At 40.7% G+C, this 72,089-nt stretch overlaps 2 protein-coding genes across 2 annotated transcripts in view; one reads left to right on the forward strand and one right to left on the reverse strand.

Moving 5' to 3' along the window:
* Positions 1–1,860: 1,860 nt before the first annotated feature.
* Positions 1,861–37,885, reverse strand: SH3BGRL2 (SH3 domain binding glutamate rich protein like 2; the record flags this gene model as incomplete). Its single annotated transcript, XM_079550365.1, has 3 exons — positions 1,861–2,004; positions 17,600–17,785; positions 37,841–37,885. 3 exons carry the CDS (start codon positions 37,883–37,885, stop codon positions 1,861–1,863), a joined length of 375 nt encoding a protein of 124 aa, XP_079406491.1.
* Positions 37,886–65,839: 27,954 nt separating this feature from the next.
* LCA5 (lebercilin LCA5) overlaps positions 65,840–72,089 on the forward strand; it is a gene marked incomplete at both ends in the record, with an annotated part of 11,880 nt that continues 5,630 nt past the window's right edge. Inside the window, 4 exons of the mRNA XM_079550742.1 lie at positions 65,840–66,038; positions 68,650–69,179; positions 70,653–70,790; positions 71,998–72,089. The exon at positions 71,998–72,089 is cut by the window's right edge and continues 5 nt beyond it. Of these exons, the coding sequence (XP_079406868.1) occupies positions 65,840–66,038; positions 68,650–69,179; positions 70,653–70,790; positions 71,998–72,089 (959 nt within the window). The remainder of the gene's footprint in view (positions 66,039–68,649; positions 69,180–70,652; positions 70,791–71,997) is intronic.

Raw genomic sequence — 72,089 nt, forward strand, 5'->3', positions numbered from 1 at the left:
TTTAGATAGTCCAACTGTCCAATTTTGGGTGTTTAATCTTTCTTGGTAAACAGATAACGATGTAATCTTTAGCTATGAGACCTCTTCTTTTGAACTAACCAGTACAGTTTCATCACATGATTTCACATGCATTTCACACTCATTTGGAAAAGGAACCATGTCAAGATATTTTGCTTTGGCACCCCGTTCATGATAACAATTGTTTTTAAAGAACCGGTATCATGAGGCAAATCAAGTTTACATGACAAAGGTTAGCAACTCATGTTTCTTACAATAAAAATGATCTAGCATAAACATAATAATAAATAAATGTAGAATAAAAATACAGCAGTTATTGGCTTGAACTGAGATCTTAAGATGTTAAGATCAACAGTTTTTTTGTTTCTGGATAGTAGTTAGCACAAACATTCTAATAACCACCAGCATTTTAACTGTGCTGATGAGGTAATTTCAGAAACAGTAGTTGGTAGAATTAAAAACATAAGAAACCTGTCTGTATGAATTTATTCATGAATGACAGAAGCCCTGCACTTCCACTTCTTATCTTTAAACCTATGTGTCTATTAGAATATCAGTGCTAGTTGCAAAAGCAATGCAAAGATAGAAGTGCTACCATCAATGAGTATTTTTAAAAAGGATGATGCGTAGCCCAGCCTTAATTCTATTTCATATACATCTTATTAACTCCACACTGGTGGGAGAGCACCATCTTATAGCAAGCAGACTACTAGTAAGGATACGTTTGCTCTATCACAGTGATCCATAAGTGAAGCTGTCATGTGCTAAAGAACAAGGTCATTCATCCAGAAGATGCAGTTGTTGATACTTCAGAGAGGTTTTCTGGGGTTATGACTCCTATTTAAAAGAAAAGAGAGTGGGAAAAAAAGATTATTAACGCTATGAATACATATTCATTTTCTGTGTCTGTAACTCTCACAATAGGATGTTCCTACCCCTGGTCCACAAAACAGCTAAGGACACATTCCTCTGAAACAATATTGGACTGATAGAGTGTTCTAGCCAAGCTTGTAATGACAATCCTCCAGGTTTGTAGCAGGCTCTTTCCCAGGAATATAACTGCATACAAGCTGCTATTTCTGATTGCAGTAGAACATCTTTTTCCTAGGACTATTCAAGCTCGAGCAAGGCATGCTGCCAAAATAACCTGCTTTTGTGGTTCCCTGATGAAGTTCCCTCCTACTCCTCTCCTCCAGGCAGCCCAGAAATAGACTCCTGACAGATGTGTAACGCTGTATATATGAAAGAGCTACCATCCAGGCCGGAAGCAGCACTACTACCAACCACAGCTATATTACAGCAGCAAAGGGAAGAAAATCCTCTCCTGAGTTTCTAATCTAATGCCCAAAGGTGCTCTATACAGCCATTTGAAGGTATTATTCAGGCTTCCAGGTGGCAATAAAATCTCATATATTATACTGTCCTCAACAGAAATATGTTTACTGGATTTGTATTCTGTTCTGCAAATTTGTATTCTTTACATTTTAATTATTACCCAAAAAGTTTCTGCAACTCCTGGCTGCTCCATCTAGTCAGCATTTAAAAAAACAGTAATGCATAATCATAAGTGCTGTCTTTGTTGGCCATATAGCCAGCACAATGACATTTTGGTGACTTAAGTTCCAGACATTCCAGTGATCAAGACTATCTCTGCCCAGTTAAAAAAGCCAGTTGCTATCAATTTACATTGATGATGTGACACAAAAATATACTTCTCAAACTTCATTATGTGAACATTTTTTATTTTAAATGCTTTACTTCTCTTTGTGACTATTTCAATTACCTCATTAACACAAATAGCTACCATGGTAGCTGTGCATCTAGATGCAAAGTTCATTCAGTTTAAGGAAAGTTCAGTCTCAATATTTCAAGTATTCCACGAAAAGTCTGCCATATTACACCGACCTTAGGTGCCAAACTAGGTTTCAGTCCAAGAAAGGAGAAGACAGTGTTGCTCTCCTTCGATTCAAAAAAGCAATCATAATCCTAGAAGAAGAAAATAAAAAATAAAAAAAATGAGTCAACATCCGTGTTCATGTTTTCCTGCTTGATCTTCCCACGCTATGTATCAGAGTAAAGGATGATACATAATAAAGCTCAGGAAAATACTGATACTTACCCATTCTCTCCCATGCAAACTTATTCTGAAAGGTAATGACATCACCAACTCCAAAGGAAATGAAAAAATGTATATATTCTCTAACTGAAACACCTTTCACTACTTTACTTGGTAGAGAAATATAAACATGGATTTGCATGAACAAGAAATCCACTGCAGATATATTTTTAAGTAGTTAGGTGCCTAAAAATTCAAACAAGCTTCTGATGAGGTTTCCAACATGCATTTCAGCAAACAAAACACTAAGGTGGAAACCTCCAGCTGACCTCTTCACTTTTTCTGTGGTGGAAGAGACTTCACTACAACTCCCATCCTTTGAAGTCAGCAATTTTACCTCAGATTTGGACACATCAAATGGTTATAAATGAAATGTTACCATAAAGAATTTTATTTTATAGAAAGGTTGAAAAAAAAAAAAAGTTTCATTGTCATAACTATGCTCGTTTTAGGTTTGAGCTGCTTAAAATCAGTGTCTGATCTCAAAGTGTTACTACTGCTTTTACTGTTATTGCAGAGGACAACTGCTGCTCTTCTATCATCAGAAAGCTGATAGACTTCAGTTTTTAAGGGAAATAGTGAACAACAGAGCACAATTTAGTGAATTGGCAAATAGCAAGAAGCCAGGAAGTTTCAGGTTTTCTTAGCAGTTTAGTAAAGATTTCCTCTATGGCCACTGACAAACAATAAAAGCACCCAGTTCGGACTCCTTTCCTTCTCCACATGGCTATAAAGTGGAATATTACTTCCCTACTTAACTACTTCTGACAAGTAAAATACCATGTACGTGTCAGGAAATGTCAGCTATATGCTCATTACGATGCAATTATTTCTAAATATCTAAAATCAGTAGTTACACTTAACTTAAATGTATCCAGTAAGAGAAATCCCTTTAAATATTGACTGTGCACATGTACACTTTCAGTACAGAATAGTACAGGTAGTCTTTGCACCTCCACATACTTGCCATCTGCGTGGTAGTGGTTTGCAATGCTCCTGACCTCAAAAGCTAGTGCTCCTTTTGCTCCTATCCTCTGATCTTGTCAGTTTTTGAGACCGATTTCTCACTGTAATAGTTACAGGTGCTGCTATCACTGAAATTCAACCTCAATTTTTGCCCAGCATTATCTGCTTTGCCCACTTGTTTCCTTCCACCTTTGCATTCTCCTGAACCTGTAAACTCACAAGCCACCCACAATCACAGGGGCCATGTAAGTTAAGCAAAAGAAGCTCTAGATGAAAAGGAAAAATTCTTTGACCTGGCTGTCGTTGGAAGGCCATAATGGTTTACTGTATGGTATATCACTATGGTAAGATTAAGAACCTTCTATCTTCCAACCAAAGTTTACTAAAGCCTAGCCTACCATCACTTGTGTTCAAATTTTGCCTTCTCAGCTCCTAAGTAGGAAGCAAAAAAAAATGTTTCTCCAAGTGTGATACATAATTTCCAATGAATGCCACCTACTCACTTGGCCCTATGAGAAATGCCAAGTTTATTTGCTTTCACTGCCAGGGGAGTTAAATGCCTGAAGGAATAAAGCCACACCGGAGCATAGGAAATTACAGTCTCCTGCACTGATCAGCATCATGGATTGGAAAATAGACCTTGCAGACAGATGCTGCTTATCATTATGAGCACAGAACTATTACCATTATATTTTAAAATGCTAACATATGGAGATATATGAGACAGTTGTAAGTTCCTTCCTTATTACTTTTAGGGACAGCCTGTTCTACCTAACTTTGACAACATACAATTAAATAGAGGAAACAGACATGTTTCCATTAATGAAAAATCCTTGAGGGTGATGAGCTGATGCTAATTTCTGATTTAACATATATCTAAAATTAATAGGCACAAAGTAAATCCAGATAAAGTTGACAGATCTCACAACTAGGCCATGGTATGAGCTGAAACATTACTGGAAGCAAAACCAACAATGCCACAGATGAAAAGAGAGCAATGTAATCATTAAATACCTAATTTTTTTTACCTAAATACTGCAGCTCTGCCAAAAGACGATCAATTAAGCCCTTGACCTCTAAGAATAAAACCAGAAAATTGCTCAGATGCTGCTAAATCTAAAAAGGATCCAGCCTGGCTCTGCTAAAGCAGATGAAAAGCCATGAGGAGCATGAGCTGTATAAGCAAGCACATGTGAAGACAGTATGATCTGAGAACTAGCCTTTATTTTCACCCTGGGTTTATCCTTACATGTGTCATCTGTCTCTGGAGACAAAGGTAGGGGAGCAGTGGATGAGTACAACCCACAGTGAGAAAAATAAGGGCACCCTTTTGGCATTCAGGCAGGTTTAAATTGGCTTAGGCTACTCTTTTTAAACCTGAAGACTGTAAGCAACCAACCTGCAGGCAGGCAGCTACAGCAAGCATTTCTGCAGCTGCATGGCTCAAGGCAAACATCATTTTCACAGCCCGCCAGTAGTTTTTTTTTCCTTTCAAAAGCACAAACAGTTTTTATGAGGCCCCAGTGACTTGTTTGCCTCAGAAGTGTCCAAGAGAAGACTGCTCAGTTGAGTCCTCATCTTGCATCAGCATTTTCAAGTCCTATATTTTTTCCTAATCCTGATGTCTCAATCAGCTTTACATCCATCACCACTTAAGACCATGCTCTTTTCATGTTTTCATAAGAAACGTGAAAGAAAAACAGAGTGTGGAAATAGTGACAGCCAGAAAATAGCAGCATAAGGATTAGAGCTGCGTTCCTTGCTCTGACAGTGACTTTGCAACTGGCTCATGCACCAGTATCTATGAACATTAACCTCCAGAAACCAATCATCAAAAGCTTTCTGCAAGTGCTAATTATCAATTTTTACTTCTAGAAGAACGCCTAAGTTTATCCCACATTTTTGCTGACTATCAAATCTGGAGCCACTATCTAAAAACACCCTGAAGGTTAACTAACGAGATGAACTAAGAATATGATTGCAAGAGAACAGAACCCAACGCATTCATTCATTTTAAAATGAACAGAACATTGAACAACCTAAAGGTGATCAGCTAGAAGAAATTTCTCCCATGTTTTGAAATATCTGCATTACAAAACTCACTATAATGCTTTTGACACCTTCATGCTTTACTGCGGGTTAGGAAGAAAAAGCACCATACTTTCAAAGCAGCAGTAAAATTTCAAACAGGAGTTTTCTTATTAATGACTGCAATGAAAATATATGACCTCAAAATACTTTGAAAAAACATTACAAAAATGCATAATAACTCTATAAAATTTGACAGAAATCACTTTGGTAAGGCAGTTTCTTAAGAGATTTTTGAGAAACGTGATCTCAAGTACTATAGTCACAAGGACTCATCAGTTTTACTGTACTCCTGTGTGTGGCAAGAGTTCAAAGTGAGTATCTCTGGCTTTCCTGGTAATATATGAAAGATAACATGTTCTAAATACACCCCATCATTCACCTGACCTTTATAAGGAGGTCTGTGGATATTTGAGCCAAATAGAAAGACAGTGACTGAGGCTGAGGCAGGAAAATGGTACTAAGGTCAGGCAGGAGCACAGCACATTTGCAGTCTAAGGGATTCCCTTTTAAAACACTCCATGGGACTCCTAAAGATGAAGTAACCCACCATCCACTATTTTTGGCAAGGCAATGGCTCCCTGCTCTGCACTGGGCTTCACTACCATGTCCTTGCTGTCAAATCCACAGGCACAGAGGCTTTGCTGGAGTCAGCAGGGTGGTGCTGTCTTGACCCCGGTACACCCACGCCCTGGAGACACTCAGAAATCAGCTGATAAACTAAAAAATGCACAGATGTGGCAAACTGGCACCCACAGCTCCACTGCAAAAGGCAGCTATGTGCACAGACAGAAATGTGGCTGTATTACTTATTACGATCCTTGTGCTTCCCAGAGCTGCTAATTACACTTTATTAACATATAAAACCATGGCAAATTTAGTAGCTAATAAAATAAATGGGACAGTGGACATGAATAATCAATGATGGAGATGCTCAATCCCTCTGGAAAAGTTGAAAAGACAAAAAAATATGAGTGATAAATCATGAAGATGAGGGTTTGAAAGGTTACATAGAATAAGGAGTGCTAGACAGGATAAAAAAAAATCTCTGGATGGTTTGAGGGGATGGAAAAGCAATGGGACAGCAAATGGGGTTGGTAAAAGGATATTTCAAGACAGAAAATGCTTAACAGGATACCAGCCACATGACTGCTTCAGACTTGGCTTCTCATCTGTAAAGGTGGCAGCAGCTTGATCACCAAGCTGTCTGACCAGTATACAGCCTCTGTTTTACCACCAGGGCAATAAAGATGCAGGAGGAGCTACTGGAGAACAGATTAGCTGACATAATGAGCTCTCGCTTTGTTGAAGATAAACAAAGCTAACAACACTTAAGTTTCAACTGCTCACCTTCAGAGCAATGCAAGACCTTGCTGGCCTTTCACGACAGTAGCATGCAGCTCATTTTTGCTTTCCCTGCTCCTGTTGTGTGACTCCAACCAGGATAGAGACAGACTGTGTCTGAAAAGGTCTTCAGAAGCAAAGTTGCCCCAGGTGGTAATTCACATTCACTGCCCAAATGCTACAGTGAAGCAAGAGCTGCTTATTCTTTGACCTGGTAGACAAGCATTCTGGTAATTGGGATTTGATGGCTTATTACAACACAAATGCCTTACAGCTTCCTGGCATTTATGTGGGTTTTATGCCAGCTTATCCTGGTAGGAAAGCTGCTGGCCCTTGGGAAATCTCTGGTCTTTAGAAGTTCCACTTCCAGGGTAGTTTTTCTTTTCTCAGCAGCAACCACCAAGTTGTTCACAAAAGCTCGACCTGGCTACAGGAGCAGCTGCATCTTGACTATAATGCAGACTCTTTATGTGTGCTATATTCCTATCGTTATGAGATCAGATCATTTGAATGTTGTGATTACAGACACTGCCATAAATAATGTGGCTGACCATTTGTTAAGCAGGTAAACTGAGACTTGTTTAAATAACACCACAATTGCTGCTAGAAAATATTGGCTGCACATCGAAGTAAAAACTGATGATGCTGTAGATCAGCGTAAATAATTGTCCTTCAAGGGTAATAACAAAAGAGTGATGGCATTGGGCCAAAGTAAAACATTAGCACAAAGCAAATTTTGTCTACCAGTCAGCAATTATACAGATACCGTCTATACGTTAATGCAACTGAGAATAGAAACTTTTTACCTACTGCAGTTTCAAAGACAGTGTGCACAGAGAGAAATGTTTCCAGTAAGCATTTTTAAAAGAGCAAGTTGTTTTTTTTTCACATTAGCTTTTATTTGCAAGAAGAGAAAGAGGGAACTTGTTAAACATTTCAAACAGATTCTTATTGTTTATCAGGTGTTCACCACACAAAGAAGTAGAAAAACAAGCAGCCTGCCCAGTAGCCTGCACTGCTTTTTGATGCAGATTTTTAAAAGTGTAATTGTTAATTGGACAGCACATAAAGAGACCTCTATTGCCATGCTTTTTTAACTTGTTTCTCTTTAGCAATCTTTCATATATATATATATATATGATCATGACCTTTCTATTCTTATAAAAGAGGCAAGGTACTCTTCAAGAAATAATGGGCAATTCATAATTTAAACACATTGAATGAGCACTCTGCTACTGACCAAGTGAATACTGTGGGCCATTGAGAACAAGCTGTTAGCATCCTTCCTAAAAAGGGCAGCTCAGTTCTCCGGGACAGATGACATTCATTCACTGATCTGATTAGGATTACAATGGAAAGCCTTACTCAGCACAGCTCTCCTTGGAGAATGAACATATGTGCACGTGTATTGTCAGTATTATATAAATACACAAAACTTAGAAAATCTTTCCTGCACAACACGGGGCAGTCTAAACATTAGTTTTCCATTAGCTAACTTCCTGATAAGATCTCTGGACAGGATTTTTAAAGAGCTTATATAACTGATTCTACAAAGCAATTTGTTAGTCCTCTCCCATGGGCTAAATACTTATTTCTGTAATCTCTCCAGTTGTAGCTTCCAAAAACAAAGGCTTTTATAAAAAGGAGGCCCATATCAGCTACAGCTCTACTATTTGGACAGTTACATGCTAAAATCAGGATGTTATTATGTTTGCCATTCATTCAACAATCACTAAAGGATACACAGTCATCACATATCCAGGAACTAACGTCCCTCACCTCTGCACAGGGAGTCCAAGCGCAGAAGGGCTTCTCAAAATTAAGATATCAAAGTGGTAGAATGTCCACCTGGGCAGGAAATATTTGAGTGTACATCCAAGAAATATGGATGATAACAGGTATGCCACTATTGTGCACCTTCTAGCAATTTTTTTCAGCACCTTTACAGATAATCTTGAGTGAGATCACACAACATGTGCAGGAAGCTGAGTGATCAGACCTGGCCAGCACAAGTTCATGAAAGGCAAGTCCTGCTGACTATCCTCACCTCTTCTATGATCAAGTGATCCAACTGGTGGATGAGGAAAAGGTCTTTAATGTAGTCTACCTAAACTTCAGCCAAGCCTTTGACTCTGTCACTCATGGTATTCTACTGGAGAAGCTGGCTGCTCGTGGACAAGTAGACTCTGCTGGAGACTCACTAGCTGGAGTTCTGGGCCCAGAGACTGGTGATGAATGGAGTTAAATACAGCTGGCAACCAGTCACAAGAGGTGCACTTTGGCCACAACAACAGGCAACACTACAGGCTTGGGGTAGAATGGCTGAAAGACTGTGAAGAGATTAAGGACCTGGGGGTGTTGGTCTACACTTGGCTGAACATGATCCAGCTGTGTACCATGGTTTAGTAGGCAGTATCGGTGGAAGGTGAACAGTCAGACCAAATGACCTTAGAGGTCTTTTCCAACCTCAATGATTCTATGATTTATCATGTTGTTAAACTGTTTAGACAATTTCAATATTATCCAATCTGACAATGACAGAAGTTTGAAAGGAGGGAGGAGCTGAAACACCAAGGAGTGAACTGTGGTAATCACCCTTTCACAAGAAACCACGGCTAAAAGATATAAATTAACCATCCTACACAAAAACTCTGCATGCACATATTTCGTGTTGATCATGTTTCAAGGCACCTATAACTTTACAATGGACATGCCAACTACATTAGTTGATTTTCCTCTTAGAACATTTTACTTTTACTGAGATCAGGTGACATCTTAGAGCACTGAAGGAAAAATAATGGATTCCCCTCTTCCATTTGTTTCTTTTGGGAATGAGACTGTCAGAAACATCTTTCAGCCTTTTCTTTGTTTTCTTTGGTCTTTGGGAGAACAGAAATGGCAAGGTATTAAAGAAAGAAGAAAGCCACAAAAATTGTAATGGTACTGCAGTGAATTAATGTAATGTTTGCTTATAAATCAACTACAACTGCTGCATCTTCAAAGTGTTTTTTAAAATTTAATTATATTAGCATGATTACAAGTGGTACAATGGTGTAGTGTATTACTTGTTTCCATCTTCTTGCTCCCTGACCATTGCCATGGCCTTCTGTAGGTATTGCTCCAGTACACTGCTCACATCCATATCCTGCACTATACTATGCACTCTCGGTGTATTACTGCCACTTAATGAGTTTTCTCATCCTTAGCATATTTTAGAAGCGCAGGTCTTTTACAGAAGTCAGTAGTCAAAGTTGTCCTGACCCACTAAAGAATAAATCCCTTTTCTCCAAAAAAGTATGGCAAAAGGAGAGCTAAGATCACAAACAAAACTGCTAGTGACCTATATCTGTAGAACATCAATGTAATTATAAAGAAAAAAAAAAAAAAAAGCAGTATTCTTTGCTATATTACAGTAACAGTTCTAGTTTTATACTGGTCATCTTTAATTCCTTCAAACTACATAAACACTCTGTATTACTCTACTTAGGAAATTGTATCTGAAAACTGACTAAGATATCTCCAAAATGTATCCAGTCTATGACAGCTATTACCTTTAAATGGTGGGATAATTTACAGGAACATACCTGCTACTTTACCTTGAAACAGCTATACGTAATGTTCAGAAAGCAGAAAATTCAGGCTAGAACTGCAGTGCTCAGAAATTTACTCTCTCCACTACAGTAAAGAAAATTTCAGCAGCATTAATCATTAATCTAAACAGACGTTATACAATACCTGAGCAGTTCACTTGAACTTTTATCTAGTGAGATTATCACTCTTCTGAAGGCTAAACTGGACCACCAAGTTGTTGAGTTGGACAAGATCCATGTGAGGGTGCAAGGACCTGTATGTAGCCTTGCTGGATACCACACTAGCCTCACAACTGCCCTGGCTCCGGAACTGAAGACCATACAGCAGTCATACTGGAAGGGCATTACGCCACTTTCCTTCAGGGTCCAAAGAAACAGCTTTCAAGCTCTGCATAACAAGCTCCACAATGGCAGGCCAGAGCAGAAACTCTGGAATGATCTCTAGTCAGATTTCTTAAATTCTCTCTTTTCTCCTTATTAGAGAGTAGTTACCAGCTTGTCATTTTACGCATTAAAAAAAAAAAAAAAAAAAAAAAAAAAAAAAAAAAAGCATCTTAAAAAAAAAAAAAAAGACAGAAATTTAACAGTACACAGAAATCACTGCAACAGTATTTGTGCACTGAATGGTTTCTTGAGAACACTGACCCCTTTCAGCAGCCTATTTTATTTCTTTGTCTATAGGCCTTCACTGTTTTGATGGCGTTGATAGTCACATATTGCATTTCAGGGAAGGACAATAAATATCAAATATCTCTGTCTCTACTGCTGTGCCCACTGGAGAGTGTATCAGTGCTTACCCTAATACACTAAACCATCTGGACAGCTTCCAAGAGGGGAAAAAAAAAAAAAAAGAAAGAAGAACAGAAAGAAGAGTCAGTCTGCTGTGTAAATATTTTCCATACAACTCCCACCAGGAAACAGATTTCCTTTTAATTTTGGTTAGCCTAAATTTCGGATAATTTCACATCAGTGGCAGATTTTCTGTGTAGAAAACTATCACTGTTTCAAAGCACTACCTTGAACCTTTTTTAAGCTTAAAATCAGAGTGCAGCTTCACTGGGAAAGGGGTGATTTCTAATCTCCGGAACAGATCCAGGATTCACTTCTAGACTAACAAGACTGCAAATTCAAATGTGGAGATATAAGAGAACAGAAGAAGGAGGTGTGAGACACAGGACTAAATTCAGACACCACTTTTTCAGTATTTCTTGCTTGCAACATTAAGAACTCCCCATGCCCAGTGTTCTGGCTACTGCTGATCCTGGTTGGATTTGTGTAGGTGCAGCTCCTTGCCAATCAGGTGAAGAAGCTAAAGCCCTGCTCAGTGTCTACAAACTTCACTCCAGCAGCCACATGCCCAAAATTAAGGCATTTCAGTTCTTGGCATCATATTATAGTCCCCCTGTGAATTTGCCTCAAATGTACCAGTCTGCAATGACCTCTCCATTTGCCTGGACTTTCCTGTGTTTGTGCAAGAAAGATAACAGTAAGCAGGGTAATTATTTATCCATTCATTTTTTCAACAGTGTTTTTAACCTGCAGGATACTGAATTGTTAGTGCCACAGTCTATGCTATCAGCAGTTCTTTACATAAGAATCTGAATAACTCATGAGCAAACTTACTGATCTGGCTGTTAGAGAAATATAGAATGAGAGATAGAGCACTGAATTTTTCTTTAACTTTGAAAGCAAATAATTGAGTTAGGAAAACTTAGAAAATGAACTACAGTCTTTAATTTCTCGTTTTCTTTGGGTCTGGCCTTGATAACGCACCAACGTTCTGGCTGTTGTCCAGCAGCGCTTGCACAGCATTAAAGTCTTTGTTTCTAACTCTGCTCTCCACTGCCTCCTGCAGTGAAGTTGGGAAGGGAGACAGCTGAGACAACTCCCTGAGCTGGCCATTGGGTATACCATACCATATAAATACATGCTCAGCAATAAACACCAGGGAGAACTGTCTTCTAAGGTAGCCATTGTTCAGAGACTTGCTGGAGATTGGTCTGATTTTGGGATGTGATGAGTGACTGTGTTTGCATTATTTGGTGTTTTTTTCACCTTTCCTTCATTTACTAAGCTGTCTCCCCTAACCTACAAGTTCTTCTCACTTTTGCTCTTCCTATTCTCTGCTCTGACCTGCTTGGAGTGTGAGATGAGCAAGCAGGTGTACTGTTGCTTGGTATTGACAGAGGTTAACTCATAGCAGCCTGCTTTGGCACCTGAACAGGAACTCAAGATGCATTCAAGACAGCAATAGACTTGATAATAGCGTGCTAGAACAAACTTTTTACCTAGCTGTTATTTGGCAGGCTCTTACTTTCTGCTACTGATCACAATGCTGTTCTCAGTCAAGTTTCTTGTTCTCTTACTTGCTCCACTGCTTTTTCCTTTTCTTTCTGTATAAATGTGAAGGGTTGTTAATGGCTGCTTTCATCTTTTGCAGTGTTATCACTTAATTTTGCTTTGCCTGGGAGAGTTACGATAAAAAAATTGGCCTCCAGCCTAATCTTGTATGTGGCCCCTGCATTGCTACCATCCCAGTACTCTGGAACCATCTTGTGGAGACAATTGGCAAATAGCTCTTTCTCCTCTAGTCCAAAAGCCATTTCATGAAAGAAGGAAGAATAAAATCTTCTGCTCCTCCAGGGCAGATGCTCCCACCCATATCACAATGGGCCTCCAGTTTCTTGAATACCCCTATGTAACCAAATTGCTAAGTATTATTGTATGCACTGCAGCTGATGATGACTTCACATAAAATTAAGTAGCCAGTTGGAAATGCTGTCCAGGAACGTGACCCGAGAAAATCAATCCCTGGGTGGCAAGGCGCGTGAGCCTTGTAAAGGACTGGGTAAGTGTGCCAGTGAACAAACCTGAGCTAGCTTTAATGCCCAGCAGTCCAAGCCAACCCCTCTCCTGGATGACCACTGTAACAGATGGATTCCGAGTCATGGAAAAATGAACTGAACGGACACCTGATGGGGATGGCCCATAGACTAACTGAATGATACTTAAGTATACAAAAAAATACTAGGGGGAAGGAGGGTGTTGAGGATGTATTGGATATGGACTACAAATAGTACAGAATAAGAAACAGAGATTTTACTGGGTCTGGCTGGCATAGAGTTGTCTTCATACTATGGTGCTTTGTTTTGGGTCTGTGACTGAAATAGCCCTGATAACACATCAGTGTTTTGCTACTGCTCCTCTGTGTTTGCACAGCAGCAAAACCTTTTCCATTTCTCATTGTGCTCCCTTCTTACCTCCCTCATGGGTAGGCTGGGAGTGGGCAACAGGCTGGGAGCATACACAGCTAGGACAGCTGATCCAAACTGCCCAAATAGATACTGAATGCCAGCAAGCAATAAAACAAAGTAGCTATTACTTTTAGACTAGGTTGGCATTGGTTCTCTTTTCAAGGTTGTGAGTGATCACAATTGCACCACTGTTTTTTTGCTCCATCTTCTCCCTTTTCCTTTACCTATTACACTGTCTCACTGTCTCTATCTCAACCCATAAGTTCTTTTACTCATTCCTCCAATTCCACACTTGCTTGCCCTGGGCAGGAAGCTGTAAGGGGTAGAAAGGGAGGTGAGTGAAGAAGAATCTATGTAGGTTCTTAGCTGCTAGAGGAGAGGGAGGGAGTCATTGTTCTGTCCTCCATTACTGCACACAAGGCCTCCAGTAAAACTCACCTGACAAATGGTAGAGAGGGATGTTCAATGTAAAATTATAATGTCTATCTACACTCTAGCAGTGGAGAGAACTAGAATTGTGCTGTCAAAAGGCCACATGGTGCCTTCTGAGGAAAAAAAAAGTTCAGTTTTTACAGTCTTTCCAAAGTATCTTAATTTTACTTCTCTGTATGCAAAGTGTATAAGGAGCATGCACTCAAGCACTGACGTTTCCTAACTCTTTCATGATACTTGCTATAGCAAGGTAACTGTAGTCATCTCAGATTCACACTACTGTAAGTTAAATGAGGTTCATGTGCATGGTGTCTGAAATATAGACTTCTTCTCTCATAGACATACAATATTACAACAATATCACTAAGATGAAATAACAGATTGTAGAGTCACAGAAATATCCAAATTATCATTGTGTCACTGCTACGACATAATACTGGATTATCAGCAAAACGATTTGTGTTATTGTCTGCTCTCTGCTCTTATCTAGCTTGCTCACAGGAAATAAAAAAATGATTCTCACTGAAAAAAGTTCCTATTTCAATATCCCACTAACAAAGCTTTTTACTGAAAAATTGGAAAGTGGATGTCAGATTAAGAAAAAGACAGATGAATGATCATATCTGCAATTACAGCAGCTCAGGAAAATGTCACTGTCTCGCTTATGCTTCAAAACATGGAATTGGTCTGTTAGTGCCAGAAGGATTCCCCTCCCTGTATTTTGCATGTTTGTTTGGAGGAGAGGGGGATGAGTCACCTTCTCAAACCTTTTTCCTCTCTATACCAGCTATCCCATATTCTAATGGACAACACCAACATTTCAGGGATACTAACTGGAAGCACTGAAGACAAACTTCAGTTGCATTCTGAAAAGTTATTATTTCAAATAGTAATGACTTTTCACAGAAAAAAAAAAAACCAAAACAACTGTATGGCTATGAACATAACATGCACTCAGGGTTCCTATGTCATACCCCTATGAATCTCTCTTGAAACTGTGAACAAAAGCATATTTTGCTTTTCCTTGTCTAGCCCTCATATTTTTATGGAAACAGCAAAGGATCTGATCAGTCTGTATTCTAGGTCTGTTGTCAGTGATAATGTGCAAGTCAGACCAAGCACATAGGTAGCTCCTGGTAGTATGCTGAGACTGTAGAACTGACAGGGACAGAAAAAAGACAGTATTGGTTAATAGAGCATGATGGAACAGAAACTGGCTGGACATAAATCAGGAATGAAAGCTTCAATGTAACAGAATTAACAAATTTTTGTGGTTATTTTTTAGTTTAGTTTTTAAATTATACAGTAGCATTTTTGTTGTTGTTTAATACCATGTAAAGATTAACCAATGAAAATCTTCACTGTGGAAATCAGAAAGGGGACATGATGTGTAATGCCTGCTGATTTCATCTAACTTCTACAATATTACAATCTCCTTTCTAGCACTGACATCCTTTGTCTCCCGCCTAATGTCCTGCTTCCCCTATTACCTGAGAACTTCATTAATTAATGCTAGCAGGATAACTGATGAACTCTGAAGATCCAGCACATACTTTTTCCTTCATCCCAGAAAATATGTTGCTTTGAAAAAAAAAAACAAAAAACAAACAAACAAACAAAAAAAACCAAACATATTTGCTCCTTGAAGGGGTTCATGCAGCCAGTGAGGTCTAGTAAGATTAACTCTGCTCCAGAAGAGCTATCAGCTGAGCAGACAGATTAACAAGATCATCTCACATGTTGCATGACATCTTCTGCCTCGCTAATTCCAAACTGCAATTTCTAAGACTTTTTTAAAACATACCATAAAGAAAAACTGCAAAGATGCAGAATCGATACGAAACAACTGCTTAGAACACTGCACTACCCAAGTTCACTAAAATCACACTGAATAATATAAATGCTGATATCCACAAGTGAGGAGCTGCTACAAGAGTGTCAAAATCCCTTCCGTGTCCCAGATAATTTTCTTCAATGGACATTTTATATTCTGAAGTAGGAAGGTATGAGTTAAATAGCTGAGGTAGGAGGTCTTGTATTGGCCTTGTTTACATATCAGAGGGATGTTAAATATCTTTCTTCAAAAAATCCAGTTAGCTGTTAATCATACACAGTTTGGTGAAAAGACTGAGAGGGAACCTGATTAATGTTTATAAATATCTAAAGGGAGACGGGGGACAAATGGATGAGGCCAGGATCTTCCTGGCAGTGTGTATCAATAGGAATGGCCTAAAACTTGAACATAAGAACATTCCAAACAAACATGTGATGTTTCAGACACACCTGTGCAACCTATCGTAGGGGACTAGCACTAGCAGGAGAGTTGTTTCACTCAGTGATCTCTCGAGGTCCCTTCCAACCTCTGCAATTTTGTGATTCTGTGTAATTTGTTGCAGAGGATCCTGAATCAGTTCTTGTGCTCTTCCTGCATTAAGCTAGCCATCACAGTGCAGCTAACAGGTTCTCAGCAGATCTGAATGATCCATCAGCTAGCAGCAGCTTGCTTGCACTGCAGTAGAGTCAGACAGGAGTAAGTTAGAACTAGCTTGGATGTCTCTTCATCCTGTTGTATCCACATTTACCCTGATCCATCTATTACAACCCAAACACAAACTTTCCTGTTTCATCCTCCTACTAAACTCACATACAAACCTTATAAAATCACTTTTTGATGCATGGAGAGTGGTACATTAAACCAGGGGGGTTTCCCATCAGACAGTTCAGTAAATACCTTAAAACCTGCCTCCCGAAGGATATACAAATCATACAGTTGAAGTACAAAAGAATGTAGCAAGGAAGAGAGGACACAGATCTTTTTAAATTTTGTTCTAAGGAGAATCTAAGTTCTGGGAAGGTTTTCCCGGGCTACAAGAGAGCCTAAGACTCAGGGCTGCAGACTAAGTAGGGAAGTAAAACATCCATATGGTGCCATTCTTAATGTAACAGTCCAAGGCTACCACTTCAGCTTGCACTAGCTGATATAGATGTTATTGCAGCTCACACCACCAGAGAAATCAGTTCACCCATCAATTTGTTGTCAGATTCACAAGCTCTCAAGATTACTAGTTTTTCAGCAGAAAAAGTGTCATGTTGCTTCTCTTAAGGGAAAAAATAAAACTATTTTACAAATCAAGTAGCAAATAGCATTCATTTTTCCTAGGGATTCAGACTGCAAGGGTTCTTTGAGCGTAAATGAAATTTGCACTATAACAGCAACACAGAGGGAGCTAAATTATAATAACAATATGACTCAATCTAGTCAATGTTCTCAATTGTGGTACCAAAGATTTCCTTCCGAATTTTTGCTACCCTCAAGTAGCAAAACCAGAAATCACCAGAGTCCAGTGGTCTAACAAAAGAACTTTACCACCAATAGGTTGTACATTAATCTAGGTACTACTGAAGAAGCTCAACAGCAAGTTTTGCCTATTTAGAAGGCCAAGAGGGTATACAATGGTTTTGATGTTGTCCCACTCCATGTTCTTATCTCTAAATCAGAGAAGTATGGATTTGAAGGTTTACTAATAAATGGATAAAGAATTGGCTGGATGGTTGAAGCACCAGACTGTTGTAGTCAGCTGCTCTATGTCCAGGTGAAGGGGCCTTGGGCAAGATGTTTTAGTGCCTGATTTAGTGGTTGGCAATACTGCCCACAGCAGCAGGGTTGGAACTAGATCATCTTTAAGGTCATCTTCCCAACTGAAGCCAATCAACGATCCTATAATTCCAACATGCTAAGGTATTAGGGTATACAGCCACACTGTTCATTGACAACTGTAACAACTACTTACTCCACAGTATCGATCATCACTGAATATCTGTGGTGGCAATGGATTGCCTTGTGCAGGCTGCCTGTCCTCAGGAATATTTTTATACATCCACTGTCTTTTCTCCTCTGACATCGTAATATCCACTTCTTCAAACTCTATGCGATTGGCTTCTAGAAATCTCACCACATCTTGTTGCCTCTTCTTTATCTAGATGAAAGAAAAAAAACCAAAAACACAATACATGAGAGCAAGTCAACCATAACCCAGATATGTTACAAACCTGAGTACGTTCCTTCTCTCCTGTCCTACTTCCACATGACAGAAAGTCAAGAACTCAGGAAGAAAGAGGTATTTTTTTTTCAGTTTTAAGTTCATAGACATTAAACACTGCTGTTTCTCTGCAAGTTGACAAAGGTTGTACCTTCTCATCCCATTTTTAGAAGGCTGTCTCTCTAGTTCCACTGTGGAATTTTCAGCCTTTCTCTCTGATGAATCTTTAAAAAGATAAATAAATGAAGCGTGTGAGAACGACAAGTAGAAATTAAAAGATATAGCTGGTTTTCAAAACGACTGGGGGCTAAATTTTTGAAGCACAAAGACAGAAATGTAAGGTAAGCAACCTGGCAAGTCTGAGAAAAGTCCACTCCTATAGGTGACCACTGAGATAGACATGTTGGCATGCATGAAAAAAAAAAAACATCAGTTGCACATATTTGTTTTCCTAGACACCAAGATATCTCATAAAAATGCAGCTCCATGGTTCCCTGAACAAGGCTTGTTGAATCTTTAATTAAGAGCGTCCGTCTGCATAATGCATGTGCCTAAAAATAAGCATGATTTCATCTCTTGAAAATTAATTTCACCACAAAAAAACGCACTAGGTACATGATAAATATATGGGGTTTATTCCCTCCAAAGAGATTATCATCTTCATATGAAAGCCTAATAGAGGCAAAACACCAAAAGTTTTTAGCTCATTGCAGCTAAGGTCAGCTCTTAACAGCTTGCAGGGCTTCAAGCAGATCCATCAGGTGAAGACCATCTCTGCCTCAAACAGGATGTGATAGCAAGACAGCAACCTTTGAAAAGAAAGTCTGCAGAGCTGAGGAAAACTAGCTGTGCTCATCTGTCTCAACCTGCTCTGCATTCTCTTCAGTTCATTTTGTATTTTCTGCATCTACTTAATGAAACAATCTCCTTCAGAAGGAAGCTATATCCTGTGTTTTTACAGCTATAATCAACTGCATTATTTGAAGAAAAAATAGCACTTTAATAATTTTACAGTATTCCTGGAGTGTTGTATCCACACAGTTGCTGATTGGCATAAAGCCCAGGTGGATGAATCATGCCTGCGGGCATCACATGACCCAAATACTATCTGGAAATCAGGATCTTTAAAGTGCATGTGCTAGCTGCTCTTGTCACACAGCCCATTGCATCCACCTAAATGCAGCACAAAAGCACACATCTTTTGGAGGTAACAGTGATGGTATCATTACTCATTTGAACTAAGAGAGCAGCCATCTCAACAAACCAGAAATACAAAAGTCTTAAATGATTACTGCTTTTCTAAGTGAATTTGTAGCTGTTGGTTTTTTTGTTGGTGGTGGTGGTGTTTTTTTCCTCTATTTCTTACATAAGCTATATTAGTTTTTAGGCGTACCATAAAAGAATCACTTTTGCATACAGAAGGCAGCTTCAAAAGTTGCATGAAAGTAATACCACATCAATAACAGGTAAATTCCTGCATCGTCATCACTGCTGGCACCAATACTTCACTTCTACTGCCTCCCTAAAAATTGTGATAAGGAAATTTATGGTCAATGTAGGAGCAAAGTTTCAAGAGAAGACCAAAGTAGGATTTATTTTATTTTAATGGTGATTAACAAGCATTTATTAAAATAGAAATAAGACACCTAAAGAAACATGTGGAGATGTCATTTGTTTGCAATGAAGTACTGCTAAAATCATCTTGAATTCTGCCTCTATGGCATTCATCAGCTTCACAGGTTGGTCTAGCCAGCAGATGACAGAGCAGCATCCCAATGCAGAGCAGCATGCCCTCGCCAAGTCTTTCAGACCTGCACTCCTCAGAGTGGCCGTGCACTGACTGCACAGTCGGGACAATCCCTGGCATGCTGTGACATTCAAGTCACTGCCGTAAGCTGTTTGTGAGACTAAGGCAGCCTTGGGCAAAGCTTTCCATGCCCAAGCCACATTTTGCTGTATATGTAATCATTTCATCTGCTGTCTTGCAGTTCACTATAAAGTGAACTGCAGCTCAGTTTTAAGCAGTTCCCTCACATTTTACCCTTCACACTATGAGAATTCTCCCACAATCACACACTTCCTAATCTCTCTCTCTTTTATTTTTATAAAACTAATTAAGATGTTGAAGGGAAATAAATTGGTTGGGGGGGGTTTTGAGCCAGAAGATTTGCAATTCTGCACACGACATCTGCAGGAGTTATCAGCTGTGGATGTGCCAGCTGTATAAATTGAAACAAAATGCCTTGAAAAATTTTAGGCAGAGAAGCAACATCATCTCCTCCTTCAAGTGATTTGATTGAAGTTTGTAAACTGAAGCAGGAGAAATGCTTACATTAAAAATCCTATTAAATTATGCCTTGTTGTTTAAGATTGATGCTCAGAGCATCTGTGGCAACTGAAACCAGCTGATTGTTCCCCAAGAAAACCACAGGATCTTTGTCTTCCCATACAACTGGATCTGTGCCTCAGGCATGCGTCAGCCTCACAATCCTGCCTGTAGTTATTGTTTGTGATTACTCCAAGCTAAAAAAACCTCCAGCATTCAACAAATGAAGCCCTCAGCAGGCCAACATGCCCCAAAGGGCAGTGACAATTCCTCCTTCCTCACTAGCCTACACAGAGGACCTGAGCTCCTGCCCAAAGCCCAGGGAGGATTAATGCAGCCTCAGGTGACAAACTAGGTGCATGCTTTAGTCCTCTTCATGCAACTAAGCTTTGCACCTTGCTTCTTCCTAGCTTTCTAGGACTTGATGCAACTTAAAGGATCCTGAAAAAAAGTGTTCATACAATCAGAAATACCATGATCACACAACCTCAGTTTATGGCTATTTATACAAGAATTTTTGAAAGCATTTATATCCTTACATAACAGACTGCCTTAGCACCAAAATATTTTGCTTTTGATACATCTTAAAGTATCAGAAGATGCTGAAAGATAAACCATGAAAACAAACACCCCCTGTGAAGTCTCAAAATCCTCCACACTTCATTCTATATTCCATGAAACTCCAGCTTCAATACGCAACCTATGCATCTCATCTCAAAGCATGCAATTAAACATAGATTTGTTTTTTAATTCCCTTGTAGTTGTGAAATTAATATTATCCATAAGCGCAAACACGAATAGGCACTATTATATCTTTTTGTTAAGCAGCAACAATGATCATGAAACAAAAATCAGTATCTCTTTACATGATGTTATTTTAATCTCTCTCCAGCACGGCGGAGAAAATTCTAAGCTAACAGTCTGCTATGATAATCCAATGGCTGCCTTCCATGTTCTAAGCAGGATGATTGTTTTCTGAACTTCTGCTTTCATGGATTTAGTCTTGCTTTTAATTTACATTTCTATTCACTCACAAATATAAGACAGGAAAGAAACACTCAAAGATGTCTCCATTCATCCCAGCATTGGAGACAGTTTACTTAGGTGGATTAAAAAGCAGCAAAAATAATAAACTGTGTATTCTGATATAGAGAGTTTAAATGAGTTAATCACTAGTTCAATAGCTCAACATACAAAAAAAGCCCACCTCAGCTAACATATACAGGCCTTCTCCCCTGTCTTTCATTTCTTCATTTGATATTGTCTCCCACAACATCCTTATAACAAAGCTGAGGAAGTGTGGGATAGTCCAGTGGACAGTGAGGTGGGTTGAGAACTGGCTGACTGGCAGAGCGCAGAGGGTCATCGTTGGTGGTGCAGAGTCTGGCTGGAGGCCTGTAACAGTGGTGACCCCCAGGGGTCGGTGCTGGGTCTGGTCTTGTTCAACATCTTCATCAATGACCTTGATGAGGGGATAGTGGCCACCCTCAGCAAGTTTGCTGATGATACGAAGTTGGGAGGATTGGCTGACACGCCTGAAGGCTGTGCTGCCATTCAGCAAGACCTGGACAGGCTGGAGAGATGGTCAGAAAAAAAACGGATGAGGTTTAACAAAAGCAAGTGTAGAGTCTTGCATCTGGGGAGGAATAATTGCATGCACCAGTACAGGTTGGGGGATGAGCTGCTGGAGAGGAGCTCTGAGGAGAGGGACCTGGGTGTCCTGGTGGACGACAGGCTGGCCATGAGCCAGCAGTGTGCCCTCATGGCCAAAAAGGCCAATGGCATCCTGGGGTGCATTAAAAAGAGCGTGGCCAGCAGGTGGAGGGAGGTGATCCTCCCCCTCTACTCTGCCCTGGTAAGACCTCATCTGGAGTACTGCGTCCAGTTCTGGGCTCCCCAGTACAAAAAAGACAGGGATCTCTTGGAAAGAGTCCAGCGGAGGGCCACGAAGATGGTGAAGGGCCTGGAGCATCTCTCCTATGAAGAAAGGCTGAGTGAACTGGGTCTGTTCAGCCTTGAGAAAAGAAGACTGAGAGGGGACCTGATCCAGGTCTATAAATATCTAAGGTGTGGGGGGCAGAATGGTGAGGCTGGACTCTTTTCAGTGGTGAATGGAGACAGGACAAGGGGAAAGGGACATAAGCTGCAGCATAGGAAGTTCTGCACAAATGTGCACAAGAACTTCTTCACGGTGAGGTGACAGAGCACTGGAACAGGCTGCCCAGGGAGGTGGTGGAGTCTGCTTCTCTGGAGTTGTTCCAGACCTGCCTGGATGCCTACCTGTGCGACCTGCTGTAGGGAACCTGCTTTGGCAGGGGGGTTGGACTCGATGATCTCTGGAGGTCCCTTCCAACCCCTACAATTCTGTGATTCTGTGATTCATGATGATGTGCAGCAGGTACCGGAGACTACACCACAGCCTGCTTTGCAGATAATGCTTCGGAGGCATTGTCAGGCCAGACGGGACCATTGGGATTATCTGGTCTGACCTTTAGCATCCCTGAATTAATTTCTCTTAGGAGTAGGAAATTTCTTGCAAATTGTTTTCCCCTAAGCTCCATTCCTGAACTGTAAATGACAGAGAACCTGCAATGTTTTCTAATTGTTCCCAAAGTTAATTGTCTTTGCTTAAAATCCCTGCCTGCTTCAATTCAGAATTTACCTCACCTCCAGATTTCAGCCACTTACACTTCCATATTTTTTCTGTTAGACTGAAAAAAACTCTTTTACTATAAGATTACTGCTTCCCATACAACTTTAATCAGTTCAGGTCACTGCTTAACCATGTCCCAGCTAATCTGAACAGTGACATCCAGTAAAAACAAAATACCTATTTCTCCCTTAACAGCAGAATAACAAAATGAGGGTGTTATCATCACAAATCATGCCCAGAATGGCCTAGAAATTCAGCAAAATTAAATAAGAGCCTACAAATGCACTTTAGAAGTCTGACAATTAAGAAGCCAAAATGCATCCATTGAGACCTGGGTATCTCAAGGCAGAGGTGATCCTGCTGTTCCTTTCCTTCTCAAACCTGGTCAGTCTTTCCTGATCCATGCCCTTACCCGAGTGCTGCAGCAGTCACACTATCCGGTCACTGACTCAGCTGAGAATGGAATGCAATGCATTGGGCAGGGGCACCTTCAGCATGCAGCACAATGACACAGTAAGCAGATCTCACTGTTGGTTGTCATGGAGGTGGTGCAACATTGCTCCCTCCTATCATGCAGCTCCTACAGCTTCCCCTGCAGCAGCATAATGCAGGAAATGGTGGCACAAGGGAGGGAGAGGCAGTCAGGTCTTTACCATCTGCTCAGTCTTTATCAGTAGCAAAACCACACCCCAAGAAGACTCAGCAGAAGCTGAGCATGACAAGCAACAGGTCCCTGAAATACAAACTGAAAAAGCAGTATTTTGTAACACAAACACACAATCCAGCTCGCTACCACAGCTGAAAATACCAGACGTGGAGCCATTGCCTTTTTAAGTCAAAAGAATATACCCAAAGGGATTGTTGCACTGAGAATTGCCACTGTCATCTCACACACTCTGAGATTAACATGCAAATCCTCACAGTTCCATTACATTTGCAACATGCAGCAACTGAGCTTCTGCTGAACATCTTTCTCTGCCTGGCTGGAGAGCACAAGTGGCCCTGGCAATTTTTATTGCAGAGAGATGGCAGGGCTGTGACACAAAGATTCATATGATTAATTCATTGTTCTTGGCACAGGAAAATAGAGCTCAGCCACACACACAGGGAAAAAGGAGAGGAGAAACTGTGCCTTGATGGAGGAGGGTAGGAAAAAAAAAAAAGATAGAAAGTCAGTATTTCATTGCTGGTGGGAATACTTACATAAGTGGCTAACTGCCAAAGCCACCACTGCGTTACACGATAGAAGAGTCTCCTCGGAACAGACCCCCACATAGCTCAACACTTCATCCTGAAGAAAAGCTATATATACATATTTCAAAATCCTAAAAATTGACCCCAGAATGTTTCGGGCTGAAAATAAATAGAGCAGTCCCTGAGCAGCAGCCACATGCAGCCTGCAGTGCCCAGGGCTACACTAGCAGCAATGAGCCGCTTGCATACAGAGGCATAATTAAGGACATACCATATGAAATAGTTATGAAGCTGGGAGGGCAATCTGCTCAGTCTGCTCAGCTTAATGTAAAATCAGTCTGCAGATCCCTGGGAGCTGCTGAGACACTGCTTTGTGAGGCAATCTGCCTACCTTTACCTCTGCACAATACTTAGTAGGCGACCTCTGAGAGTCCAGTATTTCCGAAATGCAATTACAGTTGAGCCAGGTTTGGGTTTTAAGACTCCTCACTACATGCAGTGAGCAAAAGAAAACATCTTTAGTTATTTCTGTAAAAAAAAACAAAAGACAGTAAAATTTGCTCCATGCCCAATGCCTGCTAGCCTCATCTTCATATTGTTAGATGTTGAACTGTGATAAAATGCATTTAAATCATAGAATCGTAACATAGAATGGCCTGGATTGAAAAGGACCATTAAAATCATCTACTTTCAACCCCCCTATGTGCAGGGTTGCCAACCACTAGACCACATCCAGCCTGGCCTTGTGTAGAAATGTTTCTACTACAAGTTGAAGGGGAACAGTTATTTAGGACAGTTTGTAAGAAAATTTTATTCTCTGTTCGAGTAAACACAAAGGAGCCTTCAAAATAATTGAAGGTGAGTGTTTGCTGAGGGGGGTTCCTTATTTCAGTGGGTCTGTAATGGAGAAGCAGAGACAGACAGAGACCAAACAGAAAGGGGAAAGACCAAGAAGATAGATAAATAAGTAAATAAATAAATACATACATACATAAACAAAGGAAGGTTATTCAGAAATATCAACTACCAGCACCACCACGCAGAGTACCTTTCGGCTGCATGTAAATTGGAAAGCCTTTCAAGTCACTCCCAAGTCTACTTCTTTTGATTTCTTCTGTTTGAGGAAACAAGACTTGTCAGTAATGTACATGAATGAAGTAATTGATTCTATCATCATTTTCTTCTTGCAGTAAGAGCAACATGTTTCTGCAGCATTGAAAATCTACATATATGTGAATCTGTGACAGAGCCAATGAAACCAGAGGCTACAAGACCCAAATCTTGGCTCATTACTTCTCATCAGCTGGATCGATCTTCCAGTTAATTACATGAGGTCATATCCTATCACATCAATGCAAAACCAAAAAATAGCATTGCTTGTGAAAATAAAAAATGGCTAATACAAAACTGGAAACTTTGCAACAGGAGCTGAGCCAGACCTCGGAAGTTCCAATGACATTGGAGCCCTGGTGGCCAGCACAGAACAGAAGACACCATGAGTAGTTAGTGAGCATGGCGGGGATAGGCTGATGGTTAGACTTGATGGTCACAGCCATCCAACCTTAACAATTCTATGGATCTCTAAGCATCCTGCAAGGCGTTAGTTGGCATGTTAGTAGGCATGTTGTCAGTTCCATCCTCCTGAAGGAACCATCCTGCAGGACTAGAATAACTCATTTCAAAACACTAACACATCAAACCATGGCTGGCAGCTAACTTCTTTCAAGATATAGACGTCTTTGCTCATGGTTTACCATATGTTTCAGTGATTCAAGAGGCTGGTTAAAAAGAAAGTGCTATTTTCATGCACTTTTCCAACAGACATCTCTCAAAGTTGCCAGAGAACAATTTGGAACTCCTGTTTAGTATTCTACACTAAACTCTTTCTGTGCTATTCTCTTTTGTCAAATTGGCATGTTTATAGCAAGTTTTTTGCATTGTGAAAGAAACTCTTCCAACTAGTAACATCTATCTTCCTTTTCAAAATGTGTGCATAAACATGACAACTGAAACCCTTACTCATTCACCTCTCTTTAGTGATAGCAGAGTTTTCCTCCTAACAAAATATAAGCTGTTCTCTGACCTTCACATTATATCATCTTTATTCATATGCTTATTTCTGTAGGTAGATTCTGAAGGGTATCCTTTCTTCCCAGTAAAGTCCCAGTTCAGCAAGTAGATAAGAAGCTGCCAAGTTTGGAACTACAGTAAATTCAGTCCTCAGTTCTATAATGCAGAGTAGAAAACTGATCTTTGAATCTCACAGAGTCTCCCCCAGTTGGTAGAGAGTAGTTTGGTGCACAGAAGTCCAGTACTGCTGTGGTTGAAAACCTGTAGAGTTTTAGAGGTGTCAGTGTGAATCATACTTGCTTGGTAGAATTATGATTTTTTTTGTGGGAAATAAAACATGATAGCTATGTTTAGTTAATTTTCTTAGAACATATTAAATATCTGGCAGTTGTTTAGAATGAAAAAGCACTGAAGAGAGCCATTTCATAAGCAAGTTTTGGAAAGTATGCAAGTGTTACAATACTCAAATTCTGCAAAGAAAAATAAAACACACAAAAGAGTCCCCTAACAAATTCATTTACTCTTCCTTTTATGTAATATGTTTATCACTCAGACTTTTAAGATGAAAACAAACAATTGCTTTTTTTTTTTTCCTTTTTTTTTTTTTGTGACATAGTGAGTCAGCAGAGCACTGAACGTGTTGTGAACTAGTTCTATGTATTTATCAGCCACATTGTTTTGTAACAATGAAGAAAGCACTCCCAGCTGTATTTTCTGTACGTACTGCAGATGAGATAAAAAAGCAAACTCTTTGGAAAAGAACAAAAAGTAGGTCATGTTTCTTCTTTCTCATCAGCTTAAGCATCAAAACCCAGTGGTGCAGGAGTATTTATCTAATAGAATGCATAAAGGCACCTAGCAGCTCCCAAGGTGGAGCAAGTAATTAAATCAGCTTTGTTTTGTCAGGGCAGGGTCTCTGGAAGTCACCCCTCAGCAGCACCCATCTGGAACTCAGTGCTGCTCATCAGCTCGCTGTTGTCTCATAGTGGAGCCACACGATGTCACAAACAGAAGCATCCTCACAGTCCCCTAGAGTTTCAAAGAGACATAAAGGCAAGCTGCAAGACCAGCAGGCCTGTTCAGGTTAAAGTACTGCCAACCCCAGCAGGACATGCAGGGTTTCATGGAGAACCTGCTCTCACATCAATACCAGCTTATATCTGCACTTTTCTCACACAGCCACCAATCCTCCTCTGTGCATTCGAGGGCCTAAGTCAGCCCAAACACTTAGAAAAGACATCTTGCCTCTCTCTCTGAAAGACAATGGTTGCATTTATTTGCTTTCTGATCCTGAAGGATCAGAGACATCAGGATTCCACGGTGCTCCCAAGGATGTGAAAAACAAGTTTGTGCAATGAATCTGCCTACGTCCGCCCTTCTCTTCTGAGAGCCACTATCCGTGCAGCACAGGCGTGCCATTGCCAACTAGATACACACACCTCTGATAACGCACTTTAAAGCAACAGCAGCAACAGCAACACCAGTCATTTGGAATGGGTTAAGCTAAGTTTTTAAGGATATTTAAAGGTTTTCCCAGCACTATATGAAATAGCAACGGAAAATTGCATTAGTGGCTCCAGAACATTGTCAAGTTTTAGATAAAATTGGACTGCATTACTGAAAAGTTCTAGAAATATGTTTTCGTGAGACTGGGATGATGGATTTTGTTGATATCAGTCTCTAAACAAGAGCTGATTGCCAGTGCTATTATTCAGATCAATAACAAAATTACCTCTGCTTCAACTGAGAGCAGAGTGAAGCTTGTAACTTTATTAACAAACATCAATGCTTTTTCTTTACCAACAAACACAACTATATCCATATATTATGGATATAGTTATATAGGATATTATGTCTTCTTACAGCTCCTGGATATACACCTGCAGATCCCTTTCTTGATCACCCCCAGCACAGCAGACAACTGATTACTATCCCACAAACTGCAGGCAGACCTCCTGTGAGGCCAGCTAGAGTCACCTCCACACAGCCAAAGGTATCACTCAGTACAACCGAAATAGTTTCAGATTCCCCCAGGGCCTGATGTGGGGCACCTTCGCTAGAAACCAGTCCTTGTGCAGGCAAGTCAGCCTCGCTGAGCAGGAAGGACTTCCCCCAGAGCAGGGCCGTGAGGCAGCTGCCTTCTCACATCAGAGGCTAGTTCTGCATCTCCTTTCTAATGAGTGTTGACTTCCTACAAGGCTCCTCCTGAACAATCTGATGCTCTCTAAGTCCTTCAAATGCCACTCCTGCCTCTGCTTCAATATGAACGTAGCAGATCACTCGGAGATTGTTCAGGAAGATTGTCTGACCTTAGGAGATGCAGATCCAGATCAAATGTTTCATACATCCTGGTTTGTTTAGGTGAGACAGGGGTGATAACTGCACTAGCCTCGCAGTGACAGAAAGACAGGTTTTCGTTGATAATACTTTACTGTTCATCATTGATCAAAGAAAGCCTTTTTTCAAATTGGCATATGAAAATTCATTTGCCTTTGTCTGAAAAACACAGACCCAATTCAATGATTAAGAAACCAGTATTTAATTAATTTGTAAGCATTGAGTTTGAAAGCATTCCAAATATTCACTCAAAAAGTTTGAAAGTGCAGATGATACCAAACATACTCTACAACGTATGAAAACATCAAGAAATAAAGTAAACTAATTCATGAGTGTTGTGATGGAACTTCCATCAATGAAAAATTGTGAATATTTTTCCAGTCGTGTTCTCTTGCTCCCAGAGGGACACACTTGGTTAACTCAGGGGATTTGCGTTAAAAGATTGGTAAAAAGAATCCCAGGCTGTGCCTCCTGGCATGTGAAGGTAAACAAAGCTTTGTCTCTTTGTAAAAGCTCAAAAAGCCAAAAGCAAACAGGAAGAACTTATCAGCATGTGTGAAGGACACATACAGGATCACGTGCTTTGATTTGGACTTGACACACAGTACAAGTTTGTGGTTTCAGGTCTCTGCCTACAGACAAAAACCTCCAACAGAAACTCTTCCAGCAGAGTTTGTGACAGAACAGTCCATAAGATGGGATGCTCAGAAAGTCAGACGCTGTGGTTGTTGATGGCTTTGTTGCAAGCAGAAGCTTGCTACTCCCCTCTTGCCAACAGCTATCACTTACCCTGCAGCAGTGGCAAAATCGGACTTGTCTTTGTACTCAGATGCTCAGTTTCACAGCTCAAAGTGTAACCAGCCCATTTTCAACAGCTGCAAAGGCAGACTCAAAGAGCTGCAAGCAAAGAGACATTTCTTCTCTCCAGAGGCTTTACAACAGGCAGAAAAGCAACCTTGAAATTATCAGCAGTAAGGTCTGAAACTTACTAACCGTGTGCCACTGCTAACCATGCCAGAGCTCTTCAGAACACTCAGATATCCTTTCATTACAGAGAAAGGGAAATAGTTATGCCACCACATGTCCCTATCAGCCACTACAATTACATTGGTGAATTACTTAAACTTGTGTAACTACTGTGACATTTTGAAGATGTCTCATTATCTGAAATGAGTTACTTAAGCACCATGAGTTACTCTTAAGCACAGGCCAGACACTCAGAATAAGAGCTGAGTGAGCATCTCAGCTTTAGCACTGAAGTTTACACAAAAGACATAAATCCATGTTTACAATGCTATAAGGTTTAGCCATTCAAATAAAAGAAGGGTCATTTTTGGCAGGGCCCAGCCAGATGCTGGTGCAACCAGCATGAGGCACAACAATATTGTTGTTTTCACTCTTCTGTGGATGTAAAAACCAATGTTTAGATTTTACTAAGTTAGCATCTATCAGCAATTTCAAGAAGCATGCACACACATATATATGCACATGCATTATGTATGTGCATAACATACACAATATATACATATGCACCAAGATTGCATGCAGAAATCCACACTTACATATAAACATTCCAAAGGTAGATCAATTGATTTGCAGAGGCTTCTCCTAGAAGCTTCTAGGACATAAGCTTCTACAAGTTTACTCCTTGTACTGAAATGAGAAACATCCTACAGTTTTCCAAACTCTCTTAGCAGGAGTGATGGAGATTACTTATCCTGAGGTAAAAGAACAAAACTACCAACAATTCCTGGAACTGTTAACTGCCAGGACAAGCTCTGTGCTACCCAGGGGAGATGGACAGCAACAGAAGGGCATGCTGTTATTGATGATTAACATGAGTCACTGAACAACCTGTGCCTCCAAAGAGCTTCTCTTCATAAATTAGCCAGAAACACAGCTACTGTTTTCTCTGTGCCAAATTCAATTACTTTGCAGTGTCATACAATATTAAGTGTAGGTGAAAAACGCTTGTTCACTGATCTAAAATCCAGTTGTTATCTCTTCCTGTTACTGATGATAGAGGGAAACTCATTTTTTGAAAGATTCTCATCACTATAGCACCAATCACCTGAGAAATATGACATCTACCAGCTTTAGACTCAGCTCAGTCTGACTGGCGATGAATGGAGCAGCACATCCAAATGGAAGCACCACCATAACCTTGCAAGACAAGAATCAAAAGATTTCACCCCAAGATGCTGGTCCAAAAGACAAGAGAGTTAGTTTTGTGCTCACAGTACCTCCGTCTGAGACAAATGCCGTGTTCAGTGAGTTCCCATGCTGATCTTGCACATCAGTCACCCCTTCCTCCACTCAAAGCATTTGAAGTTGGCCAGCACTTCAAAAAAAAATCAGGTCATACTGCTCATCTACCTAAGCCCCACTGAAATTAATCTCATTTTCAAATATTACAATCGAAAGTAATTGTAAACTGTTTTCATCAATAGTCACAAGGAGAAAACACCACCACTAGCTCTATGTTTCCCTTCATATCACTAAGTATGAAACGTGCCAGCTTCAGGGACTTGCTAAATGTTAACCACCTCCTGTAAAAACTATCTAAATGTTAAGCTGGAAGAAAATGCTGACCTACTGAAACATGACGGAGGTTTTGGACACACGGTAGATTTTAACTAGGGATAGTTTCCAAGCACTACAACATTTCTCTGTTCATTACTGTTCTTATCAAACTTTCACACCATGTGCAAAACAAAGATTGCAGTGTTTCATTTGAGATAGATCCCCACAGGAGCCAGCACTGGAGGCTGCAGCTGAGAAAACCACTGCCCTTAGTGAATTTGCTGGTAAAATGATATACAGCCTAGGTTACCAGCTTAGTAACAACTCTATATTTCCAGCTTGAACTCAGTTTGCTAAAGTCAAAAGATGTCCTGATTTTCTGCAGTAAAGAACTACCTTAAATACTGATTATTTCTCCACAAATCCTAATTTCTTTTACATTACCCTCTTCCAGTAAATATGAGTGTGAACCATCCGAAATAAATAAACTGGAAAAGAAGAAGAGAGAATCTAAGAGAGGGCAAGTGCCAGTATGCATTCTAGATTTTTTTTTTTTTTTTAAATTAAAATCAATAGCATCCATTTAACAAGTGAATTGGATTTATACAGAAGTACATTATCTCTGACAAGAATTCTAGAACTGGAATATTCAACATACCCATAAAAAAGCAAGGATTATTTTTTTAACATATGAAGTAGTACTTTCTTAGTAACTACAAGTACTTATAAGTACTGACAAAGATTTGAATGCTTTGATACTTTGAATAAGTGTGTCTTCTTGCAGTGTGGAGTTTTCTATTCTGAGCTTTGCTACTTCAGCTTTACATTTCTGTCTTTACTGGCATGCCCTCATTGCTTCTTGAAGTTTACCTACAAATCCTTAAATAATAAAAGTGGAGAAGTATTCAGGAATGCAGAAAATATGTACTTTCACAAAAATTGCAGTAATTTGTTTCTACTCCACCAGAAGATGCACTTTACAGGAAATTAAGGTCTCCTCCAGAAGGAGCCCTGTAAATCATGCAACCAGCATTCCCTTGCTATGGTTTGCACAAGGACAGAACCTCAGTCGCCCAATACAGCTTTCCCACCAACACTCTAGCTCTTTCATCTTAAACAAAAGATTACATCCTGAGATTCATTTCTCCGTACCGCTAGTGAGAAGACTACATTGCTTGCAGATGGGAGCAATTCAGAGCTGAAGCCAACAGTGGTATACAAAAGTAACAGAAGTCAGTTGAGCATCCCCTGGCTCAGTGACCTTTGTAGCAACAAGAAGGCAAACACTGAGCCTGTAGTAAACTGCACGTGGAAAGCTCAGTGCCTTCAACCTGAATTCAACAGATGAGGTTATCTAGTACCAAGAGCTCCAGTTCAGCTTCACTGAAGCAGGCAGTTGCAGTGACCCAATGCTTTCACAGCACGAGAGCTGCCTGACTTGTTCCTCTGTCGGAGCTTGACTCTGAAGGAGCAGTGCTCGCAGAGAATAACGCAATGATAACAATTGTAAATATGGCAGTTTATAAGCTGATGTCCTAGTGCCAGATAACAAAACAAGGATGCCTGAAGAGTGGCATGTGCTTCATTCCCTGCCTTTCCTCCTGGGCTGTGCTTTACAGAAAACAAGCAGGTGAGTTATGGGCACAAATTGTTTTTCAGTTCCCAAAACTACAAGGAAAATAAAATATTCCAAAAATCATTCATACCATTAAGCTGCATATAAGTTAGTTATTACTTCAATAAATTCAATTACTTCATCTTAATTAATGTAATCAAATTCTGTTGTATGCAGTCCCCCACAATCACTGGTATCATGACCAGGGTTACAAAAATGCTTTTCCAGGCTTTGATGGTGTAGCTGGAAGATTAAGGAGAACAGGTCACTGTCACTTTCACACTGTTATACTCTTAAAAAAGAAGAAAAAAAAAAAAGGGGGGGGGGGGGGGGGAATGGAGGGGGGAGAAGGGGGGGAGAAGACAGACTTCTTAAAGTAAGCAAGTTACCATTTATTACACTATGGTTTTTTTTCCATTTCCTGACCACTTGAATATAATCAAAACAGTGGGCTAAGTCTTTGATGAGAATGGCATTATACAGCAGTTAAAGGCATTTAAACATATGTCTGTATAAAGCAGATCAGTATATGGAGAGCCAAAGTGCAAGTTTCAGTCCTCAGAAACCTGGTCAGAACAATACCTCCTTTGAAGTTTTATTACAGCTACAATTGCAAACAAAGGTCAGAAACAGTCCTACTGCTCGTGTTACTATGTAGTTAGCCTCAAGCATTTCTACGAGGTACTGACATTGTTTCTGACATAATCTACCTGCCAAGAAGAAAGGTAAATATTTGAAAAGCAATGGAGCGAATGGTGCAACAGTTGGGTACTGAATAGCACCTGCAAAGGGTCTGAATTCCACTTGTATTCTTGTGTGCAGAGCTCTTGCTGGGCTCCCCGCTGTACACATTCCTCCAGTCTCTGAACCACTGTTTGGAGGTTCTTGGCACTCTCCACCATAGGGAAGGAGGATATACCTAAAACTCAGACTTCTCTGGAATTCAGACTTGAGCAAGATCGACAGGAGGTCCTTAAGGACCAGACAGAGCCTTCAGCACTGACCTCCCCACCTGGCAGAAGTCAGTCACAAGCTCTCAGGCTTCCACTGCCACATTAACTTGCACACAGGACTGACAGAAACCAGCAAAGCCATTTGAGCTTTTTGGAGATGCAGAGAGGCAAAAACAAGGCCAATAAGATGGTAAATACTCAAGTGATACATTCTAAGTTAACCTTGCATGCCACTAAACAAGAAGCATGTTCTTCCTGAGAAGCATAATGAGAGATGTTGAGTTGCAAGGACTGTACAAATAAGGGTGGAGACAAAAGTTCTCATTATCGGTAGGAGATAGGCTTTGCTTTAAGAATCTTAGCTTTTGATTTGTCTCCAACTAAAAATGATTGTGATTGCTTTGGCATTCTGGTGCTTTATACTGTATTTTAAAATCATTCCAGAAAGCAAAAATTCCAACTTGTTTGCATTTATGCATTGATCTATGTAATATGCTTAAACAAAAGGAGAGTTGTAATCTCATAAAACTAATATTTAGTATAGACAATATAACTACAGCAACACTTTTATCAAGCTTCCTAGTTGAAAAAAAAAAATCCATTATTCTCTTTGATTGAAAGAATCAAAGTTCAATCTGCTATCATTCTTTAAAGTCCATTTTTTTCACTGTCTCATGCTAAGTTTTTCCAGACTTCTAGTTCCCTTAAACACATTCTCATGAAGAACATATCTGAGCAGTGTTTGCTCTCATACTTTAATGGAATTGATTTCAGTTGTTTTTACATCTCAAGAACACATAAAAAATTTGATGGGAAAGCGTTTTGCAACTCTCACTAGTCAGAATAGATTCTACTCTCTGTTCTGCTATGTTAGTAGCTCCCCTACAATATATGCTCAGCTTAAAGGAAGCTCCAAGGCCATAAATTATTACTAGAAAGAAGAAAATACAGGCGAGACAGTTTTTTGAGGGTTTCTCCATTGAAAGCCCTTCAGCAACCCTCCTTTTACCTGACCTTTGGTCCTCTGATTGCAAGAGAACTGAAGTCCCCTCCAGTTCAGTATTTCCAGATAGCTACAGGAATTCCAGGCAGAGTTTGGCAATTTGCTCATACTGCAGCTTCCTGTCAAAGATGGACCTGGCTTTAAAACACTGAAAACCATTTAGCCAAGTCAGTACATCCTGCATTGTGGATTGTGAAGTGAATTAAATTACATTCACCTCAGAATTAGTTTGTCCTTGGTTTTCACCAAATGTTTCCTCAAAATATTGAAGCACTATTAGGAGAGAAAAGCAAAGACTAACTTCAAAGTGGCTTTTCTCTTAATCACAAAATAACATTCATTGCTTTCAATAAAGAGGAGCAGCAAAGCCTGTCACCAGAGCCTACAGGGTGCCTGGAATTTGAGACCCAGCTGTCCAGCAACAAATAGAAATTCAGGTCAGAAAAAGCAGAAGATGGTAAAGCTTGTAAAAACATGCCCGTCTGGCTAAGCATAGGCTTCCCACTGTGATTCAGCTGGATCCTTCTAATGCATGCTTAAAAAAACAACATGGTGCTATTTAGAAGAGTACACTCACAAACACACACACAAACACACACACACGATGCCTCATGCCTCTCTCCTGCCTTCCCACAACAAGATCTCAGGAACTTCCCTTCAGCATTTCCACAGGGTAAACCCACATTCCACCCTCAGAAAGCACTGAAGAAGAATGTCTCCACTCAAGCAATAGCTAGATAACTCGGTCTTGTGACCCGTGGGCTCTTTCAAGCTCATTACAGATTTACAACCACAAGTTTTCTTGTAAAGTAATACTAATAATATTAACCTCTCAATGATCTGAGAACTTTCAGATGTGAGAAAGGTTTGCAGGGAGAAGGCTGTGACCAAAGGGAGGGAAAGCTCACATTGTTCTCAGTCCCTTCCCACCCACTCTGATAACTTCCCTTCCCCATTCTCTGTAATCACTCCCAAACCACTTTATGAATTGAATTCTCACAACTAGGTACAGCTATCACATATGTTTATCTTTAGCCTGAAACAAACTGCAGCAAGCAACAGGATCAATAAACACATCAAAGTTGCCAAGAAAGGTCATACTTATGGAAACAGGAGTCTTTGCTGACTCCAGGACCAGTATATTTCTCAGGAATGCCACAGTTAAGACTCGTATCATCCAACCTGAGTATTCAAAAGGAGTCATGCTAGAACAGTTAACTCAATATATTTACTGATTCACATCAACCCTTTCTCCAGTAGCATGAGGAAGTTGCTGCATATTACTTTTATTTAAATAAACAACTGCCTTTACCACTCCCTTTTTGCAAATACATTCAAAGCAGACCTATTCCAGGCACAAAGAGGAAAAAGGACAGAAAAACATCCCTGGTTGAACAGCACACTGCAGGTAACAAGGAAATCCAAAAGGAAATTGCTCAGGAAATGAGGTGAACTTTTTGTTTTAAAATAAAGAGCAATTTAACAAAACATTTCTAGTGAGATTAGAAAAATCCTGTCCCTATGACACTGCTTTTAGTTTATCAGCAAATATTGCATACAGAATTTTTTGGTCTCATACTGAAGTCAGATAAACTCAATTACATCCACTCTCACAAACAGCAGACCTACAGTTTGACACAAGCTGACCTACAGGTAGAAGCTAAACCATAGATTCTGACACTGCTTTTCTGCAAAAGATGAAGGAGCACCTGTTGGGGGCATCAATCTCTCTGAACAGGGATATCATCTCATCTCATGATCTGCATCCCAAAAAGTAGCTGCTGTAGTTATGATGAAGGCTGGAGCAGGAGACAGAGAATGACAGGAATTTTTGTTTCACTTCACTTCTGCTTGGTTATAGTTCTTATGCTCAGGAGGATAAAAACATATTTAAGTTTTCCCTGTTTAAAAATGTGTGAATACAGCAATTGCACCTTTCTCCAGGTGTGGTTTCCCACACAACCTACTGATAACAGCTTTTCCTTTGTCACTGTTCTCAGACAGCAAGACACAGTCTATAGACATACAGAACTCACAGAAATAAAGCCCCTGAGATGCAACACTGAGCACAGCAGGACCATAACCCATGGAGAAGGTTCCTAATGTCAAGGAAACACTGATGAAAAGGAAAAAAGAACAGACAGTAAATAGATGTCACAGCTCTGCTCCTGACTAGCAGTACCTTCCAGCCCTCTGTTACCTATTCTTCGCTGGCGGGGTTGCACTCAGACATACTGTGACTATACAAAAATAAGCTGATTATCACCAGCACGCAAACTGTTGTTTTGTGTCGTTGTGTTGTAGAACACAGGGGAAAAAAGTCAGCACTGACGTGCATTCCTTTTCAAGCTCAGCTTTGGTGCGTTAACAGATGGGCTACAGTGCTACTACCAATAGCATATGCATCTTGTTAGCAGGTCGTGGAAGGGGAGGGCAGAGAGAAAAACCCCAATGAATAACCTATTTGCAGAACGGATAGATGAGGAGATATGTGCGAGCTAATTATGCAACCCCAACCCCACCCCCAACAAAATCAAATGATAACACTGTGCAGTATTGTTTGAGAGGGGAGCACAAAACAGAAAGTAATCCTCGTAGTGCTGGACCACCTGCATGTGCAGGGAAGGAGACGTTTCTGCTATGGATGCCTCACAAACATGACTTGGAGTTCCGAAAACGCTCCGTATTTACTTGTTTGGTCACTGAAATGGATAATGAGTTGCTATTAGCTGTAAAGCAGTTACTAAGCATTTGGAATCTTTCCTGCCAAAACATATCAGGGCACGGACCTGTCACCGTGCCACTGATCTGAAAGCAAACAGCGCACAGCGAAAGGCAAAAGGAAGGGAACGCACTTTGAGCTTCGGGATGGGCAAATGCAGAGCCGCACCTCGTGTAAAAACGCCGCCGCCTTCACTGCTGGGGCACAGAGAATAGCACCTACGACCGAGTCCTTCCCTTGGCTCTCATCGAAAAGCAAACTTAATTGAAAGCTTCCATTCAGACTGCCTTCACAGAAAACAGCCCTGTCAGTTCATACGGAAATGCGGACACTCATAGGTCACGGACATAATCAAAGCAGAGCTTCAGTTAAGCAGAAGGACTCAGCGCTGCTTTTCAGAAAGGAGTTGGACGGGAATTAGACCTCCCCTGGGAGGGCTGCTCGCTCGGAGAGGCGCTCCCTACCCGATGCTCTCCCTCTCACCTGTCTCCGGCTGCCCCCCATCTCACCGCCCGCACGTGCCGGATGCCGCCGGACAGCTCCGCCCGATCCCCGCACTGCCCCGGCCCCGCGGGCTGAGCCCCGCTCCCACTCACCGCCACCGAGCCCGAGGAGGAGGCGACGAAGACGCGGATCACCATCTTCACCTCATGAGCCGCACCGCGGCCACGGGACGGGGCGACGGGCAGCACGCCGCGGGAACGCAGCTCCGCCGCTCTGGGACCCGGCGCGCCGCTCCACCGCCGCCCACCCGGCAGCGCCTCCCCGGCCCGCAGCCCTCGGCGCTGAGAGGCGATAACGGCGGGAGGCGGGAAAGGTGGGGGCGGAGCGCAGCGCCCGACGGGCAATGTAGTTCTGCGGGACTGCACTGTTGTGCTTTGGGAGGGAAACGGCGACGCGCCGGAACGGCTGCGTTTTAGGGGGATTTACTTTAGGAGGCGAGTGCCGCAGTCCGCGTGTGAAGGCTGCAGTGCCTCAGCGCCCTGTCTGCATGTTGGCTGCACGTGGCCAGCTCCAGTGCATGGAGTGTTTACACTCACTGCTATGCCGCGCAGCTTTGCTATGTGGGCCACCTCATGTCAGGCCATCCCACCTGGCTGCACCCGAGCCTCCTGTCCTCACTGCACTGCCCTGGCAGGCCCAGGTCTGGCTCTGCAGTCCACCGTTTGCATCAGCGAAGTGGTGAAAAATGTGCATGCAAGCAGGCCTCAGCACTGTGCTCCTGTCAGGGCGAGTGATGGGAAGTGGGGCAGCCTGCTGTGCAGGTGGGGCACTGCTGCACATCCCAGAGGAGTTAAACACCATCTTCTCTTTTCATGCATTGGTATAGGCGTACAGCTGTCAAGTACTGGCAGGGACAGAACAGATGTTGTTAATCAACAGAATAACCCCAAATCAATCTTGATCAGTCAGCTCATCAGTAAGCGACTGAGGAAACCCTGTGGCCCTCCTAAGCTTTGGGGTCTGTGAAGGCTTTAAGGACTCAGACTTACATAGTTACTAGACTTAAATGCGTTAGTATACTTGTAACTTTCATCCTCTTAATTCTCTATATGCAGCCAGATGGTTACTCATTTCCTGTGATTAAACTCTCTCTTTCCACCGTTTTACCCCAATGGTGGAGCTCTTCCAGACCTTTGCCCTATCACCAGTTTCAGTAAATTTCCACTGTCTGAGCTCAGTGCAGACTATGACTTGGCTTTTTTTTCCTAGTCAAACAACTCCGAGTGCCAACTACGTTCCTAAAGCTTTCTTTACATTTTAATTTGGTATATATTAATTATATATGTATATAAATTAATATTTATATACATTTTTCAAAATATGACGTTTTGTGGAATGTACCTATCAAGAACAATAAAGAATAATCAGGAAACTCAGTTGTTCAGAGCTTAATTTATGCCCTGTAGAAGTCATTAGGAAAACTTTCTACCGGCTTCACTGTCCTGCCGAGAAGTCGCGTAACAAGAATTCAGGTGCCAACGTTGAAAAGGTTTGTTTGTAACTGTGCATTACTTTCATAAGAATGCTTGTTGGAAACTGAATAAACTATAGTCTCCTTTTCCACCTAGAAAGCAAACAACTTTCATTTCAATGCACTTGAGCCTATGACTGAGCTGCATAAATTCTTAAAAGCTATGGAAATAGTAAAACAAACACCTGTTAGAAAAATCCAAACCCACTACTCCATTTCAAAAGCCCCAAACCGACCCTCAGCCAGCCAAGCCAGTATCAATATTTCTTACTGTTCTACAGTCTCCCTTTTTTCCCTGCAGCTCTCAGGTCAGGAGGTTCCTAGAGCTGGAACTTCAAAACAGAATCTGGGCTGTCAAACTCATGGCCAGGTATTATATTCCAAGTTGAGCTAAAGTGTCAAATCTAATGAAGGTCATCCATCCATAATATTTGACACATTTAGCCAATACTTCATCTTCCTTATTCCACAGTTATTTATAGACTCTGTCTAACACAGAGAAAGGGGCATCCCACCTGCTTCCACACTACTTCACTGTGAAAGGATTAGCTTTGTCAAAGTGTCCTTTCAAACATCATTTAGAAAAGATTTTCATAGAATCATAGAATGACTTGGATTGGAAAGAACATTAAAGTACATTTCATTTCAACTGCTCTGCCATGAGTTGCCACCCACTGGATCACACTTCCAGAGCCCATCCAACCTGGCCTTCAACACCTGCAATGTTGGGGCATTCTTAGCTTCCCTTGGGCAACCTCTGCCAGCACCACATCACCTTCTGAGAAAAAAAAAAATCCTCCTAATATCTCATCTAAATCTTTCCTCTTCTCCTTGAAAACAATTCCCCTTTGTTCTGCTACTATCTGCCTGTGTAAAAAGTTGCTCCATCTCCTGTTTATAAGCTCCTTTTAAGCACTGAAAGGCAGTGATGAGGTCTCTCTGGAGCCATCTCTTCTCCAGGCTGAACAAGTCCAGTTCCCTCAGCCTTACTTCATAAGAGAGATGCTCCAGCCCACTGATCATCTTCATGGCTCTCCTCCAGACCTGCCCCAACAGCTCCACATCTTTCTTGTATTTCAGTGAATTTTCAAGTAATTCTGTTTTTTTTCTAAGTCATTGTCTAATATTCTGTGCATCTGTAATTTCTCAGGATCAAATGTGATATAGCATGAGCAAGAAAACATTCGGAATCCAGACAACCTTTCATTTTCTTTTTTGTCAGTGCTTCATTATAGATCATATATGCTAAGAAGATAGTTCTACCATGGAAGTAATGCAGAAAGTTAGGGAAAAGAACACTTCTAAATTTACTTCTAAGGTAAAAACTTCAAAGCTTGCAGAGCAGTTTCTTCCTTTACGTGGGTCTTAAGAACTACTATTTTGTGGAGAGTAAAAGCCATTAGATATTGCTGCATGACATTTTGCACTTTCAAGCAGTGTATAGGTTAAGACTGACCATTAGAATTCTACAGCTGACAATGGTAAATAAATGTCCTTAGGCCATAGTTTTAACTTCATTTCTACTATGCATTCTAAAGGCTTGAAGACCGATTTGTACAAACATTTACGTAAGTATAAAAAATGTACGAAATGAAAACAATTAAAATGATTTATAAGCAGTTTTCAATGTTTATAGGAGGTGCAGAAACACTACATTTGAAGACTGGAGTTGAAAATCTGAGTTTATGGTGAAGAGGTGATGTTTCTAAGCTTTAATTGTAAGAATGATTCATTGTCATGCCAGATGTTCATGGAAGATTATACAGAACTTTACTGCTACTAAGGTAACAAAGAACATACAAACCAAAGATTGTAGATGTATGAAAAAATATGATAAAAGATTGTTTATTTAGCAAGATGTGCAGGCACAGAAGAAAAGTCCTGGAGAAATTGAGCATTATATTTAGACCAGAATAAAGGGATAAGATGGCAGATTCTTTATTTGTCTAGGACATTTTAGAAGTTTTCTGGTCTGAAGATTCTTAGTACCTATCAGTTGTTTCTGTGGGGACTGGGGAAGTTTGTTAAGAATCACTGCTTTAGAGTGTCATTTAAAGCTTTGAGAACCCTGAACAATTTTCCTTAGTAGAAACATGCCCATCATGGTAGTAAGCAGCAAGAGAAGAGAAATATTAGTGAAAACAGAGCATTCCAGCTGCAATGGGGATCCAGAATATCATCAGCTGGTCTCCCATTGCTAACCCAAAGAGAATGTAGGTAACTTGAAGGTTATAATAAATACAAAATGGCCAAGGTAATGTAAGTATAGGACTGTTCCATTAGTGGAGAAGTTTGGTGGCTAGACACAGCTCAAAAGCATGCAAGATAAGACAGTGTGGAGCCAGATTCTGTGCATACTTCCTAGAAATCATTGGATTTTTAAAGTGTCAATTTAATCACAGGAAAAGATCTCCAGAGTACAGTTTCTAAGTAGTGCATTAAGGTCTGCAGAGGTGGACTGTGCATAATACTGTGACTCCACAGCAGGTCAAGCAGTTAAGTTCACTCTGTTCCTTGCAGAAATATCTTTGCAGGTTTTGTAATTCACACCAAATTCTCCCAATAGCAAATACAGTTTCACACAAGATGCCGTGCTTTCCAATACCATGACTGTGGCTAGAGTTTTACATTCAGAGCATTTCACAGGTTTTTCCACAGTCAAATTTTAGAGATAACAGCAGCAGAACTAAACACTGTCACAAGATGCCTTTTTTTCTCTTGTGGCTTGAATTACTCTGAAACTATTCTTACCATAAAAAAACTACTACAAAGCTGCAGGTACTAAAACAGACACCTTGGAAATGAGACAGTCATGGAACCATATTGACAAAAGCTTTAATTCTCACAGTTGCAAACCTGTAGCATGTTGAGGAAAGCAGAAAGGTATTGCTGTTCTTGATTTCAGAATTATTTTTGTGTCACCTCCTTATAGCTGATCTCAAATGAAAAACAAACCACATATAGCCAAGTAAACCTTCTTTCATGCCATTTAAGTCTATACACGTCTAGATAATTGTAAAGATGAGTGTTGATTCTTTTCAGCTGCTGCTCTTTCGTTGAAGTGTGACTGGTTATCTGTGGCAGCTTTGATTCTCTCTGTGATTTCCTAATAATACTACGGACCTTTGAAAATAAAAACATTTATCCTGTAAAGTTCATCATCTGATGTAATCCAGTCATCATACTTGCAATAAGTGATCCAGAAAGTAATAACATCTTCTGTATTAAATCATTCATCATTTGGTAAGCTTACAGCTATGCAGCATTTCCAATAAAACTTAAATTAGCAAGCATTCTAGGTGCAAAGTGCACTCAGGAAGCAGTCATACAGCATTACACTTCTGCCTGCCCTGTTTTGGGGGATCATCTGCCCTCAGAAAAGCTTTCTACCACCACAGTCAATTTGGCCATTTTCCTCAGCTGGTTTTCCAGGATGCTCCAGCTCCATTCTGGCAGCATGCAGGAGAAGTGGATCAGCAATAATATTTACATACACAAAGTCAAAGAATGAGTAGTTAAAGACATGAGTACTGGAAACTGTGCACAAAAGAAACTAAGAATAGTGATCATTTTTCCAGTACTTAGGGATTCTTCAGATATTTCACAGAAAGAGGAAAAAAGGATCTGACTTAGAAAGGTGATAGTTGCTCCAAATGAAGTGCCTCATATTTATTTCCATGGGAACCACAAGAGGTACAAAGAGCAAATAAAACTATTTGATAGAACAAATTCTCCGCTACAAAACACTGTTTTTCAACATAGTCACCACCATTGGCTATGCATTTTCTCCTGTGATGTACAAGAGCCTGCATGCCATGCTTATAAAAATCTGCATGGCTATCCAGATCATGGCTTATCTTCTATGTTGCTGCTGCCACTGCTGAAATGCAGCACCCACTGCCCCACTGCACTCACATCCACTGTTCAGTCTCCATAAATGGTCAGCAAGCATGGATGAATTTCATAGGTGCCATTTTTCCTTCATGGAAGAAATCTTTTCCATACCTTCACTTCACACACACTTCCATATGAGATGCCATTTTGTTAGATGGCCCCTCGGCTGCCACTTGCCACATGACAACAAAATGGTGGGAAGGTTCAATCTCTACTGCCATACCACCAAGATCCACCTCTGACATTCTGGGCCAGCATAATGAAATAGGAGGCATTACTTTCAGAGCAGCCGTTGTAAATTTAAGGATAAAGATTACTTATGCACTGCATTTCAAGCAAGAAATGAGAAATCATACAGCTTCTTAAAAGCTACGTACAAAAATCATTGCCCTTCCATGCATTTGTTCATCTCAATTCAGACTCTTCTGAGCTGACTGTGCACCTGCCTGTCAAAGCAGATACACTTCTGGATTCTTTTGTAAAGTAACACTGCAGAATTTCCTAATATTTATTTCTTCCAGAGTTGTATGGCTTCAGAGCATTACGTTTGTGATATTCTACATTTCCTTACTGCTCTATGCATGTCCTGATCTTGAACCACATTTTCTGAGATCAGAACACCAGTGCAGCTGTTATTTGGTCTCTGAGCTATCTGAGATGTGTTTTCTGCTGCTACCAATGTGCTGGGGGGAGGCAGTGGATGGATAGTAATACTTTCCGTAGATGAATAATTAGCCTGTAACTGTTGTTCAGTTCTAAAATCTGAAGAGGTGAAAATGCTAAGTGGCATTTCCAGCACTTCCCAACAGACAGCTACAAAACTCTGTGCTGTTACCCCTGGTCACATTTGACCCTACCTGCTCTTCTTTGCAGGAAAATTGGCATCTTTGTGTCCATGCTTGTTCTTCTGGGAGGACTGCCACTTGACACAATTAGTATGTATTACTTTTGTCAGTGAAGGCACAGCTTAGGACAGCTTCCAGGCTATTCAGAGCATGACTTGGATATAGCAAGAACAAAAACTAATTCAACTCATATTTTTAATTAATTGGAAAAGGATGGTGAAAGGAACACAACTGGTCTTCATTGGAAAACTGTAAAACAAACACGGCAAGCCAAATGAGAAGTTATGAGAGGTTAGCTGAATAAATCTCAGTGCAAGAAATATTATTTGCTTGATTCATCAAAGCACACAGGCCAGACTTGTCAGGATACACGCTCTTTCTGTTTCACTAAACAACAAACTCATCGTGCAGCCAGCAGGATCAGGCCTGCTGCTGCAATGACATGGCAAGAGTGAGCACATCAAAGCTGTAACTCATTTTTTCTAAGTGCAGCTGGACTGAACTAAAATCACTTCTAGAATATCAGATATAAGTAAATCATAAAGCTACGGCCAAGCAGTTAGGTTACTAAACTCCACAGTACCCTTTTGCTCTCAGGTGCTTTCAGTGATGAGTCTGAGAGCAGAACCTGACTCTGGACTATGTAAAAATGCTAAAGATTGGGCTAAAATTTTAGAGATAAAATGATTAAGGAAGTTGGATAGTAGACAGAAATACATTCCAAACCTTAAACTTAAAAGACGAATGCATTCAAACAAGTTTCTGTTTCAGACAGCATAACTGTTGGAATCATGATCGATTTTAGCCATTAACTGGTCAGTGTAGGCTGCTTCTACGTAACTCCTGAAACGGGAGTGATATTTTAAAAGACTTGTTATGAATGGTTTTCTTAGTTGTATAGAAAAATTCTTTTACCTACAAATGAACACATATGTCACCAAAGATATTTTCAGACCCTAAGTAGTTAATAGCTATGACGTCCAGTATGCTCTGTGGTCTTAAAAATTTATATATATACATATATGTTTAAAATACCACAGTATAAATTTGATTTGGTATTAACTTTCTAACATTGATGACTGCAGTCTGGGAAAGTCTAAGGAATGTTATTCTCACCACTGTGGATATGCCAGTATCCTAATCAGATGCAGCATTTCTCACAGAAGTATAAATAAAAGGCTGTGAAGTAAACTCTTTCTTAGAGTTTTTGGACTTCAAAACAGGCTGTATTGGAAGCAAGGGTCAGGGATCCATTAGGTCACTACTGAATCAGAAGGCAACAAGGTCCAGCAAAGACCTTACAGAACTCAAACAGCAGACTTCTCTTCAGTGTATGACAGTGAGTGCCATACAAACCTATGAGACAAGAAGCCTGTGGTGGTTCTGAGTTCTGCAGCTAACCTCATGTATAACAGCTGTACTTTCTTAAAGGCATCTTTTAACTGACAGTATCTCAGTATTTTGGGGGGGAATCTTTCCACTTTGCCAATCACTGGGATGCAGCCGTCAAGCATGACAAGCAGTAGATACTTGTTAATCGCAGTTTTCACACCTACAGACACCTCCACCTTGCTCGTACTTCATTTTACCAGTGGCATCTTTACGATTTCTCCATGTTGCTGTCCTTTCCAAAGCTGAGTTGTCTCATCTGAAAGCTGCATTTAGATGTTGTACCCTTGAGACTCATTTCCATGGGACTTGGATTCAACAAAGGCCATGCCTGAAGATTTTGTTTCTCTTGTAAGCTGGAGTGCCTGAATTAAGAATGAACCCCTTAGGGATACAAAACAAATTTCTTGTGTGACTGATCAAAAACAGTGCCATGAATTTCCCCAGGAACTAAGGGCTATTTATACTTTTTGGTACAAGTTACATTAGCAAATAAATAAAACCAAGTGATCTAGGTTATAATGTTTCTCCTATGTTTAGACCTCACTAAATTCCAACAGTGACAGGAACTTTTGTTAAGTAAAGCAAATCTTTTTTGCTTGTCATGTGGAAATTTATGTCTTGCACTAATATGTTTATAGTGCTACAGAGCTGGTTCTTGCTTAGGAGCAGCTCTCTTAAATACAAAATACTAGCATGGGCTTATTAAATTGAAATTATGTCTGTCTACAAAATAAGTTTTATGATATTCCCATTCTCCAGGAATTTAGGAGACTTGAGGAGAAAACAAAAAAACTACAAGCAGTCGTAATCTCAGCTTCCTTCCTGTTGGTTCCTTCTCTGACCTTGTAGGTTTTTGGAGTATTGATTTACAGCATTTCCCAAAATATTTTTTTTTTCCTAAAGGTTCTGTTGTCCTGATTTTTTGGAAAATATTCAGTATTTGTTTGTCTAAATGGGAGGAGGGAAAGAGTTTTTTAGTTATAATGAATGATTCATAGCTCCTGGGGATCATCCAGGGACTCCATTTATAGTTACTGATTAAAATGCAGTAATAAAACATGAAAGGTTTGAGAGCTAACAGCGATGCTTCTGAAGGTAAATCTTTGATAGAAATTGCTGACAGCCTCTGAAAATCGTCCTCTATAAATATATATTCAAACATTATAAGTTCTGCATTTATTTTTTCTCTTTTGCAGGTGTCTTCTGTTTGTACAATTTCAGGTCAATATTCCAGCAAGATGAGTTTCTCTATAATTAAATTTAATATTTTTCTTAATTTACATTTTTACTCATTTTTAGCCTGCAGTGTTTATTTGCATGGAAAGAAATTGTCTTCAAAGGATATATTTAGCCTGATATATCGGATTAGAAATGTAAGCCAATCATCCAACGAGGTTAAATTTAAACCCTGTGGAAATGGTACAAGGCTATTCGGTTTTCTCAGCACTGTTACCCATATTGTTAGAGGTCATATGAACTTCAGCTCCAATGGCAAATGTAATTTGCCATCAGACGGTACACAAGAAATCCCTTCAGATAGACTTCTGTGACATTTTAAAACTGCTAAGGAGAAGCCTGAGCAGACTGTTTTGAAACTGATGAGCTGAAGACTGTGATTAAAAATGTGAAAAAATAAGAATAGAACAGAAAGTCAAGCCAAAAACGTCGAGCATTTTGCTTGTTCTTCTTTTCTTACCACAAGCAGCATACACCAATTCTTATTTCAGAATCACCCACCAATACTGGTAGACCTGCACTTTAACCAATGCTGTATTTGTTGCATTTAGCAGATGGTGATATTGATGCTGATATATAAAACTACATTTGAGTTATATGTTTGCCTTAGTTGTTCCTTTCCAACTCAGTTTGTCCACACTTCACAATAAAAAAAAAGAAAGAAAAAAGAAAAAAGAAAAAGCCAAATATTTTGGATTTTTTAAAATAACTTTTCTGTTTTCTTGAATGTGACTGCCAAGGGATAACAACCACATTTACTATCCACATAAAGTCTATTTATATCTATTGATTAAAATTCAGCTTGTGGTTTCTGAGCTGCAGATGGAGCTCCCTGTACAGCAAAAGGAGTTGACACATTCATGCCAGTAACAGTTGGAGCCACAGTGGAGAGATGACTTAGAAGATCTGTCCTTATGGAGTCTTGATCTCTTTGACCTCAGAGGCAGTGACTGCTTCCTCACCTGTGTATTAGTGTCAAGGCTTTCAGCAGACTGAAGTGAAATCTGATTATTCAAGTTGCTGTTAATTTTACCAGTCATTAAAGAGAGATTACAGGGAGTAAATGTGATTGTCAAATTCCAATGAACTATTAATAAAATACTAAGATATTGTTTTAACATATGGAAAATTACAGGGTGGGAATTCTTTCTAAAATGTGTTTTTCCAGCAGATCTCATTAGACAAGACATTTCAAGGCATTTCCATTATAACCTACAAACTTCTGGATGATTTGCTACAGGGATATTTTTGTTTTCTAGGGCATGGGCTCAATCAAATGTTGCATTTCTTAAGTGCGTGAACAGGAGCTGAAGAAAAGGTTTTAAACAAAGAAGAAACTGGAAAATATACTCCCTACCAAAGCCATGAGGCTCATGGTGGTGTGTCCACCTCTGTACAGAGCTGTACTGATTTCAAAAGGGTTCCAGATGGACATCAGGGTGTCTCCTCACAGTGCTGAATTAGGCTAAACTGAACATATTTAATATGATAGTGGACAGCTAAGCTGATTATCACTGTGTGTCGGATAATACATTATACAGCTGAGTGGCTAATAGATTAAACAGAGAAAGCCTGATCTCAGGGCATTTTCGGTTGCTTTGGATTATACTCCCCCTCTAGGAATGTCACTCTGAACCTGGAAGGCACAGAAAATACTCTTTTTTCCAGGGTTTGCAATAAACCTGCTTCAAAGTATGTATGAAGTAAATACTTTCTTCTGTATGCAGAAAATTGGGTAATCTTTATTGTCATTTTGTTCCATAAATCTTAATACCAAGGAATATGAACACAGCTAGAGAATAGATAATTAGGTATATGTATTATTATAGAAAATCAGTCAAGTATTAAAAGAACTCTTTAGTTTGGCTCCAGTATTTAAGTTTTCACTTTCAAAAGGGTTTTCAATCACAAAAGTGTAAATGAAATGTCACTACTAATAAAAATATATTTGCTTAAAGTTGTAATGGTGTATACAGCATGCAGCCTGAGAGGGATCAGGATTTCACATTTGGTACTACTGCCACAAATCAAATGCATGGAATTAACAAGGTAACATAATTTAAATGAGACTTTTTTTTTTCCATATTTACATTCTATGTTTCTATTTTTGGAAGCTGTGTTTATTCACTTAAACTATTCAAGAGTCCAGCATCTCTGACTTCTTCACTGTGAAAATGTGGCCATGGCTAGTGGCATAGCTTTCTCCTTAGTCATCTAGCACTCTGCTGAATAACCTCCATGCATGAGATGGGAGATGGCACAAGTTAAGGAGTTCTGGCAGTTTGGAAAAAGACGCATAATTTTACAATCACAGACTCACAGAGTAAAACAGTTTGGAAGGGACTTCTGAACATCAACAATCAGACAATATGCTTCAAGTATGGCCAGCTGGATTGAGATGCCCAGCACTGCTTCTAATAAAGACTGGAATATCTCCAAGGACAAAGATCCCACAGCCTCTCTGGGCAGTTTGCTCCTTGGTATGATCACAGTCATGGTGAACCTTTTTTACCCAACATCTGGTCAGAATCTCCCATGCTGTAATGTGTGTCTGTCTGCCTCACATCCTTGCACAGGGCACCTCGGGAATCTTCACATTCTCCAAATAGGTAACAGCAAACATCAACACATTCTCTCCTGAGCAAAGTCTGCTGTCTCAGTTTTTCATTCTGTGTCATGTGTTCCAGTTTCGTGCTTATCCTCTGAAGAACTCCCTGCATGTTCTCATTTTTCTTTTACTGGGGATCTCCAACCAAGCATGCTACTTCAGGTGCAGTCTCAAAACTGCGCAGATTGAGAAGAATTACTTTCTTGGACTCACTGGCTAATATCTTGTTAATGCTATCCAGTATGTGAAGGACCTTTATTGCAGACTGGGCCCATCACTGATACCTATTCAAGCTGTTCTCCACCTGTTCTCAACCTGTTCTCTCTGGCCCCCTGGCTTGCATTTGTTCTGCATGCATTGCCAGTGTGATTACTATGTTCCTGAGGGTGACAGCGAGGCCAGCAGGGCTTTGATGGCTGAATTCAGCCCCACAGCCCCTAAAAGGTTAGCAGAACGGGGCTGGTCTTGGGACCAGCACAGACCCTGCAGCTGTCAGTCTGGTCTATAGCCGCAGGGCCATCCACGGCTGGGACAAGAAGTAAAATCTAGGGGCCTAAGTTCACTGTAAAAGCAGATCCTGTGGGCATCCACAAGGGACTTGGGAACATCATCAGGGGTACTGAGGAAGTTCACTGTCATGGAGCTGGCCACCAGAACCACTAAGAGGCTCCCAGAGCGGTTTGGTTCAGGGCTGCAGGTGCAGAGCCCAGGTCCCAAATGTCATGCTGGGCCAGCTCTCCTGCTGCCTGCTGAGACCTCTGTGTTGTGCCAAGATGAAGTTCCCCGCTAGCGCAGGTCAGGGCATACTTGTGAGATGGATGGTTGAGGTATTCAGAATAATTTAGAGGGCTTTTATACCTATCTGCTATAGACGTCCCTGCTCATTGCAGGCAATTTGGACAAGATGACCTTTAAAGGTCCCTTCCAACTCGAATGATTCTATGATCTTTCTCTGAAAAGTACTGCTGTGGAAACCTCTTCCATGCCTACTGGCTGGCAGCCATTACATTAGCACATGAATTTTAAAGGAAGATAAATGATACCGGAAACAAGGTATTCCTCATTAAGCAAAACAAAAAGGAAACAGCCCAGCAATAAAGCCAGCTTTAAAGGGAATTAGACGAAAGCTACAAGAACGTGAGGAGGAGGAGAAACAAGAGGAGGAGGAAGGCTTCTGCCAGTGCTGAAGCTCCACCTAGAGCATCTATGCGCTACTGCTGCTCGCTGTGCCTGCATCCTCTCCCCGTCTCCCTGTCTCTATAGGAGGAACATCGAGGTGGAGAGGCCTGAGAGACACCTGAGATGCTGGGCAGGGGCCCACGCTGCACGAGTGGGGATGGGAAGCTTTAGCTTCCTCTGCTATGACTTGTGCTGGCATTTCGGTTGGAGGACTGCGGCGTCTCGGGGCAGGAAGCACCTCTATCAACAATGTTTTCAGCAGAAATGTATCCTTTGCTCTTAAGGAAATGGAACGCTGGTTGGGAAACTGCAAACAAAGCATTCTGGGTGGGAATTCTGCACTTCTGTTGCCAGGCCACTCAGCAAATTTAACGTGGAATCAGATCTTAATACAGAAAATATAATTGCTTGGGCAGCTACAGGCAGCTTTACAAACAGCTTTAGCTAGCAAACAGTATCAAGCAAGCTAATAGAAGTGGGATGCTAATGAAAGAATTAACAGATTATGGATTTATAAGCATCAGTTGACATAGTTTCCAGGAACTCAGATTGTCAAACAAATTTGGTATCATTTTAATGAGACTAAGTATTAGGCTGCTCGTGATAATAGTGGTTGAAACAGGGATTTTACCAAACTCACGACAAAATCTTGCATTAAAAAAAAAATAGCTGTAAACAAAATAAATGTAATATATACAGTTATTTTAATTTTTTAAAGTGATTAACTACTCTGTCACAAAAATATGCTCTAAGTGAAGTGCTTTCATTCCTGGGGGCTGCATATTTTATTAGTTCCTAGAGGGAACTGTGTTAGCTTGAATCTTTTCAATACATTTATCAGTGACCTTGACGAAAACATTGCATTACTGCACATAAAATTTAAATTACGACACACATTTCCATGATAATGTGGAAAAAACAAAGGCAACCATTTCATTATCCAAACTGATCAGTCGTTTGTTGAGATAAAAAAACGTCCATTTTTTTTAATGCACATTTTAACATTAAATGCACCTAAGAAGAGAAAGCATAATCAAATTTCTAGTTACAGGACTGAGTGCTGAAATGCAGTAAAGAATGGAACCCCATCAGAAGAAGGGCCAGCAAGCTAATCGACAGCATTCAGGTAAAAGGTTCTAATCCGAACACTCCATACATGAGAATTCCAGCTATAATGAACCTTCCTAGGAGCACTCTTTTCAAAGCTTGCTTTCCTCCTGTAGAAGCACCTTATCCTGCCCCCTACAAAAAAGATCAACAACATCCCACAGATCTCTTTTATCACACAGAATGGCAAGGAGTAAAATATTGTTAATTGCCAGCCAACCCATATCACCAGAAGGCAATTGACAGCCCCGGCACTCCTCATACATCACATGCATTCTGATTCCTTGGAGTCAACAGCATGGCTGTGGTAAGAATGCATCTCAGAAGATCATAGATCATGTTCTCCAACCCCACTGCTCAAGCAGGCTCAGGCAGAGTAGGTTGTGTGGTACCAGAACCAATTAGGTTTCAAATGTCTCCAAGGATGGAGCCTCCACAGCCTTCCTGGGCAAATGGAAGGGATGCCATTCAGAGGGACCTCTACAGGCTAGAAAGGTGGGCCCAGGTGAACATGATGAGGTTCAACACAGCAAAGTGTAGAGTTTTGCACTTGGGCTGGAGGAATCCCAGGCATCCATACAGACTGGAAGGAGCGGTCCTTGAGAGCAGCCCTGTGGAAAAGGACCTGGGAGTCTTGATAGATGAAAAACTTAACATGAGCCAGCAGTGTGCCGTTGTGGCTCAGAAGGCACATGGTATCCTGGGCTCCATCAAAAGAGGGGTGGCCAGAAGGGACAGGAAGGTGATTGTCCTCCTCTACTCTGATCTTGTGAGGCCCTATTTGGAGTACTGCATCCAAGTCTGGAGCCCCCAGTATAAAAAAGACAGGGAGCTGTTGGAGAGGGTCCAGAGGAGAGCCGCAAAGATGATCAGGGGACTGGAGCACCTCCCCTATGAAGACAGGCTGAGGGAGCTGGGCTTGTTCAGCCTGGAGAAAAGAAGGCTGCAGAGTGACCTCACTGCTGCCTTTCAGTACCTAAAGGGAGCCTACAAACAGGAGGGGAGTCAACTCTTTGAAAGGGTAGATAACTGCAGGACAAGGGGAAATGGTTTTAAGTTGAGGGAGGGGAGATTTAGGTTGGATGTCAGGGGGAAGTTCTTTACAGAGAGAGTGGTGAGGTGTTGGAACAGGCTGCCCAGAGAGGTTGTGGATGCCCCATCCCTGGAAGTGTTCAAGGCCAGATTGGATGGAGCCCTGGGCAGCCTGGTCTAGTGTAAAATGTGGAGGTTGGTGGCCTTGCATGTGGGAGGGGGGTTGGAGATTCATGATCCTTGAGGTCCCTTCCAACCCTGGCCATTCTGTGATTCTGTAAATTTCCTGTGCTAGACCACATGCACAGTAGAATGCATTTTCTTAGTTTAAATGGAATTTCCTTTTTTTTTTCAAAGTACATCCACTGTCACTGGGCACTGCTGAGCTCCTGGCTCCATTTCCTTTACTCCCTTCATCAGTTCTTTACAGATTGATAGGATCCCTTATTAGTCCAAGCTCCCTCAGCTTCTACTGTGCTCCATTCCCTTCATCATGTCTGCGGCCCTTACTGGACTCTCTTCAACATTTACTGGGGAACTGAGGCTGACACCGCATTACAGATACACCCAACCAGTGCTAAGTACAGGGGAAGGATCCCCTCCCTTTCCACAGCCCCAGATGCCATGGCTGCCCTCTCCATAGTGGTGTGTTGCTGGTTCATATTAAAGCTTATATATCACACAAGATGTATCCTAATGTTCATTTTGTTACACATTGTGTTTAATCATCAGTACCTAACAATCATCCTGGCACAGGTATGCAGCTGCGCTTGTCAGAGACTGGAAATGACCTTTGAACTACTATTCAGTTAAATTCCCGAGGTTAGCTACTTTCAGCATCCTGTTTTTTGAGAACTACTCCAGTTTGTTGCATCAGCATTCTCTCACCAAGTGACATTTAGTCTTGGGGAACCAGGACTTAGAGGTTGTTCTTACAGTGTACTGAGGCAAACACTGCTGTTTGGTGATTTAGTGTGATACCATTCCCATATCCCTGGACCAGCAGCTTCAACCACTCATTGTGGGTGAGTGTGACTGATTCTGAACACACAGTGATTGACTACATAATTTACTAGTTCTTAGAAGAGGATTAACAGTCTTGGTTACAAAATAAAAAGGGAAAATACATCCACAAAGAAGTTTTAAACAAAGAAATCATCCTTGAAAAACACTATGGAGGCACAGTATGAATAGCAGAATACTTTAGGTCTTATTATCACAGAATCACAGAATTGTAGGGGTTGGAAGGAACCTCCAGAGATCATCAAGTCCAACCCCTCTGCCAAAGCAGGTTCCCTAAACCAGGTCTCCACCACCTCCCTGGGCAGCCTGTTCCAGTGCTCCGTCACCCTCACTGTAAAGTTCTTGCGCACATTTGTGTGGAACTTCCTATGCTGCAGTTTCCGTCCGTTTCCCCTTGTCCTGTCTCCACTCACCACTGAAAAGAGTCCGGCCTCACCATTCTGCCCCCCACACCTCAGATATTTATAGACCTGGATCAGGTCCCCTCTCAGTCTTCTTTTCTCAAGGCTGAACAGACCCAGTTCACTCAGCCTTTCCTCATAGGAGAGATGCTCCAGGCCCTTCACCATCTTCGTGGCCCTCCGCTGGACTCTTTCCAAGAGATCCTTGTATTTTTTGTACTGGGGAGCCCAGAACTGGACGCAGTACTCCAGGTGAGGCCTTACCAGGGCAGAGTAGAGGGGGAGGATCACCTCCCTCGACCTGCTGGCCACGCTCTTTTTAATGCACCCCAGGATGCCATTGGCCTTTTTGGCCATGAGGGCACACTGCTGGCTCATGGCCAGCCTGTCGTCCACCAGGACACCCAGGTCCCTCTCCGCAGAGCTCCCCTCCAGCAGCTCATCCCCCATCCTGTATACCGGTGCATGCAATTATTCCCCCCTAGATACAAGACTCTACACTTGCTTTTGTTAAACCTCATCTGGTTTCCAACCCCTCTCTCCCCTCACCAAAGTTACTACAAATGCTGAAAATGTGAAAAGGATGTTGGTTTATTGGTATTTAATCCCACTAAAGAGAATTCCACTAAGCTGATGCAAACATTGCAATATTTGATTTGTTTCTAGCTGTAAAAGCTCAGATTTGCCCTAAATAGGATTTTAACAAATTCAGGTAATTAAGTTAAGAATGATGCTTCCAAATTGCTGTCCTAATCCAGTGATGCCCAAAGTTCCAAGGCATGTGTTCACTAACAGACTAACTCAAACTCACAGCAGTGAGCAGCTTGCAAAATATCTTTGGGGACAACTCACTCATCTATTCACACCCTGTAACAAACCAGATTTCGGAGATACGCCCAGGTTTCCTAAATTTCAGCTTTCTCCTCTAACTGAAAGAGTGTACAGATCCCCACCTTCCACTTCCCCAAAGACTATGGAATATAATACTGTGAGCAGAGATGCTTGTACCTTCCCTCTTTCATTGGACATGTTCATTTTGCATTAAAATTTAATGCAAGTTTGATGGTATGATCAGGTGGCTCAAAGTGGTGGTTGAGTTAATCCTTTGTGACTACCAGACACTCATAAAAAATCAAGATATCTTCACATCTTTAATTTTTTTTTTCTTCTTAGTCCCAGTACTATGCTCGTGTAACTCTGACAATAAAAAAGTCTTCAAAGCAATCACATTCAACACTGAGGCCAAATTTATTTTGATAAAGCAGCCATTCTCTTTACTGGCTTGGAAGATACATTTGACCTCATTCTTCTACAAGATAATTTATATCACTAAGCTCTACAGTGTCAGAACTAAATTCATTTGCTATCCTAGCAATAGAAATAAAATTTAAAGTCAAAAGAGACAAATGTTCAGAAGCAACATGCATTGCTTTTGATTAAAGAACTTGTCAGAATTATTTGCTCTCTGCATTTTTTTTTCTCAAAGGCTAATATGCATATAGTGAATATGAAATCATAGGTTGTACAAAGCAGCAGAAACACATTCACAAATACCATGTTTGTCCTTCAAAATGAGATTATCTAGATGTATGGGAACTGCTGAGTCACGGCCTGAACCTCTGATTAATCACCTGAGGCGAGCCATGAGCCAGCCAGAGGAGCACAGGTGAAGGCAATTCACCAGTGCTGCCGGAAGGGGTGGAGCCTGGCTCCACCCCTCCTAGACCTATTTAAGAGCTGGCTACCAGAGGGGAAGGATTTCTTCTGGAGATCCCCTCTCTTGGTGTCTTCTGGTGAGCTCAGCCGAAGGGTAAGCTCTTCTGCTTATTCTCTTTGGGATCATTGTCTACCTTGCTTGATTCTCTCGATTATGTTGTGATTACAACATCTTGATATCTGTTGATTAAACAACTATATTGCAATTATAGCATCTTGATTATACACTAGAAAAGCATTACTAAAGCCAACTAAGAATAAAAGCAGCATTTAATATAAAACTACCAAATTGTGAACAATCTGCATGAAATCCTCTTGGATGTCTCCTTCACATATTTTTTTCCAGTCTAATGGTCAGTAATGCTTTTTTCAGCATCTATTCCACCTTCCCAGGATTTTTTTTTATTATTTAAATTGCTTATAAAATGTTTGCTGCAATCCCATAAGCAAAAATTTCTTTGCTTGGCTTCATTGGGATGAATACCCACAACATGAGCAGTGAAAGCTTCTTATTGAAGAAATGGACTATCTTATTTCATTATATAGATGTGTTAGTTCCTCTAATTGTAAGTTATCTTCCCAAAATTTACAATCAACCAGTTTTGTCCTGCACCTCATATTTCTCAGCAAGGAAGTTGTGAACTGAAAATAAAAGAAAGTGTTCTAAAAGAAAATGGTTGACAAATGAATGAAATCTCTAGCTAGTGCTGTGAAGTACACAGAAATGTTTCTTTAATTGCACTATCTTTTTTCTTTAATATTTCAATATTTCACAGGCTTGGGAAATTGTATTGTTAAAAATAATTCACCATGAACATCGCCAAAAGTGCTTCTTTCATACATCTTCAAGTTCAGCTCAGTTCACAGGAGCCCATTCTCCGTTGGCTGTCAGGGACACAAAAGGGATGTCAGGAATGCTGCTGCAGCAGCTCTAATGCTATTGCAGACTGAGAATGCTCAAGAAAACAGTGTTGAAGGGGGTTGCAACCAGTCATAGTACATGAACTGACACCAATAGAAATTCTTTAAAAGATTATGAGAGTAAAGCATAGAAGGTGAGCAGTGACTTTTCAGCAGGTGACTCAGGAGCACTTGAGAAAAGAAACAATGGAAAGATGTCATGTCACCTTAGAGTCCGGGGCATGGGAGACAAGTTCTGAAAGAGATCTCGGGCTTCGTGTTTCTCAGGATAGGTGAGCACACAGTAAGAAAGGCAGCCAGCCTCCAATGAAAACATAGATTATTTTGACAAATGCATTTAGAAGTACAAGGAGACCATGAATATTTATAGCATCAAAAGAGACTGACAATTATTTGTATTTGAATTTGAAATATTTTGATGGTAGAATTGCAGATAATTAAGAGCAGAGGGAAATACGTGCTAACATACAATGTATCATTAATGCAGGAAAATAATGCAACATACAGTAAAGAACCTCAGCTGGACCCTAACTACATCCACATACATGCTCTAACAAAAAGATTTCAGTCATGTCACAGACCATCTTCACAGCAGCACAGACAGGAGCAAAGATCTACTTTGCTACTAGTGCTCTTGGCTCACCCAAATCTGCAGAAGCGATCTGAGACAAATTCTCTTTAGTATATGCTCCTGGATTTTGAACACAGCTTTTCTATAACAGTGAAGATGCAAGTTCCTATGTCTGGTGCATATACACAAGAGAGGTGTGTGTTTATGCATCTATTTCCAGTGTGCAAGGCAGTATTATCTTCTAGCCCGATCTGATTCCCTCAGAAAATCTGAAGGCTGCAGAAGCCAAAAGGGACGTTCTTTGGCATGTCATACTCAGTCTTGGACCTTTCATAGAATTTGAGTGTCTAAGTCTGAATCTCAGAGCAAATTTCAGCACCATGGTTTACTCCTGGTTAAGGCAGGAAGTGTATCATAGAATCACAGAATACCAAAATGGAAGGGACTTTAAACTGACCCAGTTCCAACCCCCTGCCATGGACAGGGCTGCCACACATTAGATCAGGCTGCCCAGGGTCCCACCCAACCTGGCCTTGAGCACTTGCAGGGATGGGGCATCCACAGCAATCTGGGCAGCCCAGGCCAGCGCCTCACAGCCCTCTTAGTAAAAAGTTTCCTCCTGAAATGTATACAATCTACATGTATCAATTTGGCTGCCTCATCTACATCATCATGCCTTTCTTTAGGTCCCCAGTTCATTGCTTGTTATGACATTCAAAGGAATACCATGAGGATCTTCCCCTTCCAAATTCAAACACCATATTTGTTCTGGTAATTGAGGGAATCTGTTTTATCCGCCTCATTGGATACAGTCATTATAACAGTTCCCACCCAGTATGCCACAGCCATTCCACATGCAGTTGAAATCGATAGCATTTTTCTGTGCATCAGGGATTTCCCATCAATATTTACATGTAATGATTAAAGGAGCAAGGGCTCCAGTAATCACGCAGGCTTCACCACTGTTGATACCTCTGGGAATATCAAGCATTGTGACACTGTGATCTGTTTCAGTTTTCGAAGGTTTCCATCCTCCTCTTTAAAGCAGCCTTCCTCTCCTGTAAGCTGTGAGGCAGTGGCGTTTTTGCTTTCAAGCATATGAAAACATGTGCTTCTGCTTCCCTCTCTAACTCTGGAATGAAACACTCTGTTCCAACAACATCTCCATCCAAGCAGGCAGTTATGGCATCAGTCTGGCTTTACAAAGACAGAAGAAAACTGCAAAACGTTACTTTCTGCTCAGGTGATTCACATGCTTGTCTCATCCAAGGGAATCCAAAATGTCATACTATTTATCTTCACCGTACCGTGCAGTGTAGAGAACGCAGTATTTGTAGGTTTTAGATTAATGAATTCAAAACATCCCTTGATTAATCCCTATGCCAGTAGTGCACAATATCTGGGTTCACTTCAGTTCAGCAGCTGATTTAGGAATGTTAACATTATTTTGGCTGGAGCAGCTGATGGAGAAGCCTGATTAGATTGTTCTGAACAAAAATCCTGTGTTCAGTACAGGTACTGAAGATATACAATGCCTAAATTCAATTCCTTTATTATTTACATTCAATAACTAATGATTACTTAGTTATTAACCAAGCCCAAAGGGTTAGTCATGATAATTAGACTATGAATTATTAACAAAAAAAAAAAATCTTCAATATTTCTTTGGAGGTTTTTTTTTCTTTTCTTGTTCTTCTTCTTTTTTTTTTTTTTTTAATTGCTTTCTCTGCTTATAATTTTCTTAGCTAGAGTAGGCATGGAGATGGATTATGAATCTCTTTCATCCCATTTAGAGCAGTAACAGCATTTCAGACTCTGGCCTGGCCTGCTGCCAGATACAGGCAATACATTTCCTCCAGTTGCAAGCAATAAAATTATTCTGTCTTTGTTATTCTGCGTTTCCCTGGATCCTTTTGAAGGACAGGAATGAATCTCTGCCAGCGTTGCTGTGATGAATTATATGCTTTAGCTGTTTAGCACAAGGGTGAGCTATACAAAGCCACGGGAGGCTGAATTTAAAAAATGATCCACAGTAGTTTTTATTGTTTTTCAAATCGACTTCATAATAGCTGTGCAAATATAGCAAAAATAGTAAGTGCAATTAGGAAGATAATCAAAATTAGGAAATTAAGACCGTTTGTTGCTTTCTGGCTTGCCCGCTATCTGCGATTCTGGTGTCAAAAAACCAAAAGCTCTACTGAGCTTGGGAGACTCTGTGCCAGGTCTGCACGTCCCGAGTGCTTTGGTGCTTTTGCAAACATGTCTCCATCTCTTTTACTGGACTTTCTCCCAGTATGTTACCAGCTGCATCCCAGCCCGTCACTTAAGTTGCATTTTCAAGAAATGCAGCAGTGCATATTAAGAGTTCTTGTGTACAATCAACATGAGTAAGTCAGTTTTGAGAATCTTTTCCATTCACCCACAATCTTTTTTTTTTTTTTTTTCCTACAACTTTCATACAAAATGCTCTATTTTATTCTATCTGGATTCCTACGCCATTTTCATCGCTGGGTTACCGTAACAGATACCATCATTAAGTTAAACGAGGTAAGGTCTGCTATTTGTTTCTCTTTCCCCAGTAAGGAGACTGATTGCGTACATTCACTGTTAAAGGTCATCTCAAAGCAGCTCAGAATGACACCAGCAAGCCGCAGGCGGACAGCGACGAGACCCGGCAAGGCGCCCCTTCCCTCGGGAGCGGCCAGCACCACCTCCTGACCCCGCACTCCACGCCTCCCTCCATAACAGGACCTCCCCGCACCAAACAAGATGGCGGCGCAGGGGCAGGGGCAGGGGCAGGGTATCGGGCCCGACGCGGGGCTCCCGCCGCCTTCAGGCGCCGCTGTGGCACCGCAGGACGGAATCGACGCATACGGCGCTACCCGCGACGCCCAGCCCTCGTCCCGCCCCCCCTTGCAGTGGCTAAGCCACTCAAGCAGCCGAAATTTAGCTTCAATCCAATAGGAGCAGCAGTCGCTTTCCACTAACACCAACCAGGGGCCAGAGCCGTTAAACTGACAGCGCGGACAGCCAATAGCTGACAAGGAGAGGCCGCCTCCGTCCGCGCCCCGTTGCTGGGGCAGCCGCTGTCAATAGCCCCCAAGAGCCGCCGCGGCTCCTTTAAGCGTAGCGTGGCAACGGCGCCGCGTCCGCCGCACAGGCCGGGCCCTGCGGGGGAGCGGGGCCCAGGGCGGCGGGCCCGGCCTGCAGGTGAGGGAGAGCAGGGCCGGGTTGTGAGAAGGGCCGAGCCCTCGAGGCCGCGGGCCCGAGCTGGATAAGCGGGGGCGGCTGAGCAGTAGCAGCAGCCGAGGAGGGCGGGAGATGGCAGCGCTCCCCCACGGCGTGAGGGGCTGCCACTGGAAAGCGTTGGCCTGAGGTAACGCTCGGTGCGTTCCGTCGGGGGAGGAGCAGGGAGGCCGCCTTGTTTGGCAGCGATTCGCTCGGACGTTCGGCATTCCGGTCACTCAGGTGGGCGTTTCTGTGCGGACGCTGCTTTCTTGCTTTCTTCCGTGCCGCCACGGGTCAACGCCTGCGCCGTGTGCCGTCAGGACGGCGCTGAGGCTGAGGGCCGTTGCGCTGCGGAGACGGGCCCCGTGTGTGCGATAAAGGCAGGAAGAACTTCCGAGTCGTTCTCTCTCTCTCTCTTTCTCTCTTCTATTTATTTTTCCCCGTAACCTGCTTTCTGGCGTGCTTATGAGCGATGGGAGGCAGCCCCGTGCCATCCCTGGAGTTGTGCTGTGCCCTGTGCAGTGCTTCCCTGTCCGTTGCTCCGCAGTGACCCACAGCCCGACTGCGTGCTGGGGCGTTTGGGTTGGGCTCTCTCTTTTTCTTTCCACTAACTATGTGTTTCAAGGCAAAATATGTAATCAGTAGCAACAGATCGTTGCTGAAACAAATAAGCGTGAAATTCTGGGAACAGAGCTTTCTGAAGTTGTACAAGTCCTAGACTTACCTCATGGATTCTATGTTGGTCTGATCCCGATGCGTTCAGCTTCTAAAAGTGTGTGTGGGGTTTCTGCTCTCTCTTTGACAGGGTGTTCTGCTTTGATTTGTTGCTGTGTTCCTTTTATTGTTTCAGGCTTTTTTTTTCCCCAGTAACTCACAACATTTCCCTCCTTGCATCATTAGATGTACTGGGACAAAACCAATGTCTTCATGGATTTAACTCAAGCAAGTTTTGGTTATTTTTATAATAACTCAACCTAGCTGGTAACAGTTGAAAAGTCAATGAACCAAATAATTTCTTAATTGAGTAATCCTTAAACCAACTAAATTAAAATCCAAATGCCTACTCTAGTGATTCATTTGCTCTGAAGATAAAATCTGAGTTTTTTTTTTTAAATGTTAATCAAATTGCATTGTAAATTTGGTTGCAAATGGTGTCTGGCAAAGCTTGACAGATTGATTTTTCCTGTTTTGTATGGAAAATGTGATGATATTATCAATTTATAAAACTGAAAATGAATTGAAGCTTTGGAAGTATTTCTGGGGATTCCTCAAGGGAGTTTCCATTGGTTACACTGTTCCAATTTATTTTCAGTCTGATGATTATTTTTTTTTCCCCATTTTCCAGAGAAAATCCAGAGAGCATCAGAAATTAGTATTCTTTGCTATATATCAAAGTAATGCTTGACACAGGTTGCTAAGAGAGGTGGATGCCCCATCCTTGAAGACACTCAGGGACAGGCTTGATGAGGCTCTGAGCAACCTGATGTAGCTGTAGGTGTCTGTTCACTGCAGGGCAGTTGGACCATATAGTCTTTAAGGGTCTCTTCCAACTAAAACAATTCTGTGATTTTCTATTCTGTGAAAATATTCTTCAGAGGGAGCATCCAGTACAGAAGTGGATAAATTTTTACACGTTACTTCACAAAATACTATTTTTCTGTTTTAAATACCGTTGTGAAAGGCATTCTTACAAAAGGTTATTGCCTACTCAGTGAGTACTTGTGGGGCTATAAAATTACTGACTGATCATCTTTAAGTTAGTAAGTGAAAGTGAATGTTCTTGTTTTATATATATATAATTAGACATCTAGATAATTGAATTGCAGACACTTACATTTTTCCCAAAACGCAGTACCACTTGTTTTGGTTTATATATGCTTTCTTCGCAAGAAAAAAATAATCATGCACAGAGATTTCTTTCTATCCTCCAGTGTCCTAATGGCAGACAAAAGTAAGGCGTACCTTGGCTAGGCACACACCATTGAAGATAGATGCCCAACAGAGAAGTTACTACTGCTACAGAGGTTAGGTGTGCTGATGTTAACAGCTGTGGATGTGGTACCTTTGGCACCAGGGTGCCCAGCTCAGCACTCCAGGGCAGACCGTGCTGCTTGACTTCCTACCAGATTGTTTTGTTCAGCCTATTGCTGTGAGCAAAAAAGGGAACACATGTTAGACATAGAGCTGAGAACTGGTTGTTAATCTAATTAAAATCTTAATGGCCTAATCGAAGGCTTAGTACTAGTCCAGATATTAACACAGTTCAGGTTGTGCACAGTTACAGTGATAGAGGTACAACCTCTAACACCAGACTTTCTTCACCGACTGACTCTTCCTCTGGGACCTGAAGGGCTTTGTCTGGGCTGGGGGGGGGAAGAGGAGGTCAGCATCCCACATCCTCTCTTGGAAGGAGGGAGAGTGTGCTGATGGTTTTTCTTCCTTGTCATGTGTCCACCTGGGATTGCTTTTATGCTTGTTAACACACTGCATACCTTATTCTTTCCCCAGCACTTGATGGCTCTGTCATCACTGAATTTATACATACGGTGCATTTTACACATGTTGAGAACTTGTCCTATGTGTCGTTACTTATAGAACTGATTTTACCCATCTCCTGTGGCTGTATCACCTGGTGAGCAATTATTAATTGACCACTGGTTAGCTATTATAGTGCAGGGCCCCCTGTTGCCCTGTGTAGTTTAAGGCCCCTACAGTCATCCCATGCCTGTGACCCTCCATGCTCTATTTTTCCAAGGCTCACAGTCAGTTTGCTCTGCACACAATAACTACTGCTTATTGCTATCTGTTGGTTATAAATCAAATTGTAGGTGTTAGAGTACACAGCTGTACAATGCTAAGCAATAACTAGTTAGATAAGTTGTGTGGTGGTTAGCTAATTTTCTTGCAGCTAAATAAATAAAGCTTCAGGCATCCAAGATGAGTCCAGACATTGTCTGACAAGTCCTGTGGCCCCATTCTGATAGCTGAAAATAAAGCCTGTGGCTTCTTGCAGGCAGTGACAACACCACGTTTGCTATAGGCTGCATACACAATTACAGTTTTTATGTCGTTACAGTCAGGATGATTGAAGTAGTTTGATGCCTGTTACAGCCCTGTAGAGCATTATCTTTAGATTTTATGTTATTTTACTATTCTAACATTGGCATATATCTTATTTTCTATCTTTATCACCCGGGATTCTGTCTTGTGGAGGCAGACATAAAGCAATCTTACCTGTGTATCCCGTAAAGAACAGGATGTTGCCAAAGCTGTGTCTGTATTTCAGTTTGGAATCAAGGAGTGAGGTAACAAATTCTGTGAGACCAGGATTGAGGAGCAGAGCTGCTTGGGAGTATGGTTGTGTTCTCATAAGTTCAAACGTCTTACGTGATCTTAGTCTTACACTCATTCATGCTTGTGAAATCTTTGTTACCTTCACAGACAAAGGAAGAAATACAATTATGGTTAGGTGTACACTTCTGAAATATCTTTGATAGCTTCACGAATTCAAAGCAAAAGAAAATAGTCATTGCTGATTTACATGTTCACTACAGCTGACTCCTTCCAGCACACATAAAGGAATCTCTAGGGCAAGTGATCTCAAGCATTGCTCATCTTCTTTCTGTTTTCATCAGAATACTCTCTGACATAAGTTTCAGGCATCTGATTTATTTTGACCTCTTTAAAAATACTTAGGTCTTCAAAGAGCATTATATTAGGAAGTTACTCCCCAAGTAAAGAAAAACAGTCTCTTCCGAATAATTCAGTAATAATTCAGTAATAACTTCCCAGCAGCTTCTCAGTTTAGAAATCTGTTGGAATATTTATTTCTCTAATTCCTGCCATATAGATTATGAGGGCAAATCCATCTTTGTCACTGGAGGCAGAGTTGTGTGTGCTAACAGTGTAGTGGGATGGAAAGCTTGAATTTGTGATGAAAACTGTCTTGGCAGCTGATGTTTCTGTTCTGCTTGGCTATGCAGTTCTTCACATATAGATGGGGAACAGAAGGCCAGGAAAGCATGCTAAGTTTATTTTATTGGGATAGTAAAGTGACATAATATGGTGAAAATTTTGCAGCTCATTTACAGGTATGTCATATGCCCTGCAGTGTAGAAGAGATCTGATTGAAAGCAGCTCAATTTTTTTGTGTGTAGTTTATTTGAGCTCCTATCTTGTTTCTAAATGGTTATGTCATTCTACAGGCAGGAGTGCTGGGCTCTGGTGTGAGTACTGTTTATTAGCACATTAGAGGCTTGATATCTTGAGTTTGGAAAGATGGGAAATAGGTGGAGAAATAAACTTGAGAACTGTGGGGAAGAGAAGTGGAAGGTACAGGAGGCTGAGTTTAGTCAGTCCAATACATCGTGCACAGATGAGAAGATTCATTTTTGAGTGAGAAAGGCAAGGAAAGCTTTCAATGTATTTGCTTCAGTGTTCTCAGTGTCTGAAAAATGCAAAAGGTGATTTTTACATAGAGATTAGACTTTTCAGTTTACATCAAAAGGCAATCTGCAGAAGCAGTCATTCCCTTTTTACACCTGGTAATGTTTACCATATACTAGGTGTAAAACAAATAATGCTTACCATATACCAGCAGGGTGGTCTCTCTATCAGTTACTTTAAAAATAAACATTTAAAAGACTGTACATGCATTAACATGTAAAGCACGTGACACAAATTTATGTGCTTTTACCAGTTCTGGAAGCATACAAGAGAACTTCCCAAGGCAAGGAGCACACTAACACAGGTAGGATCTCAGTGGTCATTAAGGATAGAGCAAGCTTTGGATCAATTTTTTTTATTTTTTATTTTTAAATCAACCATTTCATTTAATATCATCAGAGTGTGAGAAGTTGAGATATGGAACCTTGAGTCTAAATCTGCAAATACCATTTCAGTTCTAGTCATAGGAATAAGTTGTCAATTTCTTGGGTTAGAAAGTTTTTCAGCATGTTTATGTTAGCTTCCTGAATAGCTTCAGGCTTTCACTTGCTTTATTTTCCAGAGGCTTATCTGCTCTCTGGTCTGGAAATAATTCCTTATTCTAGATTCAGCTATAGTAATTTTCTGATAATCTTTAGGCAATGAATTGCCTCAAACTGTTGAGTGTGGTACTAGCTCCATTCCTAGAGTGACATCTGTCCCATTTAATATAAATAATAAGGCTAATGTAGCTGTTCATCATAAGGTTATAGGAATTCTGAGTAATTTTACAGTTCTTTTACCTTTCTTAACAGCAAAACCATTCTCGCTTTTTTTTTATCTCTCTCTGTTGTTACAGAAAAATGCATTTGGAATGATAACTTCTCTTTGCTGAGCTGAACTACAAAGATCTCATGCTTTGGAGATGAAGATGATAAACACAAAGAATAAATCCAGCTTCTGCTGCTGTGAATATTAAAAGGTCCTTTGTGTCAAAATGAACAGTCTTTGAGAAGAATCTGGAAGCTGCTAAATCTAAAAGATGGGAGAAAGGGTAAGGAGCCCAGATTCTGAACAAGACAGAAGATCGGATGAGGACAGAAATAGTGACTCTTATTATTCAGATGAAGATAATGCATCCCATTCATCTGACCGGTCGCCTACTCTAAGCTATCCATCGACAAGCCATGAAAAGCGAGATCACAAAACAAGAGCTTCAGACAGTCTTGTGCACTACCAAGGTAGGTACACATAGAAACTGTTCCTTTGTAACTGCTCCAAAGAGTCTTTGAAAGTTGGAATAAAAGTGGTGAATGTACTGTTCTAAGAATCTACTAATAACATTTGTGTGAATTATACTGCAGGTGGCAGGTAGGCTCTTAACTGTTCAGTTGAAAAATGAAATTAACCAACTGCTGTAAAAGGGAAATATTTTTTTGGGGGGGCTTTCAGAATTATTCATGCTTCTTTTGACAGGAAAGCGAACCTCTTAAACTAGCCTTTGGTTGCATCTTGCTGTTTTCTATTTGAATCTTTGACAGGAATCTCAGAATGGCCAGGGTTGGAAGGGACCTCAAGGATCATGAATCTCCAACCCCCCTGCCACAGGCAGGGCCACCAACCTCCACATTTAATACCAGACCAGGCTGCCCAGGGCCCCATCCAATCTGGCATTGAACACCTCCAGAGACAGAGCATCCACAACCTCTCTGGGCAGCCTGTTCCAGCACCTCACCGCTCTCATAGTGAAGAATTTCCCCCTGGCATCCAACCTAAATCTCCCCTCCCTCAACTTAAAACCATTTCCCCTTGTCCTGCAGTTACCAACCCTTTCAAAGAGTTGATTCCCCTCCTGTTTGTAGGCTCCCTTTAGGTACTGAAAGGCAGCAGTGAGGTCACTCTGTAGCTTCTGTTCTCCAGGCTGAACAAGCCCAAGAAGACCCAAGACAAGGCAGTACTACACAGTGTATAAGAAAGAAGATCCTTCTGTTGTGTACTTGTCTGAGCTTTCCTGTATGGTATGGTGTCATTACAAAACAAACAAAAAAAAACAATCAGCAATGTTTCAAGACAGAGAAAAATGTTTGAAATTTTAGGTGCCTGTGGAGTGGAAATTCAGGAGTGTTTTTATAGACCTTTTTTGAGGGGTAAAATACAGCTGCACTCTGAGTTCCCTCACACACACCTCATGAGCTGCTGTACATGAGCTGATTCATTGATTGAGACTGTGGGGAAAGCAAACATCCCTGCAAAAAAGAAGAGAATGATTGTACTGCTTCAGGCTGAAGTAGGGTTATGAAGCCTCTCTGCCACATTTTGACAGGTTGTTCTAAGTAGTTGCATGCGTCTTCTGGTGAAGTGAAAGTGTATCTTGCCTTTCTTTAGCAGTCTGTTTCATTGGCAAATCCTTGATGGCAAAGTTTTCCAGGGAGAGTCTCTTCAGATCCTGGCATTTTGTTGAACTTCTCTATGTTCAGAAGTGGCATTGCAGTTGTAGGTTGGGTGCCTGAGAAACAAAAACTGCAGTTCCACAGTCGTTTGGTTTGGAGTGGGCAAAGAAATGAGTTGGTCTTCGGTGCAGCCAAAATTGAATACAATTATTACATGAAGGCATGGTGAATGTAGTGTTGTTCTTGAAATGCACTCTTCCCCAGCTTAATTTTGTGGTTGAAAGTGCAGACTTGGTATTGGAATTTTCTGTTCTACTCTTAATCTGGAGAAATTCATGTAGGGTTTTAAAGGCTAGACTGTGAGGTTCATGGGAGTGTGCTTCCTTCTCAGAAGGAAAAATGTGATTCCTGCAGTACCTGTATTAGTTAATCTTATCATACCTGAATGCTGCATAAGTATTAGTCATGTAGAGGGGGAAAGAAAACTTTTTCTTTCCTGTTTTCTTTAAAGTTGTTATTTTTGCTTAAAAATGTTGTCTGTAGAATAGAAGCATGGTGAGCATTAAAGGGAAGGAAAGATTTGCTGTCATACACACCCTGTGTGTGCATAACTGCATTATCTCTATATACCGGTTTTCAAGTCTCTATATTGCATAAACTGGTGCTCAGAATATTTCTCCCACTAAGCTGTCTGTCTGTCCAGTTGTTTTAAGATGTATTTTTGGTGTGTAATGTGCTTTATTCTTCTCAGCGTTGCCTGACATTCAAATGAGATAGAAACACCGATGCTTAGTTTTTATCTGCAGTGATGGTAATAAAATAACAGCAAATAAAAATGTAAGTGATGGATACTAGTAATCAAATAAGGGTACTCTGTGGAAAATAACTTGTGATACAGGAATAAGTTATTCAAGGGATAACTGAATTTTCGTAGGATTTATGATTTTGCTTTGTAGGCTTTTTTGACCCTTTAAAATTGCTGTTTTATCTGTCAGCATGGATTTGAAAACACTGTTGGATTTGTCTGAGAAAATTACATCTTGCATAATACATAACTAGCTGGCTCTCAGCTAATTGTTGCAATTTTAAAAGCCCTTGATAGTACTGCATGCACAAGAGTACAGTATTTCTATCTTAAGCAAGCTAATAAACGTAATCAAATATTAATAAAATGTCTGTTATTTCTGATACAATTTATAGATGATTACTTTGCAATACCTCCATGTTGATGTCTGCAGGTATTGCCTCTTTCAGTAAGTCACAGACATAATATCCTTTTTCTAAATCTACGGAAAGAAGCATAATGCTGTTACGTGTATGCTTTTTATTTTCTGATTTGAAGGCTGCAGTCTCTGCTAAGTATTGTAGAATTGTTTCAGGCGGAACTTCATTCCAAGAAGGATGTCTGAATCCACAAATTGCATTGTCTTGTAACAAACGTGCTTTTTATTGTTCCTCTTAGCCACAAAGAAGTTGGGTTCCAAATATGCACCAAGCAAAAGAGGGACACGGTGGGGTTTCCGTTCTCAAAGCCTCACTAGGGATTCTCCTGCGAAAGATATAGATCTTGTTACAAAGAGAGTCCTTTCTGCTAGGCTGCTGAAAATCAATGAGCTCCGAAATGAACTGACTGAACTCCATATCAAACTAGATGAGCTGCAGAAGGAAAACAGGGCACTGAAGAGGCTTCAGCACAGGCAGGAGAAAGCCTTGAATAAGTTTGAAGATACAGAGAATGAAATTTCTCAGCTCATTGCTCAACACAACAATGAGATTAGAATATTAAGGGAGCGCCTACGAAAATCTCAAGAGAGGGAACGTGCCACTGAGAGAAGGCTAAAAGATTCAGAAGATGAACTGTACCGAACAAAAACTGTCTTGCAGAAACTGAAAAAGCTGTCTGCAGATAAGCACCTTGCTGAAAGAGATGACCTGGCTAAGAAACTAGCCTATGCAGAGAGCAGACTAGAGGAGAGTGAAAAAAGAATTAAGGTGAGATGAGCTTTTGAAATATTTGCTCAGATATTTCCTAACTGACTTTTATGTATTAGTTTGGCTTCTGGTTTTCTTGGTTTGGTGTTTTTTTGGTTTTTTTTTTTTTTTCACTGTGGTGGAGCAAATAGAAAAATCTTTCTCTTACTTGATGCTATTTATGAGCAAAAATTATTCCTGAAGGGATTATGTAGTTGTATACTCAGTAGTCATGCATTCAAATTGCTGTTTACAAATTAAATGTTATGTGTGGGTGTCAATGCAGTGGAGTTGTGCTTTTCAATGTTTTTAGAAGTAGGAATGATGTTTCAAAAATGCAAGCAACCATAATGTAACTTTATGCAGTCTAATTCCTTCTGAAGAGGAAGCATTTCTTAAACATTTACAGGATATTCAGAGAACCAAGTACTCCAATTCTTTTTTTAAAAAAAGTGTATATATATAATGAAAAATATAAATAAGATACATGTATATATTTTTAAAGAATATGTGTATGTATTCTTGAATCTTACGGATTTCATTCACGTAGTGGGTTTGTTTTTGGTCCCCAGTTCTGTACATCTGAGAGCTGAGCTGAAGAAAGCTTTTTTTAGATAGCAAAATAAGCTCCAATATGTTTTAGTTTTATTTGCAAAAATATTTAAAGGTATGTTTTAAAAACTCATCTTATTTAAAAAAAATATTGTATTAGCAATGTTTGGTAGTTATATGCAGTACCATGTTTAGCTGAAATTGCATTCATCATAATTGTAAGTGTCAGTACTTAATTGTAAGTTATATTATGGTGATAACAGATATCAAAAATCTGAAGGGTTAAACTGGAAAGTAAGCTTTCATGAAATAAGCTCCAAAATAATAGGAATATCCCTGCAATAGAAATGGCTACACTTCTCAAATCACCCTGTAGTGTCACCATCTGGCACCTGGAGTTTCATGATTGAGTATCTCAGTATTTGTAGTAGTAATAGAATATATGAAAATAAGTTGTGCCCTTCAAGGGAGAATCTTTTTGTCTGCTTTTTTCTTTCTCATCATCACAGGTTCACTTAAAACAGCTGTTGAGAGGTGAGGGTATGCAAACAAAACAACAATCACAAATTTCTTTCGAGTAGATTTTAATTATTTCCTGTCTTCTTCCTCTTCAGGAGGTGTCTCATTTCTAAACCATCTGGTCAAGATTTTACTAGAGGTATACAGGTGTGTTCTCTGCCTGTTTCAAGAACCTTGGCTAGTGGGTACTGTTATGTCCCCAGATTGCCTCTCACTACTCCAGAAAGATGAGCAGCAGCACCTGCAAGTGCTGTGTCTGCCCCCATAAGCATTAGGATTAGGGTTTGAATGTATTTGGTGTTACAGTAGTGGCAGAGTTGAGCTTTGAATCCAAGATGTTTGTTTATTGTTATTTTTTTAACCACATTGACTATTGACTATTCTTGGTTATTAAAAAGTATTATTTTGTTGTTTTAATTGAAGGATCTGGAGAAAAATCTGGAACTAAGTGGTAGCAGTTTTCAGCGAGAGTTACAATTGAAGAAAAAAAAGGTGCTTGAAGCTCAAGACAAAAATAGAGCTCTCCAAGAAGAGCTTCTTCAACTGAATCAGAAGTTGAAGGTAAGTTGTGAAGCAGTGCAAGCTGGTACCTGTGTTCTGGTGTTTTATCTTTGGAAGAACCTGTCATCAAATGTACATGTTTTAGCAGTGGATGCACTTTCTGATAATGTACTTGATTATATCAGGGGAGTTCTTTTCCTGTTTCAAATTGAAAAATTCTATGCTCTGACCCTTCAGCCAATTTTGAGCTGCAGTGTTTCCATGTTACTGTTACTGTTAGCACTAGTTAAGAAAAGCAAGATCCAGTACATAGCCAAGAATGGTTATTAAACTCCAAGATTTACTGAAAGTTAGGTATTGAAGACTTGTTTTAAACCAGATCTGCAACTATGTGCAGCCATTCATGTTACCATGCGCTGTGTTGTGTTCTTGGATTTCAGTAGGCTTGTGTACAGATTAGTTGTGAGATCTCCATACGTTACTAAACTTGTGCAGTTTTATTTCACTTTCAGTTCGGTTGCCAAAATTCTGAATTTTGCTGTAAAATTGTGACTCAGAAAGCACTGCATTCTACTCAAATATCAATTTGCCTTTACAAAGAAAATGCCTTTGTAAGGAAACACCATGTTTGAAACTTTCTTATATAATGAGGATGCAGCAGTTTGTTGCCTTACCAGTTGTTGAGCATGCAGCGCTAGTGATCCAAAAATCTGCTTGTTAACAGTGAATGTTTTAAGCACGATTTGTTAGTGGAGAGTTTAATGTTCTGAAAATATTTTCATTGTCAGATGTCTTCTGGTAATTTGCTGGTAATTCATTTCTGTATTTTAGCTAATAAATATAACAAGGAGAATATGCTTTTTACTGTATGATACCATGAGACACTGCTCCATGGTATTAACACAGCCTGTGACAAGTAACCTTGAAATGTTTAACTCTACAATACAGAAATTTTTCTTGTGCAATCTATGTGTACATCACAACCCTTTTTCAAGTTTATGGAAGCACTGGCATTTACTGTAATTTTTGCTGCAGAGCTGCATTTTTTTTTTCCTGAGCATTTTGGTAATGAGATTTAGGAGTAGAGTTCTGTTTGAATTTTTGAGCATAAGAGAAGTTAGTAATGTGATTGTTCTCCTTGAAAATTGGACAGAACTGTTGATGCCCTTACTTACTTAAATTCCATTTGCAATGTGTATTTTCTATTTTAATTTACTGCTAGTTTGTGAAACATTACTAACTCCTGCTACATCTCTTTCCTTAACAGGAAAAAGAAAGAGAACTTGATGCCAAAAATATATATGCTAATCGTATGCTGAAGGTATCACCGAGGAAAGGGATGGATGTTATTCAAAGAAA

The sequence above is a fragment of the Tetrao urogallus genome (genome assembly GCF_951394365.1).
Source record: "Tetrao urogallus genome assembly, chromosome: 2".
In the NCBI taxonomy this organism is placed as follows: domain Eukaryota; kingdom Metazoa; phylum Chordata; class Aves; order Galliformes; family Phasianidae; genus Tetrao; species Tetrao urogallus.